The sequence below is a fragment of the Taudactylus pleione genome, unplaced genomic scaffold (assembly GCF_031769625.1).
Source record: "Taudactylus pleione unplaced genomic scaffold, aTauple2 ptg001956l, whole genome shotgun sequence".
Taxonomy (NCBI): Eukaryota; Metazoa; Chordata; class Amphibia; order Anura; family Myobatrachidae; genus Taudactylus; species Taudactylus pleione.
Window position 1 is genome coordinate 6,119,838 of NW_028286352.1, and position 72,089 is coordinate 6,191,926.

At 40.7% G+C, this 72,089-nt stretch overlaps 1 protein-coding gene across 2 annotated transcripts; it reads left to right on the plus strand.

Annotated features, from left to right (window-relative positions):
* Positions 1-1,720: 1,720 nt before the first annotated feature.
* On the plus strand, positions 1,721-27,872 carry LOC148436140 (cholinesterase-like). Of its 2 annotated transcripts, none has more exons than XM_088465289.1 (4): positions 1,721-1,750; positions 19,880-21,386; positions 25,642-25,805; positions 27,730-27,872. In XM_088465289.1, exons 2-4 carry the CDS (start codon positions 19,888-19,890, stop codon positions 27,840-27,842), a joined length of 1,776 nt encoding a protein of 591 aa, XP_088321415.1. In that variant the 5' UTR covers positions 1,721-1,750; positions 19,880-19,887; the 3' UTR covers positions 27,843-27,872. The 2 variants fall into 2 exon arrangements, with proteins under 2 accessions (XP_088321415.1, XP_088321414.1); XM_088465288.1 differs by lacking the exon at positions 1,721-1,750 and adding an exon at positions 1,946-2,031.
* Positions 27,873-72,089: the final 44,217 nt, after the last annotated feature.

Consider the following 72,089-nt stretch of genomic DNA (forward strand, 5'->3'; position numbering starts at 1 on the left):
CCTAACCCTCCCCCTAGTGCCTAACCCCTAACCCTAATAATAATCATGGGGATGCCGGTAGTCAGAATGTCAGCACCGGGAAGCAGACAGGTGTCGAGATTCAGAAGCCAGTATTCTAAGCGCCGGCATCCCGCATATTAGTATAATGATTACATACCTGGAGAACATATGGCCTGATTCAGAGTTCTACACTAATCCTGTCTCGATTGCATCTTTTTACGCAAATACTGTGAGCTAACATGAGAATGTTGCATCCACCGGGATTTGTACTGAGACGCCCATCAGCGGCTTTGCAAATCCAAGCACCTGCATAAAAAGTTGCAGCTTCTGCATAAAATGTCGCAGCATCAGTTGCAGAACAGACGATTATCTGCCTTCTGAGTGACCCTCTGGCTTTGCAGATTGGCCAATGGAACTAAGATGTTGGCTCCAGTGAAACTGCATACAAAGTTGCTGGATTCAACACGCCTATATAATGGTTGTGACACTCCCAAATTTTCCAAACCACCCCTCCAATACCATCCACAAAAGGACCCTAACCCTAACACGCCTATATAATGGTTGTGACACTCCCAAATTTTCCAAACCACCCCTCCAATACCATCCACAAAAGGACCCTAATTGTCAATCTGCGTCTAAATCCTCAGTGCAAGCGACATTGCAGAAGCATCGGGACACATGCACCATGCAACTTTGCACAACTTTGAAGCAGGCACATAGTGTCATGGTGTGACTTCCTGCAATGCCCACCTCATGCCCAAACTGCAAGAGATGAGAAACTGTGGGCATGCAGGGAGAGGCAGACAAAACTGCTACACTCCAAATGCTCTGTTCAATACAGTGGAGCCAGTTAAATCAGAGTGCAAACATTTTAAGCAGGGAGGTATCATGGACAAGGCAGTGCAGATGCTCGTCTAGAGTCCAGTGAGACCCAGTGAGCCTGTCTGCCACCTACCACTGGCTAATTGTTTAGTACATTCTTTTTGCATCCATTGCGCCCACAATCAGTGGGGGAGTGATCCGTGATCAGGTTGGGATGCAAGCTGCGATCAAAAGGGTATGTGTGCAAAACAACATCGGTGGAGGGTTGCCAGATGTGATTGAGGGAGGGGGGTGTAAGCTGTGATCAGAGGAGGGGAGATTATGAGACAAGGTGACTTGCCAGCAGTGACGGCATTATCAAACATTAGATTACAGGGGAGATCCCTGATGACAGTCCCATGATGAAGGTTCAGAGGAGCATGTGCTGTGCTCTGGTTGGAAAAGCTCAGCTCATGCTCCTCTGACAACTGTGCTCAGCAGCCTCATGGAAATGATTCATCAGGGGCTGCTGCGGATTGTCTACTGCAGGGGCCCCTAGTGATGGATGGCAAGGAGTGGCTCCAGCAGGGGCTGGATGGAGGTTGCCTGCTGTATGCCAAGGTTGGATTAGAGTCATTAGGCATCCTGGCAGCAAATTTCACACCACAGTCACCTGATGCCATGTGACATCAGCTGGCAGAGGAGCCAGGGATCAAGAGTGTGTGAGAGCGTCTGATACAGCAGATCAGTGGGGATCAGGATCCTTCAGAGAGAGGATGCTCTAGGGTTCACCACTCCCACTCAGGTACTCATTTGTGTTTGATTGTGTACCAGTAGCTTTCAATTGACTCATGGCCTATTAAAGTCATAATGATCGCTTTCATTTTTATGGGCAAAAAAATAAATTCCTCTGGAGAGGCCACAAATGGTGCTTAGTCTTACCTGGGCAGTAGGTACACTGTCAAAAAAATCACTATCCAATACTAGTAACCTGGATCAGCTGAAGAGACTGGTGGCTGTGGAACTGAATTACTAGCTGTCAGTCACACTTAACATCAGCTGTAACACAGGGGAGGGGGGTTGAATGGCATGTGGAAAGGATGTGATGGCATGTTTGGGTGTGATCTCATGTAAGGGGTATGTGGGGGGATCTAATGGGCATGTATAGAGGTCTGAGTGGATCTTATAGTCATTTGTGAAGGTCGAATAGCATGCAGACTGCATGTAAAGGTAAATAAATTAGTTGATCTAACTGAGTGGGGGGGACTGATATCCTGCCTAAGGCCCCTCCGTGTTTTAAATCAGCTCTGTTTTAAATATTTGTATCAAGTATGGAGTGAGGAGATATATGCGAGCACTTCCCAGTATGCTTAGATTTATTTCAACTGAGGTAACACTAGTTCGTAGTGTTTGTGATAATACTTTATTTATTGTAGGAGTATTTTTGTTATGGTTTGTCCAGTAGACCTCTTAAAAAGTTAATTTTGAAAGAAATATTTATCCTATACGATTACAGGGAGTCACATTGCAGCTGAATGGTCAGGTGCAGATCTAGCAACAAGAGTAAAGGTGCATACACACATAACGATTTTTTGAACGATTTAACTATAACGACGTTGTTATCGTTCAATCGTTCAAAAAATCGTTCAGTTTCTGAGTTATAAAGATGAACGATAATCGTTCACGCACGTTCCCGATGGTAGTTTGTAGTTTATAGTTCATCGTCCATTTCAGACTAGCCAACTTAACGATTTTTATTAAGGGAAGGGACATTTTTCAGTCATCCTTTAAAAAATCGTTAAAAAAAATTGTTCATTACACTTCCAAAAATCGTTCATTAACAAAATCGTTACGTGTGTATGCAGCTTAAAGCTGCATACACACCTAAAGATTTTCTGTCCAACCATCCAACTAGTTGATTGGTTGGAATGAAAATCTGGTAAGGTATGAAAGCAAATGACAATCAGCAATTTGCTCCCAAACGTCGGAAAATGGACAAAAACTGTTGTTTGAACAAATTATTTAGATCAAACATTTAACAAACTTGTCTGTTTTCTGGCATTTAGGAGCAAATTGCTGATCATCAGTTACTCCCATACGTTACCAGATTTTCATTCCAACCAATCAACTAGTTGGATGGTTGGACAGAAAATCTTTACGTGTGTATGCAGCTTTACAAGGCATGTGCTTGAGAGACATGGGAGTCAGGAGTTAAAGTTTATGATCTGGAGTTAATTACAAACAGGCTTATGTGTGCTCGGTTCCACCCTCAGGCTTTCATGTGGCCATGGGAAAATAAAACATTTGGGAAGAAAATACCTAGTTGTGGAATCCGATAGGAAGAGGGATCTTATGAGAGACTTATTTTATAGGTACGTACACACTAGACATATGCTCCCTGAGCTATATCGTCTAGTGTGTCTACGGCAGGCTGTGCTCAATGTCGTTCATGACATTGAGCACAGCCGCTGAACGATTACATTAACGATATCGTTCAGCGCCGGTCTCTCTCCCCCCATTCCCCAACATGCAGCAACCTGACGACGTTGTCAGGTTGGCCTGCATGTTAATCCGATGAACGATAATGACGAACGACCCGCGGGAACGCGCGTCGTCATTATCGTTCATCGTTTTGGTGTAAAAAATGGACGATAAAGTGGACGACTGAATGATGACGATATTGTTATCGTTCAGTCGTCCACTTTAATCGCCCAGTGTGTATGCACCATATGACTTTCACAAACTAATTACAGGCACTTGTGACCATGGGTAATATTGTTGGGAAGAAAAACCAAAATATTTGTTCATCATTAGGTATACATTAGCATATAGAGTTTAATGTGAGTGGCATGGTGATATTATGAATAAGTGGTTGTAGTTAAAACACCGGCAGACGGGATTCCGGCCGGCGATATACCGACGCCAGGATGCCGACTGTCGGCAAAGTGCCGACGCCACTATCCTGAATGGGATCAGGATACAGGCATCGCCATACCAAATGCCAGAATCCTGAACGTCCAGACACCAGTAAGTATGGTAATTACCTGGGGAGGGTTAGGATTAGGCACCCCCAGGAGGATTTAGGTTTGGGCACCCCCAGGTAGGGTTAGGCTGCAGGGAAGGGGGGTTAGGGTTAGGCACCACAGGGCAGAGGTTAGGGTAAGGTACCCCCCTGGTAGACTTAGGTTTAGGGTGCGCTCAGCGGGGGTAGGTTTAGGCACCACCGGGGGGAGGTTAGGGTTAGGCACCACTGAGGGAGGGTTTGGGTTATGGTAGGGAGATGGGGAGGGTTAGGGTACTTACCTCCCCTGTCGGGATCTTCACAGTTCAGGCTTCTGGTGTCGGGATTTGAACCAGTGACTATTATATCATACCCATTCCATGATGAAGCATTTAGGAAGAGGGAAGCAGTTATCCAGCCATAATACATACCAAAAAAACATATAGAGGTGATATCAATCAATAAACAATTTAGCAAATTTTAAAAACATACGGAGCACAAAAAAATAACAATTCCTATATTCTATGACAATGGACATAAAACTATCGATAATAATTAAAATTCAAATGATAAAAAAAAATCACACAAAAATATACCAGTATATTAGGTTAATACTGTGGCCACATACTTGTTATTACTGTTGTTAGTAAATTAGTAATGGATGCAGATGGTAATCCTTACTCTTCAGACTCCAGGATTCGCACTCAAACACTAGGGAAATTTAGTCACAACAATCCATGATATTACGCCCAAACTGTCAGGCGATGCTGCTGATCCAAGTAGGATAAAGTCAGCCTATCCAGTGTATTGAAGGGGAGCGCACCAGATGCATTTGGGTTGGCTATGGGATCCCGGCGGTCGGGATGCCGGCAGTCATAGTACCGAGAGCGGCATCCCGACAGTCAGAATCTCGACAGAATTAGGAAAGTATCCTAACCCCTTACCCAAGCCCACCTTTCCTGCAGCCTAACCCTAACCCTCTGGAGCCGGTATTCTGATTGGCTGCATCCTGACCGCCAGGATGCCGACTATTGCAGTGAAATAGCCACTGTATTGCCATTCTTTCACAGAAAACGAGGCAGATCCCTGCCTTGCACTAGGCTAAAAACAAAGTTCCCCACCCCTAAACACTCCCCCAAACCCTGCCATAGGCTAGACAAAAACACACCAAATTAACCCCTAAGTTCCCTGCACTGTGGAGCTCACAATTGGTAACTACAGTACCTAGGGGTTTACGTCAGGCTTGCCTACTCTCCCAATTTGGCTGGGAGCCTCCCGAATATCGGGTGACGATCCTGGCTCCCCGGAAAGGCAGACAAGCCTCCCCCCGCAGTAACAATAGAAACCCCCATAGCGAGGAGGGGCAGTGTCATCGTGGCCCCAACCCCTGCAGGGGCCATGATGACGCGATCGAGTGATCACGACCCCAACCCTGGCCCCAATACTTTATCATCACCCAGCCCCCCCCTCCCCCTGCTGTATACAGACATTCAGTTCCCTCCCGGAAGGAGGGAGCTGAATGTCGGCAAGTATGGTTAACGTAAGTTCCTGCACATCAACAGCACTCTCTCCACAATATCTGAACTGTCTTTCAGAAAACATTATGTACATTTCCATGGGTTAGATATATACCAAAGCACTATCATTGTTTATATTACAGATCATATTTATTTTAGGCATGAGCGGGATCGGATTTTAGAAATCCGAGCCCCCCCCATTCCGAGCCGGGAACCGAGTCCGCCAGGGTTCTCCCACCAGACTCGGTTCCCGGAATGAGGTAAAACGTCATCCTCGCGCTGTCGGATTCTAGCGGGTTTTGGATTCTATAAAAGGTCCCCACGTCGGCGCCATTTTTCACTCCGGCTGTGGACAGTGAAGAGGGCGGGTGGGGGTTGCTGTGCTGGTGCTGCTGTTGTCCATAGGGGCTGTGTCCAAAGTCGATAGAGGCTGGCTGGGCTGTGTTGTGCAGTGCTGTTGCCCCATAAAGGCTGTGTTGTCCATAGGAGCTGTGTGCAGACAGAAGAGGGGGGGTTCTGTGGCTCCTGTGTCATTGTAGTACTAAAGGGGTGCTGTAGTGTTGTCATGGGGGTGCTCTGTCCATCAGGGGTGCTCCCCCCAAGTGCAAAAAAATATTTTTTTTTTCTGTGTTTGTGTGTGCGTTAGCCACACGTGCATCAACAAAGTAGCAGCGCCAAGCGTGCGCCTCTATCATAAGTCAAGGGCCGGCTGGTCTGTTGAAGGGCAGTGTAACCCCTAAAGTGCCCCCAAAAATGAAAACATTTAAAAGTGGTTATTTTTCTATGTTTGTGTGCGTGTTAGCCGCACGTGCATCAACAAAGGATGAGGATGACACCTTGCCTCTGTAGAGCCAGTTTGTGCAGGGACAGCTTATTTTGTGGGGGCCCAAATGTACCAATCATTTCAGCCACAGTCGTGTGGAAGACCCTGGCGCTGAAATGATTGGTTTGTTAAAGTGTGCATGTCCTGTTTATTCAACATAAGGGTCGGTGGGAGGGCCCATGGACAATTCCATCTTGCACCTCTTTTTTTCTTTGCATTATGTACTGTTTGGGGCCTAGTTTTTCAAACTGCCATCCTGTCTGCCACTGCAGTGTCACTCCTAGATGGGCCACGTGTTTGTGCCGCCCACTTGTGTCGCTTAGCATAGTCATCCAGCTACCACGGTGCAACCTTTTGGCCTAAAAACAATATTGTGAGGTGTGAGGTGTTCAGAATAGACTGGAAATGAGTGGAAATTAATGTTATTGAGGTTAATAATAGCGTTGGAACAAAAAAAATTAAAATTCTGTGATTTTAGCTGTGTTTATGCTGTATTCCAAAAAAATACAGATCCAAAACCCAGAACCCAAAACCCGGAAGGGTGGTTTTGGCAAAACCAATCCAGATCCAAAACACGAAGAAAGATCCAGATCCAAAACCAAAACACAAAACACGAAAAGTGGCCGGTGTACACCCCTATTTATTTATACTTTTATATTGCTCTTAATGTTTTTTTTTTCTTTTAACTTATCTGAATTGTTAAATAATTTACAACCTAAGTAGTGAAGCTCTTATTTGACCTTTGTGTGCTTCAAGTTATTGGTTTTCTAGATAATCTCTGCTTTTATAGCTAAGTTTAACAACCTAGAGGGCAGACTGCACATAAGCTTGTACTGAAGACAGAGTTGGTGAGTACTGTCATGCATGTTCGCATACTGTATTAAGAGTTATTCATGTGGATTACAGGCAGGCAAATATGTATTTCTTGCATATTCATACAGACTCTTTTGATTGCTGTTCTCTAAGAGAAAGGTCCACAGTGTCTGTATTTAATTGGAAAAAAAATATTTATTTACGTTGAATTGATCATGTGAAGTGCAGTTGGAGTGCTTACCCCTTGAATGAGAACACCAGTGAAACTGTCAATTCGAAAATCAATAGTATACTGTACTTTATTTGCTATTTCAATCAAGTCATTTGTTCACCTGACTTTGAATCTTTGTTTTTCAAATAATTTTCTACTTGGGGAAGTGGCATAATAGCAAACCTGTGAAAGGACAATTACAATTGTATATTACAAAACAAACACAAATTCTGGGTCATTTTCACAAACTGATGCACTGTCAGGTAAAGTCAGTCTTCCTATTATCAAAACCATGTACAATATGTAATTTCTTCATTTTACAATTGCCCAGTGAAGTTTAAGTCCAGGCGGCAAATGTAATAGGCTGCGGCTTTGAGACATCATCGAGTTCAGTGAGAGACCATCCGATGTTTTAAAGTAGCAGTCTTTTAATAACTAAAACCAGGTTGAATTTGCCTACTCTTACTGTACTCAGACTTTATTTTGAATTGAATAAACAAGAAGTGTTTGAATGTGAATGAGTAAATCCGTGCATCAAATTGTACCTGCACGCTTAAAAAAAACATCTAAAGATGTGTCCTGATACAATGAGGGGTAAATTTACCAAAGATCGATTTTGGCCGATTTGACGTCCTATCGATTTTGGAGATGGAGAAATTGCGTGTCAAACACTACTTTAGACGGCATTCGACAATTGGTCGAAACATACTATGCTTTACATAGACCATAATATAAATAACTGAGAGCTCCAGGGTTGGACTGGCCAACAGGGGTACAGGGGAAATCCCTGGTGGGCCCCACTGACTAAGGGCCCACCCTCTCTTCAATGTGTCAGGTTCCAGACCTCAAATTATACTTTGTTATTCTATTAGATGGTCAGTTATCTGGTGGAGCAGTACCACTAAGCAATATGGGCGATTGGTTTCCTTCTATAGAATCTACACCTATTGATTAGCCAAGCATTTTGGGTGACTGGCCACACCCCCTCTGATGGATAAACACACCCCTTAAGCATGGGCCCCTGCCACTGCATTCCCCGGTGGGCCCTTCATGCCCCAGTCCGACAGTGGAGGGCTCTATTTACTAAGCTGTGTTAGGAGACAAAGTGAACAGTGATAAGGTACCAGCCAAACAGCTCCTAACTTCCAATTTTCAAACACAACCTGTTACATGGCAGTTAGGAGCTTATCACCGTTCACTTTATCTCCTAACACAGCTTAGTAAATAGACCCCTGATTTACTAAGAATCCTGTTGTGAAAAAGGATCAAAATCATACCAAAATCGAATCTGAATAGAGGTATTCAATAGAACTGCCTGTGAGTGGTGGGTTTGTCTGGCATTAGAATGAATAGGGAAAGCGCAGATTGGCTGAGTACGGTGCTCCCACACTCTCAGCCAGTCAGCAATTCTCCAATTCATTCTAATGATGGTAACCGGGAACGACCACCATTTTACACAAGTATTTTTTGGAGGGTACAGTACTGTCCATTTGGGATAGGGTTATGGTGCATACACACGGTCAGATTTTTCCTTCAGATATGAACGATAATGATTTAAAAATCGTTCAGTCGTTCATATCTGAAGGAAAATCTGACATATCTGACAGTCCTGAACGATGGACGATCAACGATGCACGTTCCCGTTTGTCAGATAACGATATCTGACATCTGATGTGTTTGCAGTCAGACTCGGACAATTCCATTCATTTTAATGCAGTCAAAAATCGTTCAATCATTCAAATCGTTCAAAACTTTGGTAAAATCGTTCAAATCGTTCAATCGTTCATCTGACAAATTTGAAAAGTCTGACATATCTGACCGTGTGTATGCTCCATTATGCTTGTTTTGTTTTAGGAAGACCAGTGGATTCGACATGGGCCTGTATTCAATTAGCAGCAAAAAGTCAGAATCCGCGAAAAAATATCGTCGATTGCAAACACTTTTCGCGTACACGAAAACACAATGCAATGTAATAGGCGAAATAGATTCGCCTATGAATAGGTGGAGAAAAAAAGTGCAAAATCGCTATTTTAGGGCGCAAAGGTGGGGAAACCACTCTGCACCCTTGGTTCAGCCCCCCAAAAGATAACTGTGTCAAAAAAAAAACCTAAGAAAAATTGAGGAGCTTAGAAAAAGGAGGCAAAAAAGTGCAAACTGGGGGTACAAACTTAAAAACTAGCAAAATAGACTTTTGGGGGGTCTGCAAATAGGGGTGAGGTGTTTTTTGATTGCAGGTGCTTGCTTCAGGTGCGTTTTTTATGTTTTTTAAAACTTTACTTCAGTGACTTTAAACCATGCTTGCATCCATTTTCAAGTACCCTAAATTTTACAGTATATATATACTCCAAAAAAAACAGCTTAATGCTATTCTTCACCACTTGTGCAAAAACGCTAATTAGAAGAAATGGACACACCCTAATTACCCCAAATAGCTTTAGTAGGGCTATTCGGGGGCATGTACATTGAGCCCCAATATTAGTGCATCTTTTAGGGGGTGTCAGGCTGATTTACTCAATTCCGACAGCACTTTTTTCCAAGTTTGCATTTGCCGGGTTACTATTTTCGCGTGATTTGGAATTGAATAGGGCGAATCGCGGGGACGCGCGTGATAAGTTTCTGCGGATAAACTACGAGATGTAGGTGAAAAGCCCGGCAGGCGAAAAAGTATTGCGGGTGCGAAACAAATTGAATATGGGCCTTGGTATGAAGAGGACCCGACCCGTGGATTGGTGAGTATGAAAAATATATTTTCTTATTTTTTAATAAAGGAATACCACATTCAGTGTCTTTGTACTGTCAGTATTTTACAGGTGTCAGCGGGCCCTTAATGTCAGGACATGCTGGCACTTGTGGTTCCACAAGTGCCTGCATACTGGTGTAGACTTGCTGGGACCTGTAGTCTCACTGTAAAATAGAATATTAAAATCTAATTTTACACAATTAACCTCCATCCAACGCCTTCTTAGAAGGGGGAATCCATTTTATTTTGGGGGTCACAACTTTCCTAAGATTTCCAGCCTGGGCTGACCAGATTGGACCAGTTTTACATTTTGGCAGGGGGCCCCACACTGTGTATCTCCCTGGCATAAAGCCCCCCAGTTGGTTTAGCCCAGTGCTTCTTACTGGAAAAATGGGGGGGACCAAATACCGTTTTTTTCCTCAATTTTCCAGTAGTAGACCGAGATCAAAGGCCTGGAGCTGGTAATTACATTTTTTTTTTTTGGGGGGGGGGCATGCAATTTAAAGAAAATATTTACCCTTTCTTTACTCTTTAGTACAGCAAAGTCAGCACAAATCATACTGATCTGTGCAGTGCTTTGAATGTCAGTTGTTTCATGATTCTACTTAGCTGCAGAGTCTGGGCCGGATTCAGTAAGCCGTGAAAAGCCGAGATCGGCAGAAAGCGCAATGGTTTCGCCTGTTTTGAGGCAAAGTTTTTAGCTACTTACTCAATGTGCACACCCACTTTTCGCCCTATTCAATTGTAAAACAGGCGAAAACGCATATATATCATCAAATGCAGCGAATAGCGGAACCGGTGAAAAGATCAGTTTTTTGGGGGGAGATTAGTCTGTACCCCCATTAAAGCCTAACTCACCCAGGTAATTAATTAGAAGTGTATTATTAGCCATAATAAAAGTAATTAGGGATTTTACTTTGAGTCAAAGGGCTGTTAAATGCATATTTGCATGTGTGGAAAAAACAGGATTTTGGTACTTACCGATAAATCCCTTTCTCCGATTCCACAGGGGACACTGGAGTCTCAGTAAAGTGGGTATAGATGTGGGATAACCGGGAGCTGGCACTTTAATAAATTTGAATAGTAGCTAGCTCCTCCCCCTCTATACCCCCCTACAGGTCAGTCTAAATAAACTGTGCCTGAGGAGAGCTGGAAAATAAATCCTAGAGGAGAAGAGAAGCTAGAACATACCTGAACAAATAAACATATACAAACAAATCAAGGAAACCGTGAAAAAAACATCTGTCCAAATCTGGAAGAACAATAATGAAAGCAGGTGGAACAGCGCTGGGTGGGCGTCCAGTGTCCCCTGTGGAATCAGAGAAAGGGATTTATCGGTAAGTACCAAAATCCTGTTTTCTCCTTCATCCACTAGGGGACACTGGAGTCTCAGTACAGTGGGGACTTTCCAGAGCTCACATCCCAGGTGAGAGAGTGCTGAGAACCCTGCAAAACAGAACGGCCATACTGTGAAGCAGATGCCGCAACCGTGTTAAAACGGGAAACATTTTTGCAAAAGTATGCTGGCCTGACCAAAAGGCTGCCCGACAAAGCTGAGTTAGGGAAACACCGTGGGCAGCCACCCATGAAGGACCAACCGAGCGCATAGAATGCGCTGTGATTGAAGTTGAAGTATGATTCGATGCAGCCAAATAGGCCTGTCTGATAGTCAGATGAATCCATCCTGAAATAGACTCTTTTGAAGCAAGCCCACCAGAACGCGCCATATCATATCGAACAAACAGCGTATCCGACTTCCAGAAGGATGCAGTCCTATCAACATGAATCCGAAGACCACGTCTAGGGATCTGGATGCCGAAGAATCATCTTAAAACATTGGAACCACAATCGGTTGGTTGATGTGGAAAGCAGACTCTACCTTAGGTAAAAAAGATAACTGCGTATGGAGCTCAGCCCTATCCTCATGAAAAATGAGGTAAGGTGGACGACAAGAAAGCACCCCTAGCTCTGACACATGCCTAGCAGAGGCGAGCGCCAAAAGGAGAACCACTTTCCAAGTTAAAAAATTTATTTCCACAGTCTGTAACGGTTCAAATAGTGAAGACTGGAGAAAGGAGTGCACTAAATCCAAATTCCATGGTGCCATAGGAGGTACAAACGGAGGTTGTAACCTGAAAACCCCCTGTAGAAATGTCTGGACATCCGGCAATAATACTAGTCTCCTTTGAAAGACAATCGAGAGAGCTGAAATCTGAACCTTCAAAGATCCCAGATGAAGGCCTGCTGATAAACCATCCTGTAGAAAAAGAAGAAGAAACCTTGCTATCTTAAATTCTGATGGTGGCGAACTCGTGCATTCACCCCAAGATACATATGCCTTCCATATACGCTGATAGTGCTTAGACGTAACTTCATTTCTAGCCCTCAGCCTTGTAGGAATCACCGTTGAAGGGATACCTCTTCTTCTTAGGATAGCCCTTTCAACAGCCACGCCATCAACTAATCTGCTTTTAGTTCTGACAGATAAACGGACCCTGGTGCAGAAGGTCCTTTTGCAGAGGAAGAGGCCACAGGTCGTCTATCAGCAGCAGACATAGGTTGGAATACCTCGCCCATCTGGGCCAGTGTGGAGCCACCAACTGTACCTTTACTCTTTCTCGTTTGATTCTTTGAAGCATATGAGAAAGAAGTGGGAGTGGAGGGAACAGGTAAACAAACTGAGACCTCCAAGGAGTTGTAAGAGTATCCACTGTCACCGCTTGTGGATCTCTTGTCCGTGAGCAGTAGAGAGGCCGTTGATGGATCAACCTTGATGTCATGAGATCTACCAGAGGAAGACCCGAACGCTGAATCAGTTGTTGAAACACCTGTGGTTTGAGCGTCCATTTCCCTGGATGAATGTCTTGTCGACTGAGGTAGTCAGCCTCCCAATTTCTGCTGATATTGCTACCACTAATTCCTCTGCCCAGAGAAGAATAAGGCTTACCTCCCTCATGGCGGACCGACTCTTGGTGCCGCCTTGTCTGTTTATGTATGCCACAGCCGTGGCATTGTCAGACTGCACTCTGATTGCATGGCCCTTCAACAGGGGCTGTGCCATCTGAAAAGCATATAACACTGCTCTTATCCTTATGGGCAGTACCACCTCTGGTCGAGTCCAGTGGCCCTGAAAGTGTCTTCCCTGAGTGACTGCCCCCCATCTTCTCAGACTGGCGTCTGTGGTGAGGAGAATCCATTCACACATTGCAAACCTCTTGCCTGCCAGTAAGTGTTAGGAATTCAGCCACCAAGGAGAAATGTTCGAGCCTTGCGTGACAGTTGAACTCGCTGGTGAAGAAAAATGGTGGGAACCTGACCACTGAGAGATGAGGTCCAGTTGTAATGGACAGGTATGGAACTCCCATCTTGGATGGACTCGAAGGTCGCAAACATATTCCCCAGAGGAGGAATACACAGGTGTACTAACACCCTGCAATGGCACAGTATCAATCACACCCTGTGTTGGATGGAGGTGTCTTTTTTCTGCGGAAGAAACACCCTCTACTCCACCGTGTCCAAAAACATCCCTAGGAAGAGCAGACGCTGAGTAGGCTGTTGGAAATTCAGAATCCATCCCTCCTGCCATAATTGTTGAGACATACATCATCCAATTACGGGACGATAGTGACACCCTAAATCCGAAGAAAGGCCATCATTACAGCCCTGACCTATGTGCTGATGATAGACCAAAGGGTGAAATTGAAATTGAGAGTCCCGCACTGCGTGATGTAACCAAATGGGAATGTGGAGATAGGCATGGTGCCATGACTCGGAAGCGAACCGAGGTTGCTGCGGAAGAGTACTAACCACTGTACAATCACGGCCTCCCTCTTGAGACCTGCAATAACAGACTGCAGGGACTCTATCTTGAACCTGAAGCTCCGCAAATAAGGTTGAGATGTTTTAGGTTCAGAATGGGTCTCACTGAACCATCCGACTTGGAAACTACAACCAAGCTGGAATAGAAGCTTTGACCCTGTTTGTATAACAAACAGTTTGTCTGCTGACACTTGAAATTGCAAAAGTAAGCTCCCACCTTGGGGTCCCCCAGGAAAGAAGGGAGCACATCATGCCAGAGGCTTAACTGCTGGGAAGAAGATGCAGTGGTTCTCCACCTGCCTCTGGGACCACGGGGGATAGCAGGAGCTTCTCTGGAATGACCCCTGAATCTCCTTCAGATCCAACAACTGAATAGTCCGGGTCAAGTTACAGTGTACCTAGATGTTTGAACTCCGGTTGTCTGGGAATAAAGCCTACAACATTTCCAGGCGGACTCCCATCCAAGTACTAACCAGGCCTGACCCTGCTTAGCTACCGAGATCAGATGAGATCTGGCATGTTCAGGATGGTGTGACTGTAGGCTGCCAGACAGATGTGCCCTGAGCTATTCCTTAGGCACACTAAAATATTGCAGTGGCAAGAACCACTCCTGCTCCCACCTGTAGAGGGAGCACCATCTTTTTAAAAGACATGACATCGCATAAGTTCCTGCACTCTGCAGGAAAGGGATAGTAGGATAAAAGTTTACGTGTCTGAAACTTTTTAACTGTGTATCCATGCTGAGGTAAGGATCTCATCCAATTTACTGTAAAGGTGGCTGCTAATCTTTGTTTTTGGTAACAAAGATAGACAACCTAACATTCCCAGGGTCCATTCTCTACAACCTGAGACACAGGCTCCAATTCTTCTGTTGCCTGTCCCCCTCCTCTGTATCAGGCATGTCGTCCACTTTCGGGATCATCCCACATAAGGGGATTCAGTATCAGTCTACTAGCAGGGACATTAGAGGACTGTATGGGGGTCATTCAGACCCGCTCGCGAGCAAAGTACACTCGCAAGCGGGTCGATGTTGCAACACTGCGCATGCGCATGACGGAGGGAGCTCCGTCATGCGCATGTGCGAGACCCGGATAGCGACGGGCTCTCCATCGCTCCGGGTCTCGCACCAAAGGGGGCGTGCTGTCGATGTTGATTGACAGCACGCCCCCTTTGGTGGGTGTGCTGGGGGCGTGGCTGACAGATGGAGGCGTTCCCATGGGAACGCCTACCGTCTGAAGCCGGCCACACTTACATCACTAGTGATGTCAGTGGGAGTGATTTTTGCTCTGATAGAGTCAAAATCACTCCTGGGCTTGGGCAGCAAGACCCTACCACAGGGCCTCGTCGCGAGCCCGATGGTCGCGATGGTCAAAGACCATCGCGACCATCTTTTTGGCCACTTGCATATGCTGTGGGTGGTCACCCACAGCTATGCAAGCGGCCAGGAGGCCGCTCCATTTTCAGGTAGGAGGGCACTGATTCAGAGCGAGCGCTCTGGTCAGAGCGTTCAGCTCTGAATCAGGCCCTATGCCACAGGAGGAACCTGGGCTGATACATTGTAAGCCCTTCTACAGGCCTGGCTAAAGAACATGCCCAATCTGGTTCAGAGAAGGCAGACATCTGAGATTTGGCAACCTTTCTTCTCTGCGAGAAGCTTTCAACCCTGCAGACAGGTCTGGGCATTAGCTCATATGGCTACAGGCTCCTGCTGTGACATGACTGATGTAAATTGATCAGCCCAAGGTTGTTGAGGTGATTACAGGAGTCTGTGCTCAACCTGTAACACCAGGCTTGTATTGCTGCAATCAGCTCTGAAACACATTTTTCTCACAACAGGGAAGTAGATAACTGTCCCTGTGTCATTTCTCTGCACAATTTTTGCAGGAGAAAGTTATATGTGCATCTTTTGAAGTCATGCTACCAAATCACTGGCCACACAGACACTTACAGAGTGACGGGACAATGAGACACACATAGACTTTTAGCAAGAAGAGATAAGGGCATAGAAGGATATGCTTTTACCCAGCCCAACCAGCGCTGATACAATGACCAGCACACTGTAAACACAATATAAATGTGCTAGTAATGGCTGTGCACACACAGGACCTCATTCAGAGCCGCTCGCAAAATACGAGCGCTCGCTTTGAATGAGGTCGGCCGCTTCTATGTTCTGAGCCGGCCTCCAGGCCGCTCACTAGGCTGTGGGTCACCACCCACAACTTTAGCAAGAGCAGCCAGGTTGATGGTTGCGATGGTCAAGACCATCGCGTCCATCGGGGCTTGCGACGAGACCCTTGTGGTCTCATCTACCACAAGCCCAAGTGAGCTTTCGGCTCTATTAGAGCCGGAAGCTCACCACTGACATCATGAGTGATGTCAGTGGGGCCGCCCCCGAATGGCAGGCATTCTGCCTGCATTTGTGTAGACACCCCCCTGCCCCGCCTACAAAACGGGGCGAGCTGTCGATCATAATCGACAGCCACCCCTTTTGTAGAGAGTCCCAGAGCGAGAGAATTGCGTGCGCAGGGCCTCAACATCGACCCTCTTGCGAGCGAATAGGCGCTTGCGAGTGGGTCTGAAGGAGACCCACAGTCTTATTGACTCTTCAGTAGCCTGACCCCACTGTGTACTCACATCCGGGGACAGGACAGTCTCTCCGCTGTACTCAATGTCTTGCAGCAGCATGTTATTTTTAAAATGGCTGCCAGCCTCTAGGAAAAGCTGGGGTTGCTGGAAGGCAGGAGCAGCACTCATCGTTAGGCTCCGCACCCCCGCTATGGCACTCATTTACAGCACTGAGTGGGCTGAATTAATGATGCCCACCTTACAGTATTCCTGGCCACGCTGCTTTTCAGGGTGCCAGGAGTCACTAACCTTGCCGCTGCCGGTGGCGGGTATGCTAGTGGGGGACCGCGACGTGCACTGCGTGCAGCGCATCTAGGTACCCCCAAGAGACAGTGGTCTCTGTAGCTGAAGACCCCAGCGCACACTGCAAGCAGCTGCGGTGGGGTCTCTTGGCAGCTCCAATGATGCAGACAGGCAGGGGCAGGGAGCTGCCTGTCTGTGTCCTCATATGCTGATCGAGGATCTATAATTTAAACAGAGAGCTCTGTGTAGTGCAGCCAGCTCCCTTGGCACAAAATTTAGACTGACCTGTAGAGGGTATAGAGGGGGAGGAGCTAGCTAATATTTAAATTTATTAAAGTGCCAGCTCCCAGTTATCCCACATCTATACCCAGGGTACTGAGACTCCAGTGTCCCCTAGTGGATGAAGGAGAAATGATATTAAGCAATGTTTTTTTATGAATGATAATTGCTGTAGATTGGGGGTACATGTAAATGGATACTAGTATACTTTGGGGTTTGTAAAGTGCAGAATCATTTTTTTTTTAAATACACCTGCTGCAGCCTCCAGCAATCCTTAAAATACCTGTCCCATCCATAGAGCACCCCAACTTACCTACCCCTTTACTTTAACCCCATTTTCCAACACTTTTTAAATTTTCGCCTAAAAAAATGACATGTCTTTTTTGGGGTGAATTAAGATCCTTTTTTGCCTAATTAGTCATTAGGGGGGTGTCCAAAGGGTTCTGAACCAAGTCCCCACATTTGTACCCCAAAATATGGATTTTGCACTTTTTTTTCTCCTACCTTCTGCTTTTTCGCCTGTTTTTGCATACAGTGATACTTTGAAAACAGGCAAAAAACGCACATCGGCGAACACTTTTCGCTGATGGCGGCTTTTCACCTCTAATTGAATACGGGCCTTAATTGTAAAGGGAGTAATCCAACTGAAATTGCACACTGAAGACGCCAATAAGATCACCATTGGAACAAAATAGACACTCATAAACGTGGCTTAGTATATTTGTGATTTTGTCCAGCGATTTGGTTTAGAAGTCAAACATAATTCTCAGTAAATTTAGCCCTGAGTGTATATGCTAATTATTTTGCAGCTAACCACTGACATCCCCAGCTTTTGTGTCCAAAATCGTTCTGTGTCTCCCTGCGGTAACCATTTGAACTCAGACGCATGCAGAGACTTACTTGGTTGCTTGGGTTTGGTGTCATGAGTATAAAGGAGGAATCCTTGTAAATAATGCATTGTAATAATAACTATTTTAGTTAGTTCCTTTTTTTGTGAGGGGGGGAAGGGAGGATACTGCAGTAGCTGATTTCCCAGAGCAGGGGGTTCATGTTATATTGGGCTCGATTCAGAAGGGACACAGTGTCCCTTCTGTCAATGGTGCATGCAGTTGGCTGATGTTATATTGTTGCTCACCACTTTCAATAGCCATCATAAGCAGCAAACTGTTCCAAATTATGGGGTCTATGTGCTAAGCCTTGGAGAGAGATAAAGTACCAACCAATCCACTAATTCATATCATTTTTCAAACACAGCCTGTATAGTGTCATTTAGGAGCTGATTGATTGGTACTTTATCTCCATCCACTTTGTCTTGCTCCAAGTCTTAGTACATAGACCCCTGTATCCCTATTTTGTTTTCTTTTGAAAAACAATTTCATGGAGATTGTGTAAATAATACTTAGGGGCATGTCCTGCAATGTACAATGGGCATCTCTAGCTACAGTACGCCCATGGACATATCTAGTGTCACCCAGAAGCGAAACCTACAGTTATAGTAATCTGGGCAGCATGCCGAAAGATGGCCTTGATGTATGGTGCCATTAAACCAATGGGTGTATAGTGTAGCAGAGCTGAAGGGAGGGTATCAAGGTCTAGCATGTTTAGCAGACCCTTTCATACTGCTTCTTAGAAGAAGAAAAAACAACCTACTGTATGCCGAGGTGGGTGCGGGATGCCAGCATCCCGGCGGTCAGTATCATGATGCCGGCATCCAGACAGGGTTCGGATACTGACACCTGTCGGTAGGTATCCTATCCCTCCCCCTCCCCCACACAGCCTAAACCTAACCTCCCCCCACAGCCTAACCCTCCCTCCCCACAGTCTAAACTTAACCCTCCCCCTAGAGCCAACCCCTAACCTTAACCCTCCCCCTAACCTCTGTATTTACATTTCAGGATTCAGGCAGTCTGGATGCCGTTGCTGGGATTCTGACAGGTGTCGGGTATTTTAATCGCCGGCAAAACCTTTGCCGGGATTATGACTGCATCCCTGTATGCCTTCCCTATGTTGGTTGATATTGTATAGAGAAATTCTTTTTTCTCCTGGTATACCTCAATGTATGCCATACAAGAGTAACAAAAAACTGAAAGAGGAAAATAATCAGTTTCCTGTAATATACAGGGGGAAGTAAAATGTGCTTATATACATCCATTTGCTCAAAATAAATCAATGATTACTCATGGTTGCAACATGCAGATTATATTTTTCGCCAAAGGATTCTGTGCTGACGATGAGCCTGATTAAGTGGTGCATGCTAACCACATGCACTGCCGATATTCATATAGCTGAATGATTATTTGTATGTGCAACAAGTTCAGAAAACCTCATGCTTTACACCAGGGGTAAAGCATGGGGCCATTTTGATATATATAACATTACTCGTGGGCCTGGTGTATGCCACGCCCCTCCATGTGATGTCACATGGGGGCAGGGCCACAATCACCGGTCATTACAGCAATGCCCGGAGATCCTGAGCATGCTCCAGGGAGCTGTAAGGGCAGTGGTGTGACCATCTGAAGAGTCCTAAGGACACTCCAGGTGGCACTGCTACATAGATTCTGGCTGCAGTGTGCCATTCTAGGCACCAGGGCCAGACCAAATGATTCCAAGGGCCTTATACGGCTACCCGGGAAGGAGGTTCCCCATCCCTGCTTTACACAGACTGTACGCTCAAAAATTATATTGCTCAAAGATTCTGTTGCGATTGTGGTGAATAGGAGGTGGCCTGAATGGAATGCAAAAAAATATGCCCCAACTTTATTAAGGTTTCTTATCATATCCATGGTAGCCAAATTTAAGGCAACTTAGCTGGCCAAAATCTTTTATAGCTAACCTTTAACATGATGGAATGGTAATTGCTTGCAACATACTGTATTTTGCATTGACCATTTTCTCAAGTGTTTCAATGTTATGCTAATTCTCTACATTTGGTTTATTGATGTGATGTTAGCAAAAAAATATAAAAAATTTGATTGCCACAGTCATTATAATCTTCTTCGAATTACAGGAATAATAATGATGGAACAGAATCATGCAAGAGGATGCATCTATATTTTAATGCTTTCAATATTTGCCTTAGTTTTAAATGCCCATGACACAATTGTAGAGGTAAAGCAAGGCAAAGTCAGAGGTTACCACATCCCCATCCTTTCTGGATCAGTCGTAGCCTACTTGGGTTTACCCTATGGTGAGGCTCCAGTTGGAACACAGAGGTTCAAAAAGCCAGAACCACGAAAATCATGGAATGGCATTTATGATGCTACTACATTTGGAAAATCCTGTCACCAAAAGAGAGATGAAGCTTATGCTAATTTCCATGGTACAAATATGTGGCAAGTCAACAATGAGATGAGTGAAGACTGCCTCTATCTAAATGTGTGGGTTCCATCATCCAGTCCGAAGTCTGCCCAGGTCATGGTATTTATCTACGGTGGAGCTTTTCTTGCTGGCACTTCATCTTTGAATTTATATGACCCGAGTGTCCTGGCCTATTCTGAGAATATCATTGTGGTATCAATGAACTACAGAGTTGGGGCCTTGGGATTCTTGGCATTACCAGGAAGCAGGGATATTCCAGGAAATGCTGGTATGTTTGACCAGCAGTTAGCTCTGCACTGGGTTAATGAAAACATTGCATCTTTTGGTGGGAATCCTAGTAGTGTTACTCTTTTTGGACACAGCTCGGGGGCAGCGTGTGTTGGCTTCCATTTGTTCTCTCCAGGAAGTCAAAAGTATTTTAATAGAGTCATATTGCAAAGTGGTTCTGTTAGTGCACCATGGGCGATAAATACTCATAAAAGGGCGAGGCGGTTGACTCTAAAACTGGCCGAACTCCTAGGATGCTCAATTGATGATGATGATGCAATGGTAGATTGTCTACAAAATATGGACCCTACAAAAATAGTGGAAAAACAATTCTTTGTTGAAATTATACACCCCTATGCCCTTACACGAATTATACCCATTGTTGATAATGACTTCATTACTGATCTACCAAATAACCTAATAAAACACATACAGAAAATAGACATTATGATAGGAGGTACTAAGGATGATGGAAATCCCTTTACCATTTTTGGAGCTCCTGGATTTAGTAGGGAACATGATAGCCTTATAACCACAGAAGAATTGATAAAGGGAATCATGAGATTCTTCCCAACAGCTGGAGATCAAGGAACTGAATCAATTTTATTTGAGTATAAAGACTGGGAGGATGAAAATAATATGAAGAAGAACAGACAGGCCATGGAGCTTATTTTACGAGATTATTACATGCTTTGTCCAATGAAGTTTTTTGCTGATGAAGTTTTAAGACATAAACAAAACATATTTTTTTATGAATTTGACCATCGCTCCTCACAAGAAGTTTGGCCTGAATGGATGGGAGTTCTTCATGGAGCCATACTGCCATTCATGTTTGGCAAGCCAATTATTGGAGGTAGCAAATTTACCGCAGAAGAACAAAAATTAAGCAGACGGGTGATGAAAACCTGGGCCAATTTTGCAAGACATGGGTAGGGTAATTTTTATTAATATTATAATTATATATTGTTCCAAATATTGCAATCTTTTAAGCACTAATCTAAACAATTTGTAATATAACTACAATTATATTTATACCAACTTATTATACCGTAATATAATTTACTTTTCCTTGTTTCATTTCACAAAGTTTAATTTCACATAACCAATCAAAAATTAAGTCTTATGGTTTTATTATGATCTGCAAATTCATTCTTTCTTTTCTCATCTTTGTGTTTAATGTTCCAAGATGTTTCTGTAGGGTTGTGCATTATCTTGAAAAAATCTTGGGGTTTTGAGGATGATTGTTTGAACTTGATGTAAAAATGTTTTATTAACATGCAGTTTATTAGGAACTGGGTACCTTCCCAGACCTAACATCTGTCCCACTTTTGATGGGAAAATCCAAAATTTTGGGGGTCTGTCTTGCTGTCAGGCAATCAATACTTTCAAAGGTGTCCACCCTACAGGATATGGCCATGCCTCCCAATAATGTAGCCAAAACCCCAGTGCGCTTCAATTATACCCCCATCAGATTTTTGAGACCTCCAATGTTGGGATGTATAGCTTTGTATAACCATTCTTCAGGGTCAATTCAATTAGGCAGTGGAACTTGCCCCCCTGGTGGCTCAAGCTTGCCCCAGACTCATGGATTTTAGTCCACAGCTCTATGGGGCTGCATCCGGCTGTACCATAAGTTTGGCATGTAGCGTCACTTACTCACAGGTTTGACTTAGGTAGTGCCTAATTGATTCTCTATGATTTATGTCCTGCTCAAAATGCTCACAGAAATGGAAAAATAGAAAAGTTGCATTCATAGTGCCTATGTTCGGTCTCACACATCCGTCCAGCTGTACATTCCTATCAATTTTACCAGGTTTAAATCAGAAATAACAAGTCAGTATGCATAATACACATGATTGTGAGAAAGCACAGAGATGTGGTTTGACAGTGTTATTAGGAAATGCAACTTTTGCATATGCCCATTTGTACACAATAGAATAATGTAATGGAGTATAGTATGCACAACAGAAAATTGAGTCTTGGCAGATAGTAATAAATTCAAACATCATATTTAACATTTAAAACCTAATTAAATACAAAGAAGAATTAAAAAGACAAAAACATATTAAATTCAATTTTCATTTTAAAAATCAAATGGGAATATTGTTTCTTACAACATTTATGATTGAAATACTGTATCAATTAAGGAATGATAATAGGCACTGTGACTTCTTATGATATAACAGCCACAGCACAATCAGCTAGACTATTTGCCATTCAGATGTGACTTGCAAGTGCTGCTGATCATCATTATTATCAAATTGTCTCATTGCACCAACCTTCCACCCCCTGCAAAAGTTATAGTCCCCCAGAATAGTGAGTGGATCTCCCTCATCCACATACTTCCTAGTGATGAGCAGAACTGAGATATAAATACAGGGAATCGTGGGGCCATAGTGAGGGGGCAGGGCTAATATGATGAAATTTGCATAATTTTGGGCATATCTCCTCTTGATCAATCTGCAATTTTCAGTACTATGCCGCGATGGTGGGGCTTAATGACACAAATGGCCTTCCCTCATTGTCAACTACAACTCCTCTGTAGGCTTCTCCTGGAGAGGAGATAAATAGTAGGGAAATATTCTTCTGGATTTGTCTCTTCAATTGCTAGGAATCCTAACTGTAACGCATGCTAAAACCTGCACATATGCACAAATAAAACATCCAACTCTACGAGAGCTCCAAAGAGTATTTCCAGAGATGATAGTGCTGTTCTTTAGTAGACATTCACGTTTAGACTTGTGTGATTATATTAGAGAGGATGTACATGTGACAAGGATGGGGTCCTGATGTGAGAAAAATAATAAAGCCAGGCAGATTCAAAATTTCATATTTAAATATTCAGGGTTGCACAACACCCCAAAAGTAAAACTTGAGACCTCTATATGAGATCTGTAGATCCCTTTTGTTTTTAACTAAGCAATTATGCAACTACAGTGTGTATGATTTGCTGTCCATTTTAATCTGGATTAATTAACATCTAGGGGTAAATTTACAAAACTGAGAGTTTTAAGAAGTGGAGATGTTGCCCACAGCAACCAATCAGATTCTAGCTATTATCTTCTAGAAGGTGCTAGTAAAATGTTAAGTAGATTCTGATTGGTTGCTATGGGCAACATCTCCACTTCTTAAAACTCTCACTTTAGTAAATTTACCTGATACTTTAGCTCCATTATGTCAGTTGCTGATGTCAACAATGGTTTCTAAAAACAATGTATAGTCCTTGAAAAAACACCGAGCACATTAGTGTAAGCTAAAAATGCATAGATCAATCTTGAGAAAAAAGATTATCATTCACCTTGAGCACACAGGATAGCCAAAATTGAAAAGGTCAAAAACTTTGGGCCTAATTCAGAGACATGCATAATTTGAATGCAATGCCAATGTTGAAGTTGTTGAGCAATTATTTGGTACTGTCATACTTGCTGACCTTTCTGCCCTCTCCTCTGGGGGCAGCCGGGTTGACCTAGAGGGGGAGTGGTGGGTGCTTATGCGGACTGTGCCAAGCAATATCAACACTATACAATCCCGAGATCACAGGCATTGTATTGCAGTGGTGGGGCTACAATGACGCGATGCAGTGCAAATTGCATCATAGGCCCTCAGGACCGCCCACTTGTGCAATGTAAGTGGAAGCCTCGGGGGGTTGTGAGCAACTGGCAGGGGTTGTGGGTAGCTAGAGGGGTGTGTGGAAGCCTTGCCCTCCTAATAGGAGGCCGAGAGCACCACATGATTTTCAGAACAATTTTAGGACATTGCAAACATTCTTGACAACACACCAGCAGTGGTGTGAAACGCGTTGGTATAATGAGTGGTGAGACTATTGAATCCTGCAGAGCATTGCCAGATTGTTGCACACCATCCAAAGGGCGCCTGATGTCATCGACGAGCACAGTGGCAACACATCATATCTGTTGCCGCTCATTTTTGCTCGGAAGAAAACGGCCAGTGAAGAGATAGGATTAGTGTTTAGTTACAACTAAAGCCAGCCTTGGCTCAACGACTGTGGTGGGATTGTTTGCACCGGAGAAGGACCGCAATTTAATTTACGCCCGCAAATATTGCCCAATTAGGGCTATAAACATTTCTTTTATGGAGTTTTTAATATGTTTTTAATACTTACACTTGTCTATTAAATTTTACGCTTGCTTCTTATTCTTATCTAGCGCTCAGTTATTTGGTTTTCATACAGTGTTTATTGTTACTGAGCTGCTTTTTAACATTATTATTCACTTAATGAGCGCAGAATACTGTTATATCGTTTATTAATATTAACACTTATAGGCTGGGTCAGCATACACAAGAAACACAGGGATAAGAATTTAGTGGGTGTGCTTTCAATTTAACTTATTAGTGTAAAAGGGCAGAGTTTAGAGTATGTGGTCCAGGTATTAGATGTCCCCTGTGGAAGTATCTAGATCTCTTGCCTACTGGACATCCCACTCTTACTCCCTAGTCTTTGTTGGCTTTTTGGGTGTATGGAAAAGGACAGATACAATGACCATCATGCTATAGATTTGGCGGTGCTCTTCCCACCAATACATGGGTTATGCTGACTATACCCTAATGGTGATCAGTGGCATCACTGGTCCAGGTGGGTATTTTTCCATGTGTCATTGGGAGTGGATTTGGATACCTTGAGTGGAGTGTGCTGGGCTAGAACAGAGCCCCATCTAGTCCTGGTGTGTTGTGTTTTGGCAGATGGTGATCCTGTGAGTAGGGCAGTTCTTTCTTCACCACCATACTTTCCCTAGTTCAATGGATATCATAAGTAAATTAAATAAATCTGACCCTATTCCCCACCAATATATGCCTTGATGTCTTTAATTTTGCAAGAGGGAGCAGGGATGCACATGTGCAAGAGCATGCCTTAGACTCCTTCCCCTATTTTCGCCACCCTCACTGGTACCCACTACACCTGGTGGTTTTTAGCTATCATTTATAAAATACATTCTATACAATGATATCTAGAAGCTTATTGGTTGCTATTGGAAATTTTTTCACCTGTCCTCTTTAGGAGGATTGATTCATCTCCACCAAATTCATAAGGATCGTCCTTAGTAAGCCAATAACAGACATCACTTGAATGTTAATCAATGAGTAATGAGGTAAACGTTTACCTGTGAAGATGTATCAAAAAACATTTTAATTAAAAAAGAGTAATTCATTTGTGTTTCTTTGTAGAATACCTGATGTTCCCGAATACAATTTCACTTTTCCTCGTTACACTAATGAAGAACAAAGTTATGTTGTACTGAAAACAGGCAACTGGGAGGTTCAAAATAAATTTTATTCTAGACGCTGCCGGTTTTGGAATTCCTTTCTTCCCAATCTTGTCAAACGATACGGTAAGAGAACATATATGCCAGATGAAACCTGTGCCATGGATACTGTAGACCGGTCATCCTCAGGCCTGTACACATTATAATAAACCAATCTAGACCTAGAATGAATTGTTGTTTAGGCATATGTACAGAGGGCCTGATTCCAAGATTTACGCAATGCCGATATTTATGCAGATCCAGGGCCAGCTCCAGGTGGAGTAGCGCCCTGTGCCAGAATCATTTGGTGCCCCTATCCCCCCTGCGAAGCCCAGGAAGTGTGCAAGACATAATTTCCATAGACCACACCCCCTAAGATGACATCATTTGGGTATGCTCATATTGAAACTCTTCCTGTTGCCACTGGGCTGTGTGCGACATCAGTTCGGCTTCACCAGCACCGCTGCTCTCTGTTTAGCAAAGCAGAGTTGCGGCGATGCATGTCCCCAACCTCCCGATCGCCCGCGAGACACTGTGGCCATGGGTGGAATAGAGGAACAGTGCCTGAAATACAGGACTGTCCCGCTGAAATTGGGATGGTTGGGAGGACTGTGCCCTCTATGGGGTGGCGCCCTTGTTCGACCGCACTGGTCAAATGCCCCTAGTGACAGCCCTGCGCAAGTTGAGCGCTTGTTAGCCATTGCCCATGTGCGAATGTCACACTACACAGTGCAGTGATTGTATTCCGATTATGCCCGCACAGAGTATTCATTCGCAAAGTAAGTGACAGGTATTTAGCATTTGGGGAGGTAACAGGGGGGGTTAGAAAAACGCAAGCGTCTGACCGTTTACACGCCATTTCATGGGCATGCATAAACTAGCCATTGTGATCTCCCTTGCCGCATGAGAGTGCGCAGCGTGTCAGGAGAGCTGCAGTGTTTGCGGCTGGTCTGACTTGATTTACATGTTGCATGACTGCCCAGTCTGTGTTGATGTTACCGATGTTTACACTGTTGTACATCATTGGATGGATATGAGAAGGCAGCAGTAGGCGTCTCTTTTCTCTGATCTGATTACAACTGCTGACCCCTGGCTGCCATCACCTACACTCCTCTTGGGCTCACCTGACCATGGGTGGGTTGTATCTTGAATATTCTATCCTCTGTATTCCTGACTTCATCTTTGTCCCTCACTATCCTGTCTCGGGACACCCAATGGGTTCCCACGTGCACTGCTCTTCTGCATCTCAAGTCTTTAACCAGCTTCTAGGGTTATCTGCTTTTCTGCCTGCACTGCAGTCAAAAACCCATGAAAACTGTGCACCACCAACCCGTGACCAGTTTCCATAGTCAGCTGCTGTATTATATTTGTAGTTCTCAGTATAGTTCAGAATTGATTCCAGCAACATTATCACTGCAATAACCAAAGCTAATGGACAGCAAAGCTGTAAACTAGATATGAATGCATAAATGTGTTCTTCTACTTGCTCTGGATCTTTACAATTAACATGTAAAGACGTGGTGTAATTATAATTACACTTGACATGAAAGTTTAGCTATGCATGATTTGGCCTCAAATAATCTGTTACTCCCAAGTTTTTCATAAATACACTATTTCTTCCAGGTTGGATAGAAGCCAGAATCCTTCACAGCTACCCAGCTTGTCCTCATGTGTGGCTCCCATATAATTACTACTGTAGCCATATAAAGGTTCTTCTATAAAATGACAGATTTGGTCATCTAAGTTTACTTGCAATCCTTGGGGATCCCAATTAGGACCCTACATAGACACAGCACAGACTTTTTTAGTGACTATATGATAGTAGATGTCTATTAATTCAAATGTAGCCATACAAAGGCAATTTACATTTTAATAAATAAAAACTATTAGTACTTTTTTATATTTATTTAATTATGTATTATTCTGTGTCCGATACCTACTTCCAACTAGTGTAGTTTATGTTTTATTTAGTTTTTTCTGCATTCAGCATGTTTCTTCTAATTTATTACAGGTAAAAGTTATGATGGAAATCTATGGAGTTACCCTGTACAAAGTGAACAAGCATGCCAAAAAAATGTAATCTCAGGAGAAGATTTGGATTCTTGCCATTCAATAATAGATTGATTTTGCTATATAAATTAGCTTATGTACTAGAAAAAGGGATGTCTGCTTTTGATTTTTTTCAAAGATAATGATTGTTACATTTATTGTATCATCCATAAAAATCCAGTTAATAAAATCAAACTGGTAGGTTAATTAGCATTTGATGAAGGTAATATTTGTGCATAATAAAGGATTATGTGTACCAAATTAGCGCAAAATAAATTCAGACAGTGAAAGTGTGTCATATGTGAGTAAAAGGTCAGCACAGAGTTGGCTGAAACAGTAAATTATACCATTTGGATATTAAATATTCTCATACTAAAAAGTAAAATTACACAAGGTGAGAGGTATAAATATGTAAATTGTGACTTAAACACTGTAAAAACTCTTAAAAGCAGATAATGAGAGCTACTATGGTTGGGACGGTTCATGCGTATACAGTAAAGTGCAGTTCATGGATTTGATGGTAATATGTTGCTTAATTGTAGCAACTTCCCTGCATTGTTAAATGTTATTTACATTTGGTCCTGGTGTGTGCACTTGTTTTTGAATGCAATTAGAGGTTTCCTCTTGTTCCTTGGGTAGCGTCTAAAATATGTGTCTGGCTGTGACAGTAGGGTCCCGTATCTTGTATCCAAAAAGGTGTGTTAGTTTTCCTATCTGTGGTCATTGGGAACCGGCTCAAGTGGCGTCCACAGGGGGCTCCGGAGCTGTGGAAGAGAAGTAGCTGGAGAGAGAATGGCTGCAATCATAGCCGCTTGCAGCAACTCTTCACTCACACTGTGATTGACAGGGAGCGTTTGTGTGAGGTAACAGGGAGTGGTGGCATTATTAATGCCGGTATGTATCTGATAAGTTGTAGGATGTACCGCATCCAAAATGTGATGCGTAGTACATCCCGCTCGTAGTCTTACCCCTTCCATTATGCATGAACCCAGCCTTCTCAGTATCCAGCCCAATCCTTTAGAGAGGGAAAAGGAAGGGGGCAGTCTAAAAAAATGAAAAGGCTTCCTTACCTTGAGAGTACTAGCCCATTACAAAGTATTACTGGACCATTCTAGGTAACAACGATCTGTGGGTACCAGGGCAATACTTGCAGGATATAGTGGAAGCACTTTTGGCAATACAAGTGCCAGCAGAAGCTGACACTGATGATGTGTTCTACCATGGGCACAAGTGCATTCTTTCTCTTTGGCACCACAAAAATGTTGGCCCCTTAAAAAATAAAATAAATAGAAGAGCCCCTTTCTATAAATAATAATTAGTAATGACCTATTTTGATAACTAACTAGTATTGCCCCTGTATATAAATTATAAATAAATGTAGATGCTGTTATATAAATAATACTTTAATTTTGATTGCTTTTTATTCAGAGGTGGTCGCTATGTCAATTTCAGTTGCAAAAGGCCGATATTTACAGTCTGAGCATGTGTCCAAGTTGCACTGTGCATGCAACCCGATGGTAAGATGCAGAATGAATTTGGACACAGAGAGACAATTTCAGTGGGGCTATGTTCTACCAGACTTTCTGAGCAAACATAGGTCTGCTCTAATGTCCAATGGTGCAACTTATTATAGCTGTAGTTTTAATCACACATGGGGGGGCACCTCAGATGTGTCACGCTGCATATGAAGATGCAGCTGCGGCTCTCATTACCGTCCACCTCTGAACCAGGCCCAATAAGGATTTTTTTATTTCCTCCGGGAATTAGGTGTTTAGTTGCTTTAGAAAACTATGGGGATGGCTGCTGGGAGCACTGTTAGATGTGGCATATGTAATAGCCTGCAAATTGTAGATCGCCAAGCAATATCGGCAATTCAGCTACAGGATTTAAAGTAGCAATTTTTTAAAAAAGCCAATACCAACTTGATTTTGCCTATTAAAAAATTGCTACTTTAAATCAAGTAAGGTAATCTGAAAATTTCAAGAAAAAACAATATAATAACCAGTCAGCGCTAGTGTTATACACTTAAAAGAAAATGACAAAGAGTACTTCCCTTGGTTCCTTATCTTTCAATCACACGTAATCTGTTTCATTTAAGACACATAGATCAAACACAGAACCATAGTGTAATAAGGTTAAAACAATTTATTTCTTCTAAAATGTCAACATAAAATGTCAATGTGTAGAAAAAAGGTTTTATTCTATGATGCATAAAAATCTGCTTAATGCTATAACAGGTTATGTAATGGGAAATTACAAGATCTCCCTCATAAAAAGGGCCCATAGATGTTATATGTTGGAGGTCTCCGGAAACCTTGTGGGAGCACCTTTTGTCTGAGAAGAAATTCTGGAGTCCTTTATTTAAATTTTTTAATTCCTCAGTATGGTCACACTCCAACCAACGCGTTTCGAGAGGTTCACCTCTCTTCCTCAAGGTAGTGTGACTTAGTATTCTCTGGCAAGGTTTTTTATACCCTGCCTGTGTACTCCATCCGGGTTAAAAGGTTATAGGTTTTGTAATATGTAAAAACCTAAAGACAACTATCCTAATGATATATATACAATAACTCTATTGTTAAATCCAACTCACTTTAAAATTAGCTAAAAAGTCTTTAAAGGTTTATATTTGATTTTCTCCATACCAGAAATGTGTTATCACTACTTCCGGTTGACGTTAGTAGAACAGCTACACAGAGGCAGATTTTGTAACACTCCTCTACAGTCCAGAGAACCGGGGACCAATATCCAATAGTTCCTGCACTTCCTCCCTGTGGACCGCATCCTGGAACACATAACTTTAGGCAAGGAGTTTATCGGAAGTGCATCATTACCACTTCCGGCTGACGTTGGTACTGAAATCCACGGAGGCTAATCCTAGTATACATGCATCTCCCCTTATAACAATACACAGGTAAACCTTGCGCAGAACCTTCAATGGGGAAATCACTAATGGTATGGTGATATATTTGTAACCACCACAGTAGTCAATAGGTCAAGTCTGAAAAATGGATATTACTGTATGTTCATATCAACATAAAAATAATGCTTCTAAATCCTCTTCTTAAAAATAAAACTGGTCTGCCCAAATCGTCGCACACGTCAGTTGTTGATTTCCTCACACCCACCGTGGTACCTCCTTGTTCCTCAAAGAAAAAAAGGAGACAAAGGAGGGCCACAATAGTGTGATACAATTTATTCACTGCCAATGTGTTTAAAATAATAATGCTGCGTACCAGACTTTGGGGTGTATACTAACACCATCAAGCATATAAAGTTGTTACAACCGGGTACCTCCTGGGCTCAGGAATCCACCCTCTCAGCTGAGGTCTGGAACAGCACTTCCTCGGAATAGTCACCAATGCGTTTCAGCTAGCAAAGCCTTTCTCAAGGTGTCTAAGAGATCATAATCTACTGAATAAATATAATAGGGATATTATTAGAGATAAATATACCATATATGTTATCTGGGCTAATACTTACTTATTTATATATAATAGACCGGCGACAGGTGATGTTTTAAATCACCTTTTCTTTCTACAATATTCACTTATATCTTATTGTATTTATTTTAACTGTTTCGCCTTCATTTGCTTGGACCTAATATTACCTTTTTTAAATTTATATAAATAAAAGTTATATTTTACTATATAAACAGAGATAAATTAATAACATCATTGTGATCCCCTAAAGTGCACCAGACAGGATACCTAACTTTTTCTTTGTTTGAGGTTATGTAATGGGAAATTACCAGATCACCCTCATAAAAAAGGCCCGTAGATGTTATATGTTGGAGGTCTCTGGAAATCTCGTGGGAGCACCTTTTGTCTGAAAAGAAAGTCTGGAGTCCTTTATTTCAATTTTCCAATTCCACCATTATCCAATATTTACACCAGAATAATATTCACCCCTTAATATGATGTATGTAAGACAGTTCTATCATTAACAGATTAGAATCCCTCTTTTTGTAAGGAACTCATAGATTTATTTTAAGCATTTTCCTGTTTGTAATTGAATTCCATTGATAATTAGAACACCAGTGCCACCTTGTGGTGTTTCAATGGATACACACAGGCAAACAATGTAACAGAATCTGCAACAGTGTTTCTCTCCAAATAGACTGTTGTGCAATTGACACTGTTGTAGCATTTAATCTGTTATACTAAACATCATATTGGAAGGTGTTCACTGGCTTCTAATTTTAATCTATTATAGTAGCATCAGTATATTGGGTAATTATAAACCCACAAGTGAGGCTATATATGCGATACACCCTAAATCAATTCTGGGTATGACAGAATACTAACCTGTTTCTAATCAGGGTAATAAAATTATCTTACTGAACAGTCTCCATATATACTGTGTGTGCTACTTTTTTGGTGGCAATATACAAGTACCACAATAATTTATATATCATTTGGATAATTTTCGAACCAATGAACAGCCAATTCTTGTGCATTCAGCACAGCATTGACTCTGCTTGATGTGGATGTAAAACATGTATTACTTTCCTGGTGTCAATATACAAGCATCACAATAAATTGTGTATCACTTTGATAATCCTCAAATTAATGTACAGCTATTTTTTTGTGTAACAAGCACAGGACTGACTCAATTTTATTATCAGTTTCTTACTTTAATTAATTATATTACAACAAAGTTAATTAGATGGTTTTCTTCTAGGTGGATAATTGATGATCCATGCTTTAATGCTAACAGAGACAGAAACAATCAGCCACATTTATTTAATTTATTTTTAAGATTTCAACAATGATATTGATAGAATATTTCACTTCATGAAAGTTTTTCTTTTTTAATAAATAGAAAAAAAAAAGTTAAATTTTACAATATTTATTAGTGCACCAACAAAGAGGACATTCATGCTTTCTCTTTTTTGTCTACCCAATTGTTTAGTGTCCTCAGGTAGCACCCCCAATCGCTCTATCAATAATATAATTGGTGATTCGTAATCTGGGGTTTCTTATTGACTAACAGATTAATAGATATATTGACTGGTGCAGAAGTTTCCCATTTCTCCGTTTTCCATTATCATTTTGAATATGAACTAACAAGCAAGCTTCTTGATACGAAACTAGATCCGGCAGACCTAAACTTCCATGTTCCCTAGAGAGAATCATTGGAGATCAAGCTAGTTTTGGATTCTTCCAGAGGTAGCGAGACAATAAAAGGTGATCTTTACCTAAATATTTACTAGGAAACAGAAATGGGATTGTACAAAACAAATACATTAGTTTCGGTAATAATGACATTTTAAAAGCAGTCAAACGCAGAGCCGTAACTAGACTTTTTAGTGCCCTGTGCCAGAAAGAGCATTGGCGCCACCCCTCTTTTCAAATAGGGACATAAGATAATGCACCTTAAAAAGAGCCATGGCCTCATGGGGAAGGGCCAGGGAAGAGATAGGGGCAGCCAGGATATGGTGAGAATAAAAGAAGAGGAAGTTACAAGTAAGAATGACAATAAACAGGAAAATGGACAGGTCCAAACAGCGCCCCCTGCCCTGCGGTTCCCTAAGCCATGGTACAGGTCGCACAACCCTAGTTACGGCCCTGGCCAAATGTCCAAACCAAGAGAACTCATAAGAGATCCAAGTTTTGTAAAGTTGGACAAGCAATCAATTAGGGTGGGTATATTAACATTGAAAACAGATGCAGAGGAGGGTGGGGTATATATTCCAAGATAATGAATATAGGAGGTATGCCAATTATATTGAAAAGTAGAATGAAGAGAAGAAATAGCGGAAGTGGTAAGATTAATAGGTAAAGCATCAGTCTTAGATATATTAAGCTTTTAGTAGGAAGCAAAGCTCTATGCATCCAACACTGAATGGAGATGTGGCAAAGAATGGAAGGGGTCTGTAAGAAAAAGGAGGACATCGTCTGTGAATACACAAAGTTTATGTGATTTAGCCCCAACTTTAACGCCAGGAAACGTAGCATCCATTCTTAGTTTAACAGCAAGTGGTTCCATGGCTAAAACAAATATCAAGGAGGAAAGGGGGCATACTTGTCACGTGCCATTAGTTATAGGGAATGTGTCCGGCAGAAAACCGTTGCAAAAAATCCTAGCTGAAGGAGAGCTATAATAGACGTGAGAATATGATCCGTAAAACCAAATTTAGAAAGACAGCTGCATATATAACCAACTGAGGCGGTGAAATGCTTTATCAGCATCAAGAGAGACTAAAATAAGTTCAGATTTAGAAGAGTTAACATGTTCTATAAGATTGAATACTCTGCGAGTGTTATCTTAGGCTTGTCTTCCGGACACAAACCCTACTTGGTCAGGATGAATTAAAGAAGGCAGGAGAGGAGAAAGGCGATTTGTAATCAATTTTGCATATAATTTTACATTTACATTTAGGAGAGCAATAGGACGGTAATTTTGGCAGAAGGCGGAATCTTTTCCCGGTTTAGGCAGGGTCACAATATGGGCTTCCAACATGATTGTGGGAAACAAGCCAATAACAGACAGATCATTAAAGTCAATATAGGGGCTAAGTAATCAAAAAATGTAAAAGAAAAGTAGTTAATAAATCCATCAGGGCTGGGGGCTTTACCGCTCGGGCTTGCGAGTGGTTGAATAACCACCTCCATCTCTAGAGGGGACCATGGGGCATTTAATTCCAATAGCTGATCGCTATCAAAGAGGGAAGACCAATGTCTGACAGGAAAGCAGCAATAGTAGAAGATGAAGGTTGAGGAGTAGAAGTATCAAAAGACAGATTATATAGTTGAGAGTAATAATTGCCAAACAAATTAGCAATATCTGATGGGTTAGCTATCTTATAACCGTCAGAGGAGGACATGTTTAATTCTAGGTCGGGCATGCTGAGTTCAGAGTTTATGATCTAAGAGTCTCCCATCATGGTTACCCATCAGGTAAAACTTTTGGCGTAAGCAATGTAATGCAGGTTGGGTACGTGCCATAAGTAGTTTGTGAAGCTGGTTCCTAACAGCGGATAATTCTTTGCGTAATTCTTTAGAAGGATGTGACTTATTAATGTTCTCTAAATCACTAAGTTTAGCCTCCAAATCCACCTACAATTGGATATTCTGATGTTTAATTCGAGCACCTGCTTGAACAGCAGATCCCCGTACAACAGCCTTATGGGCGCACCAGAACGTAAAGTTAAAGGTATCAGAGGGAATATTATATTCCATGAAAAGCTTTATACTATATGCTATAAGTTGTGTAGCAACAGGGTCTGTAAAAAGATGGGGAGAGAGTCTCCATGGACAAGGAGGCAAATGTTGACAGGACAGATTCCATTTCCACAGTAGTGGAGCATGGTCAGACCACATAATGGGTAAAATGTCCAACGGTTGGGAATATTGTAAGTCCATTTGTCTGTCAATAAAAGGTACATATGGGAATAAGAATTATGAACAGGAGAAAAATAAGTATAATCCTGTCCACAGTGGTTAGATATTCTCCAAACATCATATAGATCAAATTCTACTAACAGGGTATGAAATGCAAGAAGGGGACCAGAAGAGGATGCGTTGGGAAGCTGATGTGATTTATCTACTTTAGGGTCTAAAACCAAATTAAAATCTCCCAACATTATTAGGGAGCCTCGTTTGATTTTTTGAATGGCCAGACACATTTTTCTAAGAAATGGAACCTGTTTGGAATTAGCGGCGTAAACCAATACAAAAGTCACCCACTTATCATCTAATTGGCCCACCAAGATAATATATTGTCCACTTTTATCTGACACAGATGAATGTAAAACAAAAGAAACTGATATGCCAAATAGAAAAGCTACGCCATTGCGTTTAAAGGGACCGTTAGCAAAATAACCTATGGGATAGCTATGATCCTTAAGGACAGGTGGGTTTTTTACATTGAAATGTGTTTCCTGGAGGGCTACTATATCTGATTTGTGCTTATAGAATGAAGACAGTGCAAGTCTACTCTTATTGGGATAGTTTCATTCTTTAACATTTAAAGAAAAAATTTGAACCATCGCACTGAGTGAAAATTAGCAAAAATTTAAGCAAACTGAAACAAATATGACCAATGTTCGTGGAATCACTGTGTACATTTGCACAAAAAATCCCCAAGGGAATGGGCAAGGGTTGGAAAAACAAAGGAAAAAAACCCAAATGACCCTGGATATTAGGTCAACATAGTTACTGCATGAGAAAAAAATAAAAGCAGTAACAAGAAAGTGACGAGGTAGGCCCTAACATCACCACCCATGTCCTAAAAACTAAAAAAGAAAATTAAACAACTAAACAACCCAATCATAACATAGAATAGAAAAAGAAAGGCATTAATATCAAATATAGTAGCATTAATGAAACAGTATTTCAATAACTCAAGGTATATTCTGTATTCTGAATATAGGTCAGTCCTTGGATAGAGTAGAGTTCAGCTAAGCCAAACCAGCAGAGGCCAGCTAAATAAATGTAAAAAAATATATATAAAAATTGTAACTTTGTATTCTTCAGGAGTTCTGAAGAATACAAAAATTTAAAGATCCAGTAAGAGGCGTAGAAACTTCAGGTGGGCGACCATTCAGGTCGGGGTGGAGATGGTTTCCGCGTAGCAGCTGGTACTTTAATTGAAATGTCCCACTCCAAGAGAAATTTGGCCCTGGCCTCCAAATCCGAAATCACATAGGATGATCCAACATAGTTGATAATCAATTTAACCGGAAAACCCCATCTGTATTGGAGCTCATGAGAGCACAGAGCAGAGGTAATCGGGGCCAGATACCTGCGCTTGGAGATGGTCGCTGCTGAGAAGTCTGGAAAAAGCTGTAAGCCACCCAAAACATCAGAGTCCTCTGCTGATCTAGCTGCCAGGAGAATACATTCCTTAATCGAGAAAAAGTGAACCCGTAGGAGAGTATCTCTAGGTAAAGATCCGGAGACTGACCGAGGTCTAGGGAGATGGATGCCCCTGAATTTTAATATTATTCCATCTGGAATGGTTCTTTGTATCTGCCATTTTAATTTTGAGTGATTCTAACTCCATTTGCTGTTGATCATGTTCAGCAATGAGATCATTATGCAACATCACTAATTCTTCCATTTTGCATTCCAAGTGATCTGTACGAGAACCAACAGCCGAAGTTTCTGATTTGATTTCCCGGAGAGCCGCTGTAACGTCAGATGTGAGGTCAGATTTGAAGCCTGCTAAAACTTGTCATAGAGTCTTAACAGTAAGCAGAGCAGTAGAATCAGGGTCGACACCAGAACCCAGCAATAAATTAGAACAGCTCCCGAGCCTGTCTCAGATAGTGAGGACTGGGAGGAACCAGTTTTTGGAGAATTAGATGGGTGCAACCCCTTGTGATTGGAGAATGTTACCTGCGGATCTATATTAACTTTAGCTCTTTTTGGAGGCATAGTTGAGAATAATACACGAACAGAGGAACAAAACCAGAGATACACAGTCATGCTGAGGCAACACGGGGTGGAAGACACCTTGTTGAGTTAAAAATGCATTAGATGATTAGGTAACATATGATCCTATGAGGACATGGGTGGAACAAGCACAAAAATAAGGATCACATCTGTATCTGGATCCTAGCAGAGCTGCATCCCCTTAATATTGCTCCAATAGATGTTGTGTTGCTATTTCACCACTAGATGGCACTGAATACACTTCCAATGTTTAAAATTAGATTCTTGGAAAGGGGTTATAAAGCTGCAAGAATACTAGCATCTAAACGAAACAGAAAAATTACTGATAGAGAGGACATCAGTCCAAAATGAGAAGAAATACCAAAGTAGACCATTCATTACCCAATATAATAAAGAAAATAAGAAGATTAATAAAATAATAGAAAACCATTGGGGAATTCTTCTCAGTGACCCCATCTTGGGCCTCCATCTTCCTAATAAACATTGAGTTGTATATAAAAAGGCTAAAACACTCAAAGGGATTCTAGCTCCCAGTAGACTCAAGTCATATAAAGGCTGCCATCTTAGGGATGAATATAAAAGGAAGAATCAATTCCTCATTAGAAATTAGGGTTGTTTTCCCTGTGGGAAGTGTATATGTTGCAAGTTTATGGAAAAACAACAGATTATGTGGAAAGATGAGGAAAATAAAAAACATGAATTAAGGGATGTTGTAAATTGTAATACAAATTATGTGATTTATAAAATTAATTGTAGTTTGCAATCTATCCTATATAGGTAAAACTAAAAGATGTCTTAAGATCTGATTACAAGAACATATGAGAAACATTAAGAATAAGGTTTTATCCCATAGTCTTCCAAGACACTTTTAAGATAAACACAATTCAAACATTAAAGATCTTTCTTTCAGAGTAGTTGAACATATTGCAGAAAGTTAGACAAGGTACGTTGTAGCCACCAGCGCCCCTGAACTGCTGCTCAGTCCACACTCTAGGTCACCAATCCTTTAAAGTACATATACATAAAATGAGTGGTCCACAAGTGCAAAGTTCCTCTAACACTTTCCGGTCCAGATAATTCTCTTGTCTGGAATCCCTCACCGTCTCAGAAAGAGAAAAAAAGAGGATGAAATAATGTATTATGTTCACATATCCTTCTAGAATATTCAATTTATGAGGGTGTTCTTCCCTTTGAAAACGCACCTCACACCAATGAGATGAGTGCCTATAAAGGTTTCTTTTAAATCCCTTCCGGTCTGATCAGAATAGGAATTAGCCACATATACCAAGACCCCTATTATATAAAAGCTTACATGGGAACAGGTATCGAAGTTCACATAAAGGTATCTTTAATATCCACTCAAGAAGCTACTTCAAAGTTCACCATATGGGAACACAAATGGTATCCAGAAGGGTATTTTTTAAAAAAAAAAAGTGATATTTATTCCAGTTTAACAATAAAACATAATCCAACAGTAGATAAAAAAACATCCAATAGATTGATATAGCAGCATCCAAAAAAATGATAATCCACTATAATGGAAAATATTCCTTCCCCATGGAATCCTGTCTGCAGATCAGAGTTTGGACAAACAATGCCAACTTCTCACCAGGTCTGAGAAGAGCTATAGTTGTCCAAGGTAGATGTAAAAAACCAAATTCCTTCCACTGCATACAGGTCTCCTGCTTTACACTGGACTGATAAATGCACACATCCTTGGGGGTCAGCGCTCGTCGGCATGTATTAGCTCTAGAATTACCACAGTTATCCAAGTAATGGGGTCGAGCGATCAAAGGAACCATAACTGATTTAATGAGCCATTCGCAGTTTCACTGTACCGGCCGTGTGTACTTACACGTGCATGGCCTAATCTTTGAGACAAGCATATGCTACTGGCAGGATTACTCTCAAAGATTAAGCCATGCACGTGTAAGTAAACATGGCCGGTACAGTGAAACTGCGAATGGCTCATTAAATCAGTTATGGTTCCATTATAGTGGATTATCATTTTTTTGGATGCTGCTATATCAATCTATTGGATGTTTTTTTTTTATCTACTGTTGGACTATGTTTTATTGTTAACCTGGAATAAATATCACTTTTTTTGAAAAAAATTCCCTTCTGGATACCATTTGTGTTCCCATATGGTGAACTAAGAAGTAGCTTCTTGAGTGGATATTAAAGATAACTTTATGTGAACGTCGATACCTGTTCCCAGGTAAGCTTTTATATAAGAGGGGTCTTGGTATTTGTGGCTAATACCTATGCTGATCAGAGAGGAAGGGATATAAAAGAAACCTTTATAGGCACTCATCTCATTGGTGTGAGGTGAGTTTTCAGAGGGAAGAACACCCTCATAAACTGAATATTCTAGAAGGATATGTGAACATAATACATTATTTCATCCTCTTTTTTCTCTTTCTGAGATGGTGAGGGATTCCAGACAAGAGGATTATCAGGACCGGAAAGTGTTAGAGGAACTTTGCGCTTGTGAACCACTCATTTTAAGTATATTGCAGAAAGTACTAGGACCAGCAACAGAGATCTTCTTCTTTCTAGAAGAGAGTCCTATTAGATTTACACCTTGAATACTTTATCTCCATTTAGTTTAAACAAAGACATTGATATTGTATTTTTATATGATCAACATTATGTACAATCTTTAATTAAGATATGGACATTATGTATCTTTTCTTGTGGTTAATTTATGTGGTTCATGTAAGATTTTGTAAAACCTTATAGCTGTTTGAGGAATCCAGATATATAACGTTAATATGAGATATTTTTGATATTTTTGGTATTATTTAAATCAATTATTTATCTTCGTAGTCCAAATTGTATCATGAGGTGATAAATCAGCCATTTTTGTAGTCCACATTGAATTAGTTAATTAATTAACTTAAGAAGAATATAAATTAAATTACACTTAGAAATGCCTTAGTAGGTTCTGACACTATTGTATATACACTTTATTTTAATATTCATTTGGATGTTGTAACTTTAGATATAAGTATGTTTCACATTCAGATAGCTCAGATGGAGGAGTCTCATACACATATAAGGAGTTCCTGCTTTTGAGAACACTCACTCTCTCTGCATGTTAGCTAGAGATCACATTACTCACCAGTGGTCTATGTAAGTAACTATCAGGATTCCTCATACTCACTTTAGGCTAAGAATGAATTTACCTGTTTTTATATATAAGTGTTTACATATATATGTGTATATTTAAATTTTGTAAGTTAAATTCTGCAAACTATATTTAACTTGGATAATTGTTTTGCAGTGCATCATACCACTGCACTTGTATTATAAAATCCTCATAGTAATTGTTGAATTTTGGCAACTGCATATGGTTCCTTTTTAAATTTCAAAGACGTATAGCAATATTGTTTATCATACAAATATTAGTATTAAATTAGTTTAGCAAGTATTTAATAATGTTATTATTATATTATATCTGAACAAAATTAATTAATATTAATAAGGTACAATCCCCTGGTTGAACTACATTGTTATTACCATCAACCGAGCTCTGATCAAAATAAATTGTTTCATATGAATAGCCTATTATGGCTTGGTATGTATATGTTTGTTTTAAATATGATTATTGATTTAAATATGATTATTGGATAAAAATTTAATTGTGCACTTGTAAGACACCCAATTTTTAAAGCTATACCCCTGATGAAGTCCTATGGATGAAACGCATAGGGTAGTTTTATTTGGAACAGCCATATTGGTTTGCCAACAACCAAGAATCTTTACCCCAATAATATGGCTAGACAAAGGATTAGTGTTGCCATATACCATTGGTGGTGTTCTATTATTAACTGAAGTAAGCTTTTTATGTATATGTTATAGTCATTTATATTTTTTTCAAAATAAATTTGCAATAATTTACACTAAAAGCTGTTGTACTACTCTCTGGGTGCTTCTTGTGCAAGGGTCTCATTATAGGACCTGACTGTATAAATACCTACCATCTACTCATTGAAGATACCATCCTGTCCATTCCACTACCCCAACGGGAGAACTCCAAAGTGTGTGGATTAATTATATATAAAAGAAGTACCAGTATTGGACTTTTTAAGGATTACAATTCTCAATTTTTTCATCTGTGGTGCCCTCTGGACATTTTTTTTGTATATATTGAATTTTTGGGATCCATTCTTGACAGGGGATCTGTCTGGAGGTGCAGACAAGTTGGTAACACTATATTGTTATAATTGTAAATCCCTATTCTAGTGCAGAAGAAGTGTATTTTCTACTGTTTATATATATATATATATATATATATATATATATATAGTGTAGGTACAGGAATGCATATATATTTATATATATATATATATATATATATATATATACACACAGAGAAACATATATTATAGTCTAGATCAACTGCTGTAGTATTCTGTGACAATAGAAAGCCAATGGCTAAAGCAAAATGGAGTTAAAGAATTCCCCCAACACCTAGGGCTTGCTAGGGTTGCTCAGTGAAGTATTAGGGAGACTGTGTTCAGGGACATACAGCAGGCAAACAAGGGACTCTGACACTTGTTCAAGAGGCATGTAACAGCAGTCACAAAATGAGGGACCACTGAGGAGTAACACTCACCAGGGGAGAACAGGCTGAGCTGCACAGGGTCACCAATCAGTAGTGTCAGCTGCACGTTCACAACGGTCACTGAGGGAGGCAGCCAGCACCAGAACTCTGATGGGTAGCCCAGCATTTGTGATGAGGAGAGGAAGAGAGCCGCCACAGGATCTCAGTCACTGAGGGGCCGGGAGTAGCAAGATGGCTGTGGCATGCAGCAGGTAAGCCACAGCCAAGGGGGCAGCACTACTGCAGTCAGCAACACACCTGAAGCCTTCCTCGGATGCTCAACAGGTAGCCCACACACCCACTGATGCTTCTGGAATTAATCAGGAATGCACCCAGGTGAAATCACAGAGGAGAGGAGCTCCGTTAAGACATGCCCCCCTTTTTAGTATTCAGAGATACACAATCATCCTGAGGCAATACGAGGCAGGAGACACCATGTTCAGTTAAAAATGCATTAGATGATTAGGTAACATATGATCCTATGAGGACATGGGTGGAACGAACACAAAAATAAGGATCCCATCTGTATCTGGAACTTAGGAGAGCTTCATTCCCTTAATGTTGCTACAATAGATGTTGTGTTGCTATTTGGAAATTCACCACTAGATGGCACTGAATACACTTCCAATGCAGCAGCAGGCAGATATATATATATATATATATATATATATATATAAAGTTTCAACTGTATCCGGCACTCCTGTCGATATAGGCAAATGCTCCGGTGCCCTCCTAGGGCTGCAGACTCATCCACATGATACCAATATAGGCGGCACTCTGGAGACTGTCGTTATGATGTATATAAAAGTCCTTTAATATGCCAAAGTTTTGGGAGTCACCCCGTCATCAGGGACAAGATACAGACATATGACGAACAACATACATATATACATACACCAATCAATAACATGGACACACAATCACACTCACCTGGAGGACGCCAGTGCCGACCGCCCTCCAGAGCATGCTGAGACCATGCTGCACATCCGTATGATGTCAACACAATGCGCCTGCAGTGTGAGTGGACCACTGACGGCTGTACATGGTTGCCTAGCAACCAGCCGTTTCAAATACAAATACTTTAAAATAAACATATAAAAATGACACTTTTACTCATACAGAATACGCATATGGTATTACAATATTATATATATGGAACCTATTCAATAAGATTTACATACATGTACTAAATTATACAAAAACGCCTATATGTAATACATTTTCAGCTGTAAATATATGTACTAACCCTACTATCATTATACAACACATTGTAACAAATGGCTCACGAGGAAATATTGGTTCACAGGTTTCCATGATTATTCATCCAACAACAAGTATTATAATGTATATTGTTAATGAATTTCTTAGAAACAAAAACGGATGAACTACAATGAAGTGATATATAGTAATGTACCTTATATTTATAAGAAGCATTGTAAGCCTAACGTTTCATTGAGACCTTTGGGGAATATAGTATTTAGCGTAAATATCCATTTACTTTCTAATAGTAACAAGATTTTAGCTCTGTTTCCCCTCGCCTTAATGGTGGAACATGATCAATTAGGATAGCTTTGATCATTGCCACCCCATGCTTAGCTGCTATCCAATGTCTGGCCACAGGTTGGTCTGCCTGACCAGTCTCTATAGCCTGTCTTATAGCGCTGCGATGAAGGGCCATGCGCTCTTTAAATTTTCTCTCCGTTTTGCCCACGTAGCGCAAGCCACATGGGCAAAACAGCATATAAACAACGAAGGTTGATGTACAAGTTAATGCATAATTAATTTTGTATCTTTGCCCTGTATGAGGGTGCGAGAATGTATCACCCACTAATAATGACCTACATGTTACACAGCCAAGACATCTATAGCAACCTATACGATGGCTTAAAAAGTGAGTGGGTCTAGTTGCCGACATGCCAGTAATATCTAATTTAACTACTTTATCTCCTATGTTACGACTTCTAGTATAGCAGGGCATAAGTCGGGTTCCGACCAAAGCCGGTAATTGTTGGTCAGTATTCACAATGGGCCACCACTGTTTAGCTTTCTTTGCTATAAAGTTGCTATTGGTAGAATATCTATTCACCCAAGGCAAACATTTCTCTTGGTTATTTGTATTACTCATTGAATTTGATGTCAATACGTTTAACTCTAATGAATTGGGAAAAAGGTAGACCTTTACGCAAAGGTAGAGGGTGAAAGCTATTATGTTGCAACAAAGTGTTGCTATCTGTGTCCTTTGTGTATAGTGAACTGACCAATTTGCTACCTAACAATTTGATATCCACATCCAAAAACTGAATATTTTTCTTATCTATTTTGTAAGTAAGTTTTACAACACTATCAGTTTGGTTGTGCACATTTAGTAATTCCTCCATCTGTGTTGTAGTGCCTGACCAGACCAAAAATAAGTCATCTATGTAACGAAGGTATGTCACAATAGAAGCATGTAAGTGACCATCGTCATAAAAGAGTTTACGTTCCACATCATACATAAAGGCGTTGGCGTACGATGGGGCCACATTCGACCCCATCGCACACCCCGCCTGTTGTAAGTAATACTTTCTATTATATAAAAAATTATTTCTCGTAAGTATTAGTGTTAAGAGTTGTATAAAGAATTCTACCGGAGGACCAATGTAGTGTGGATTGTCAGTAAATCAATATACGTACTGCCTCTACACCTGAAGCATGTGGTATACACAACCAAACTGACAGTGTTGTAAAACTTACTTACAAAATAGATAAGAAAAATATTCAGTTTTTGGATGTGGATATCAAATTGTTAGGTAGCAAATTGGTCAGTTCACTATACACAAAGGACACAGATAGCAACACTTTGTTGCAACATAATAGCTTTCACCCTCTACCTTTGCGTAAAGGTCTACCTTTTTCCCAATTCATTAGAGTTAAACGTATTACCTCCGATGAAACCCAAGTGGAACCAGCACTAAATGACATGCTGGAAAAATTTGTCCAACGTGGATATCATAGACATGAATTGGATAAAATTAAACATAAAGAGCTTAATATGACGAGAGAACAAGTATTGACATCAAATTCAATGAGTAATACAAATAACCGAGAGAAATGTTTGCCTTGGGTGAATAGATATTCTACCCATAGCAACTTTATAGCAAAGAAAGCTAAACAGTGGTGGCCCATTGTGAATACTGACCAACAATTACCGGCTTTGGTCGGAACCCGACTTATGCCCTGCTATACTAGAAGTCGTAACATAGGAGATAAAGTAGTTAAATTAGATATTACTGGCATGTCGGCAACTAGACCCACTCACTTTTTAAGCCATCGTATGGGTTGCTATAGATGTCTTGGCTGTGTAACATGTAGGTCATTATTAGTGGGTGATACATTCTCGCACCCTCATACAGGGCAAAGATACAAAATTAATTATGCATTAACTTGTACATCAACCTTCGTTGTTTATATGCTGTTTTGTCCATGTGGCTTGCGCTACGTGGGCAAAACGGAGAGAAAATTTAAAGAGCGCATGGCCCTTCATCGCAGCGCTATAAGACAGGCTATAGAGACTGGTCAGGCAGACCAACCTGTGGCCAGACATTGGATAGCAGCTAAGCATGGGGTGGCAATGATCAAAGCTATCCTAATTGATCATGTTCCACCATTAGGGCGAGGGGGAAACAGAGCTAAAATCTTGTTACAATTAGAAAGTGAATGGATATTTACGCTAAATACTATATTCCCCAAAGGTCTCAATGAAACGTTAGGCTTACAATGCTTCTTATAAATATAAGGTACATTACTATATATCACTTCATTGTAGTTCATCCGTTTTTGTTTCTAAGGAATTCTTTAACAATATACATTATAATACTTGTTGTTGGATGAATAATCATGGAAACCTGTGACCCATTATTACCTCGTGAGCCATTTGTTACAATGTGTTGTATAATGATAGTAGGGTTAGTACATATATTTACAGCTGAAAATGTATTACATATAGGCGTTTTTGTATAATTTAGTACATGTATGTAAATCTTATTGAATAGGTTCCATATATATAATATTGTAATACCATATGCGTATTCTGTATGAGTAAAAGTGTCATTTTTATATGTTTATTTTAAAGTATTTGTATTTGTATTTGAAATGGCTGGTTGCTAGGCAACCATGTACAGCCGTCAGTGGTCCACTCACACTGCAGGAGCATGGTGTTGACGTCATATGGATGCGCAGCATGGTCTCAGCGCGCTCCGGAGGGCGGTTGGCACTGGCGTCCTCCAGGTGAGTGTGATTATGTGTCCATGTTATTGATTGGTGTATGTATATATGTATGTTGTTTGTCATATGTCTGTATCTTGTCCCTGATGACGGGGTGACTCCCGAAATGTTGGCATATTAAAGGACTTTTATATACATCATAACGACAGTCTCCAGAGTGCCGGCTATATTGGTATCATATATATATATATATATATATATATGAAAAAATAGGAGTGCACTCACCAGTCTTCACAAAAAAATGCTCTTTATTCCATAGATCAAAGACTTCACAACATTAGTAGGGGCAACGTTTCGGTCCTATGTGTGGACCTTTGTCAAGATAACAATACAAGTGACATACATCCCTTATATACCCACCAGGCTAATTGTATAACTCCTCCCTTTCTAAGGTGGTAACCCACCTACTATGAGAGTGCATTATGGTCAATCATCATCAGCAGTGCCAATATAAACAAACAAATATGATAATAACACATGCAATATTAGCCAAGACTCTTCATACCTGATATGATCAGTAAAAGCAGCACTATGTGGGCATAATCCCACTGCACTGATGAAACTCTGATGGCTGCCGCTGGCGTGTGTTCCACTAACTCCCATATCCTCCTGGTGGAGCGCACACCAGTCTGTTACCTAGGCAGCAATTGCAGCTTCCGACAGAAGCGGCAGTGTCAGGTGTCACGTGACAGTTGCCCAGCAACCACTCACGCGCTCACGATACTGTATAGTGCCATGTGGAGCTGTTTATACCTGAATGCAGGTTACTATGCATCCACTCAATTAAGGAATATACCAAGTGTCTACTATAAAAATGGATAAACAGCCACCTAGACCATCTAAAGGTAATGAAGGTAAAAGGACTGAAACAATCCTTAGCTAACCCGATTATAAAATAACATCAAACACCTGATCATATCAGAATAAGCACAATGTACATGCTTAAAACACTTCTTATCCATATTAATAAATATCACACATTAAATATTTTATTTGGGTTGGTCACCCCAGCAAATTATTTCAACATGACGTGAGTGTGGACACATCTCTATTGTACAAATTCTTTTTTGTCCTGCACCCATAATACCTTTGATGATTGAATCCCATTGACACCTGACACTGCCGCTTCTGTCGGAAGCTGCAATTGCTGCCTAAGTGACAGACTGGCGTGCGCTCCACCAGGAGGATATGGGAGTTAGTGGAACGCACGCCAGCGGCAGCCAACAGAGTTTCATCAGTGCAGTAGGATTATGCCCACTTAGCGCTGCTTTTACTGATCATATCAGGTATGAAGAGTCTTGGCTAATATTACATGTGCACTGCTGATGATGACTGACCATGATGCGCTCCCATAGTAGGTGGGTTACCACCTTAGAAAGGGATGAGTTATACAATTAGCCTGGTGGGTATATAGGGGATGTATGTCACTTGTATTGTTATCTTGACAAAGGTCCACACATAGGACCGAAACATTGATCCTACTAATGTTGTGAGGTCTTTGATCTATGGAATAAAGAATTTTTTTTTGTGAAGACTGGTGAGTGCATCCCTATTTTTTCATTTGTGTAGAGAAGGACCTGTATGGTTCTTTTCTTTGGGTTGTTATTATAACATGACGTGAGTGTGGACACATCTCTATTATATATATATATATATATATATATAGAAGGACCTGGATGGTTCTTTTCTTTGGGTTGTTATTATAACATGACGTGAGTGTGGACACATCTCTATTATATATATATATATATATATAGCTCATCCAATGGTCTGGCACTCCCAGCGTGGATAACGTATAGCTCTGGCAGGTGCCCTCACAAAAAGAGGTAATAGAAAACGGGAGGTGTGGCATTCAGCTCCATAAATAAGACAAATGCACAATCATGTCAGTCAACATTGCACTGTTCAAGACACTATCATTAGGATGCAGAGATACAAAAAACATCTTACCTTAAATATTATCATCACCCAAGTGCACACCTCATGCCGGAGACGGGACCACACACCCTTCCGGCTATGACTGATGACATCATCATGCACAGACGCAACCTTGCACTGTGCTGACAACACGTGAACCATCACCATAGACACTGTACACAATAACAAAAAAGACATTACATAAAATAGAAGATCAGAGAATACACAGGATTATAGTATAGTAAATTAAGAATCAACTACATAAAAACATATAGAATCATTAAGACACCAGGCGCTATCACATCTAAGCGATGAATCCAGCGAGTTTCACAGCGTAACAGCATAACCTCACAATTGCCACCCCTCATCAGTAAAAGGACTTGATCTATCATCCTATATTTTAAACTAGCCATATTATGTTTGGCTTCCACAAAATGGTGAGCAACCGGTTGGTCGCTAGTGCCACCAAGCAGGGCCAACCTGATAGAAGAACGATGGGTGGCCATCCATTCTTTAAATGTCCATAGTGTCTTCCCAATATAGGAAAGTCTGCAGGGACAAATAATCTGATAGATAACATGTGCTATTACACATAAATTGGAAACGAATAGAGTATTTCTTCACCGAATGGGCGTGGCAGAATATATCACCCTTAATTCGGATCATTTGGGAATATGGCAAACCCTACTTCAAATTGAATGATGAACCCAGCAATAAATTGGAAACAGCTCCCGAGCCTGCCTCAGATAGTGAGGACTGGGAGGAACCAGTTTTTGGAGAATTAGATGGGCGCAACCCCTTGTGATTGGAGAATGTCACCTGCGGACCTATATTAACTTTAGCTCTTTTCGGAGGCATAGTTGAGTATAATACACAAATAGAGGAACTAAACCAGAGCTACACAGTCATCCTGAGGCAATACGCTGTGGAAGACACCTTGTTGAGTTAAAAATGCATTAGAAGATTAGGTAACATATGATCCTATGAGGACATGGGTGGAACAAGCACAAAATAAGGATCACATCTGTATCTGGAACCTAACAGAGCTTCATCCCCTTAATATTGCTCCAATAGATGTTGTGTTGCTTTATGGAAATTCACCACTAGATGGTACTGAATACACTTCCAATGTTTAAAATTAGATTCTTGGAAAGGGGTTATAAAGATGAGAGAATAGAGGAACCAAGAATACTATCATCTAAATGAAACAGAGAAAAATTACTGATAGAGAGGACATCAGTCCAAAATTAGAAGAAATACCAAAGTAGACCATTCATTACCCAATATAATAAAGAAAATAAGAAGATTAATAAAATATTAGAAAAACATTGGGGAATTCTTCTCAGTGACCCCATCTTGGGCCTCCATCTTCCTAATAAACCTCGAGTTGTATATAAAAAGGCTAAAACACTCAAAGGGATTCTAGCTCCCAGTAGACTCAAGTCATATAAAGGCTGCCATCTTAGGGAAGAAGATAAAAGGAAGAATCAATTCCTCATTAGAAATAAGGGTTGTTTTCCCCGTGGGAAGTGTATGTTGCAAGTTTATGGAAAAACAACAGATTTTATGGAAAGATGAGGAAAATAAAAAACATGAATTAAGGGATGTTGTAAATTGTAATACAAATTATGTGATTTATAAAATTAATTTTTGTTGCAATCTATCCTATATAGGTAAAACTAAAAGATGTCTTAAGATCTGATTACAAGAACATATGAGAAACATTAAGAATAAGGTTTTATCCCATAGTCTTCCAGGACACTTTTAAGATAAACACAATTCAGACATTAAAGATCTTTCTTTCACAGTAGTTGAATATATTGCAGAAAGTACTGTATAGTAATATAGGAAAGTCCGCAGGAACAAATAATCTGATAGTTAACATGTGCTATTACGCATAAATTGGAATTGAATAGAGTATCTTTCCCGAATGGGAGTCGCAGAATATATCACCCTGGATTAAAAACCGACCGGTAACACAACTACAACGGAAACAGATGAATTTCTTATTAACCTGGAAATATGAGGAAAAACTCTCTTGATTCCTTTTCCAAGTAATATCAGATTTCACCAGGAGATCCTGAAGATTCCTGCCATGTGAATGACATGGCATCAATCGGGTAGAGGATAAACCTAAAGAGGTGTCAGATGAAATAATGGGCCAGTGTTGTTTAACTTCTTAACAGATGGTGACATCACATTATACTGATTAACCCATGGGAACACAGGGTCAGAATTGATGTCCACCTTCTTATAATGTATCACGCTCAAGGTTCATTACTTTGCCCTTAGTCTGAAATAACAGATCCCTAGAATAGCCACGGCTAACAAATTTTTCTATAAGTAAATCAATTTGGCTATTAGCCATATCAAGATCTGAATTGATCCTTTTAATTCAGATAATTTGGGAATATGGCAAACCCTTCTTCAAATTGAATGGGTGGCAACTCTGAGCCTGTAACAAGGTTTTGCGGTCAGTATCCTTGTAGTGTACAGAAGTATGTAAACTCATACCATCCCTCTTGATCAGAACATCAAGGAAATCAATTTGGGTCTGATTAAGCCAGATAGTCAATTTAACCAGGCAGGCACTGGCAATATGTATATACATGAATTTAGTAAACACAGTATCTGCATCATTCCAGATAATAAAGATATCATCTATATACCTAGTATATAGTGTAATTCTAGACGATATCTCTGGATCATTGAAAAACAGCATTTGTTCTACATCGAACATGTAAGCATTAGCATAACTAGGTGCCACGGCAGAGCCCATGGCACATCCATTGATCTGCATGTAGAAAGACTCATCAAAAAAGAAAAAGTTCTTAGTTAGAATGAATTCTAATAACTGAAGACAGAAATCAATGAAGTCCACATCATTTAAACCACTAGCTGTTAACAATCTTCTAGTTGCTCTCATACCCGCCCCATGCGGAATTATAGTATATAAACTAGTCACATCGGCAAAAATTAACCAAGACTCTTCAGGGATCTGTCCCAGCCTCTTAAGTTTACTGAGGAAGGATGTTGTATCCATCAAGCAATTTTCATGTCCTTGTACTAAAGGCTGTAATATTGCATCCAAAAAGATGGAAATTGGTTGTGCAAATGCGCCTCGAGCTGCTATAATGGGACTGCCAGGAGGTCCTGAGAATTAATTTGGACGAAATGTGTTCAGGTTTTATTTGCTGACTGCTGTTACCTTCTGCCAGCAGCTTCTGTGGTGGGATTACAGGCATTGACAGATAAGCTTGATGTATTATTTTATGATGTAACGGGAATTCTTACTCTGTCCTGAACGTTTATTAAATTTTTGAGTTGATATACTACACTATGGTCCTTTTTCTCTTCTCTTAAAGCAAATAAAAATCTCCATTGACTTAAAGTGGACCGGAGGAGCCTAGGAACCCTTTCTTTGACCTGCTATTTCTCTGCCACCTTATGATCAAAATGGCCCAAAATTTGGTGTGAATGTAGTTCTGAACAAGCTCTTTCCAGCATATTGGTCCCATAATTGTTGACCACATGGATCAATAACTGCAAGCATTTAAAGCAAATAAAAATCTCCATTCACTTAAAGTGGTCCGAAGGAGCATAGGAACCCTTTCTTTGACCTGCTGTTTCTCCACCACCTTCTGATCAAAATGGCCCAAAATTTGGGGTGAATGTAGCTCTGAACAAGCTCTTTCCAGCCATACTGGTCCCATAATTGTAGACCACATGGATCGATAACTGCAAGCATTTAAAACAAATAAAAATCTCCATTGACTTAAAGTGGACCGAAGGAGCATAGGAACCATTTCTTTGACCTGCTGTTTCTACAGCACCTTACTGTCAAAATGGCCCGAAATTTGGTGTGAATGTAGCTCTGAACAAGCTCTTTCCAGCATACTGGTCCAATAATTGTAGACCACATGGATCGATAACTGCAAGCATTTAAAGCAAATATAAAATCTCCATTGACTTAAAGTGGAGTGAAGGAGCCTAGGAATACTTTCTTTGATCTGCTGTTTTCCCTACACCTTATGATCAAAATGGCCCAAAATTTGGAGCAAATGTAGCTCTGAACAAGCTCTTTCCAGCCATACTGGTCAAATAATTGTAGACTACATGGATCGATAACTGCAAGCATTTAAAGCAAATAAAAATCTCCGTTGACTTAAAGTGAACTGGAGGAGCCTAGGAACCCTTTCTTTGACCTGCTGTTTCTATGCCACCTTACGATCAAAATGGCCTGAAATTTTTTGTGAATGTAGCTCTCAACAAGCTCTTTCCAGCTACACTGGTCCAATAATTGTAGTCCACATGGATCGATAACTGCAAACATTTAAAGCAAATAAAAATCTCTATTGACTTAAACTGGACCGAAGGAACCTAGGAACCCTTTCTTTGACCTGCTGTTTCGACACCAACTTACTGTCAAAATGGCCCAAAATTTGGTGTAAATGTAGCTCTGAACAATCTCTTTCCAGCCATACTGGTCTAATAATAGCAGACCACAAGAATTGATAACTGCAAGCATTTAAAGCAAATAAAAATCTCCATTGACTTAAAGTGGACCAAAGGAGACTGGGAATACTTTCTTTGACCTGCTGTTTCTCCACCACCTTCTTATCAAAATGGCCCGAAATTTGGTGTGAATGTAGCTCTGAACAAGCTCTTTCCAGCATATTGGTCCCATAATTGTAGACCACATGGATCGATAACTGCAAGGATTTAAAGCAAATAAAAATCTCCATTGAATTAAAGTGGTCCAAAGGAGCTTAGGAATACTTTCTTTGACCTGCTGTTTCTCCACCACCTTATGATCAAAATGGCCCGAAATTTGGTGTGAATGTAGCTCTGAACAAGCTCTTTCCAGCATACTGGTCCCATAATTGTAGACCACATGGATCGATAACTGCAAGCATTTAAAGCAAATAAAAATCTCCATTGACTTAAAGTAGACCGAAGGAGTCTTGGAACTTTTTCTTTGACCTGCTGTTTCTCTGCCACGTTACAATCAAAATGGCCCGAAATTTCGAATGAATGTATCTCTGAACAAGCTCTTTCCTGCCATACTTGTCCAATAATTGTAGACCACATGGATTGATAACTGCAAGCATTTAAAGCAAATAAAAATCTCCATTGACTTAAAGTGGACCCGAGGAGCCTAGGAACCCTTTCTTTGACCTGCTCTTTCTCTGCCACCTTACGATCAAAATGGCCTGAAATTTGGTGTGAATGTAGCTCTGAACATGCTCTTTCCGGCATACTGGTCCCATAATTGTAGACCACATGTATCGATAACTGCAAGCATTTAAAGCAAATAAAAATCTCCATTGACTTAAAGTGGACCAAAGGAGCCTAGGAATAATTTCTTTGACCTGCTGTTTCTCCACCACCTTATGATCAAAATGGCCTGAAATTTGGAGTGAATGTAGCACTGAACAAGCATATTCCTGCCTACTGCTCCAATAATGTAGACCACATGGATCGATAACTGTAAGCATTTAAAGCAAATAAAAATCTCCATTGACTTATAGTGGACCGGAGGAGCCTAGGAACCCTTCTTTGACCAGCTGTTTCTATGCCACCTTACGATCAAAATGGCCTGAAATTTGGTGTGAATGTAGCTCTGAACATGCTCTTTCCAGCTACACTGGTCCAATAATTGTAGTCCACATGGATCGATTACTGCAAGCATTTAAAGCAAATAAAAATCTCCATTGACTTAAAGTGGACCAAAGGAGCCTAGTAATACTTTCTTTGACCTGCTGTTTCTCCACCACCTTCTGATCAAAATGGCCTGAAATTTGGTGTGAATGTAGCTCTGAACAAGCTCTTTCCAGCATATTGGTCCCATAATTGTAGACCACATGGATCGATAACTGCAAGGATTTAAAGCAAATTAAAATCTCCATTGACTTAAAGTGGACCGGAGGAGCCTAGGAACCCTTTATTTGACCTGCTGTTTCTCTGCCACCTTACTGTCAAAATGTCCAGAAATTTGGTGTGAATGTAGCACTGAACAAGATCTTTCCTGCCATACTGGTCCAATAATTGAAGTCCACATGGAACGATAACTGCAAGCATTTAAAGCAAATAAAAATCTCTATTTACTAAAAGTGGACCAAAGGAGCCTAGGAATACTTTCTTTGACCTGCTGTTTCTCCACCACCTTATGATCAAAATGTCCAGAAATTTGGTGTGAATGTAGCTCTGAACAAGCTTATTCCAGCACACTGGTCCAATAATTGTAGACCACATGGATCGATAACTGCAAGCATTTAAAGCAAATAAAAATCTCCATTGACTTAAAGTGGACCGGAGGAGCCTAGGAACCCTTTCTTTGACATGCTGTTTCTCTGCCACCTTACGATCAAAATGGCCTGAAATTTGGCGTTAATGTAGCTCTGAACAAGCTCTTTCCAGCCATACAGGTCCAATAATTGTAGACCACATGGATTGATAACTGCAAGCATTTAAAGCAAATAAAAATCTCTGTTGACTTAAAGTGGACCGGAGGAGCCTAGGAACCCTTTCTTTGACCTGCTGTATCTATGCCACCTTACGATCAAAATGTCCTGAAATTTGGTGTCAATGTAGCTCTGAACATGCTCTTTCCAGCATACTTGTACCATAATTGTAGACCACATGGATCGATAACTGCAAGCATTTAAAGCAAATAAAAATCTCCATTGACTTAAAGTGGACCAAAGGAGCCTAGGAATACTTTCTTTGACCTGCTGTTTCTCTGCCACGTTACAATCAAAATGGCCTGAAATTTGGTGTGAATGTAGCTCTGAACAAGCTCTTTCCAGCCATACTTGTCCAACAATTGTAGACCACATGGATCTATAACTACAAGCATTTAAAGCAAATAAAAATCTCCATTGACTTAAAGTGGACCGGAATAGCCTAGGATCCCTTTCTTTGACGTGCTGTTTCTCTGCCACCTTACAATCAAAATCTCCTGAAATTTGGAGTGAATGTAGCTCTGAACAAGCATATTCCTGCATACTGCTCCAATAATGTAGACCCCATGGATCAATAACTGTAAGCATTTAAAGCAAATAAAAATCTCCATTGACTTATAGTGGACCGGAGGAGCCTAGGAACCCTTTCTTTGACCTGCTGTTTCTATGCCACCTTACAATCAAAATGGCCTGAAATTTGGTGTGAATGTAGCTCTGAACATGCTCTTTCCAGCTACACTGGTCCAATAATTGTAGTCCACATGGATAGATAACTGCAAGCATTTAAAGCAAATAAAAATCTCCATTGACTTAAAGTGGACCAAAGGAGCCTAGGAATACTTTCTTTGACCTGCTGTTTCTCCACCACCTTCTGATCAAAATGGCCCGAAATTTGGTGTGAATGTAGCTCTGAACAAGCTCTTTCCAGCATATTAGTCCCATAATTGTAGACCACATGGATCGATAACTGCAAGGATTTAAAGCAAATAAAAATCTCCATTCACTTAAAGTGGACTGGAGGAGCCTTGGAACCCTTTATTTGACCTGCTGTTTCTCTGCCACCTTACTGTCAAAATGTTCAGAAATTTGGTGTGAATGTAGCGCTGAACAAGCTCTTTCCAGCCATACTGGTCCAATAATTGTAGTCCACATGGAACGATAACTGCAAGCATTTACAGCAAATAAAAATCTCTATTTACTAAAAGTGGACCAAAGGAGCATAGGAATACTTTCTTTGACCTGCTGTTTCTCCACCACCTTATGATCAAAATGGCCAGAAATTTGGTGTGAATGTTGCTCTGAACAAGCTTATACCAGCACACTGGTCCAATAACTGTAGACCACTTGGATCGATAACTGCAAGCATTGAAAGCAAATAAAAATCTCCATTGACTTAAAGTGGACCGGAGGAGCCTAGGAACCCTTTCTTTGACCTGCTGTTTCTCTGCCACCTTACGATCAAAATGGCCTGAAATTTGGCATGAATGTAGCTCTTAACAAGCTCTTTCCAGCCATACTGGTCCAATAATTGTAGACCACATGGATCGATAACTGCTAGCATTTAAAGCAAATAAAAATCTCTGTTGACTTAAAGTGGACCGGAGGAGCCTAGGAACCCTTTCTTTGACCTGCTGTATCTATGCCACCTTATGATCAAAATGTCCTGAAATTTGGTGTCAATGTAGCTCTGAACATGCTCTTTCCAGCATACTGGTACCATAATTGTAGACCACATGGATCGATAAGTGCAAGCATTTAAAGCAAATAAAAATCTCCTTTGACTTAAAGTGGACCAAAGGAGCCTAGGAATACTCTCTTTGACCTGCTGTTTCTCTGTCACGTTACAATCAAAATGGCCTGAAATTTGGTGTGAATGTAGCTCTGAACAAGCTCTTTCCAGCCATACTTGTCCAACAATTGTAGACCACATGGATCTATAACTGCAAGCATTTAAAGCAAATAAAAATCTCCATTGTCTTAAAGTGGACCGGAATAGCCTAGGAACCCTTTCTTTGACCTGCTGTTTCTCTGCCACCTTACGATCAAAATATCCTGAAATTTGGTGTGAATGTAGCTCTGAACATGCTCTTTCCAGCAATACTGGTCCAATAATTGTAGACCACATGGATAGCTAACTGCAAGCATTTAAAGCAAATAAAAATCTCCATTGAATTAAAGTGGACCAAAGGAGCCTAGGAATAATTTCGTTGACCTGCTGTTTAACCAACACCTTATGATCAAAATGGCCCGAAATTTGGTGTGAATGTACTTCTGAACAAGCTCTTTCCAGCATATTGGTCCCATAATTGTAGACCACATGGATCGATAACTGCAAGCATTTAAAGCAAATAAAAATCTCCATTGACTTAAAGTGGTCAGAAGGAGCCTAGGAACCCTTTCTTTGACCAGCTGTTTCTCCACCACCTTATGATCAAAATGGCCTGAAATTTGGTGTGAATGTAGCTCTGAACAAGCTCTTTCCAGCTATACTTGTCCAATAATTGTAGACCACATGGATCGATAACTGCAAGCATTTAAAGCAAATAAAAATCTCCATTGAATTAAAGTGTACCAAAGGAGCCTAGGAATACTTTCGTTGACCTGCTGTTTCTCCACCACCTTATGATCAAAATGGCCCGAAATTTGGTGTGAATGTACCTCTTAACAAACTCTTTCCAGCATATTGGTCCCATAATTGTATTCCACATGGATCGATAACTGCAAGCATTTAAAGCAAATAAAAATCTCCATTGACTTAAAGTGGTCCGAAGGAGCCTAGGAACCCTTTCTTTGACCTGCTGTTTCTCCACCACTTATGATCAAAATGGCCTGAATTTTGGTGTGAATGTAGCTCTGAACAAGCTCTTTCCAGCATACTGGTCCCATAATTGTAGACCACATAGATCGATAACTGCAAGCATTTAAAGCAAATAAAAATCTCAGTTGACTTAAAGTTGTCCGAAGGAGCCTAGGAACCCATTCTTTGACCTGCTGTTTCTCCACCACCTTATGATCAAAATGGCCTGAAATTTGGTGTGAATGTAGCTCTGAACAAGCTCTTTCCAGCTATACTGGTACCATAATTGTAGTCCACATGGATTGATAACTGCAAGCATTTAAAGCTAATAAAAATCTCCATTGACTTAAAGTGGATCAAAGGAGCTTAGGAATACTTCTTTGACCTGCTGTTTCTCTGCCACGTTAAAATCAAAATGGCCTAAAATTTGGTTTGAATGTAGCTCTGAACAAGCTCTTTCCAGCTATACTGGTCCAATAATTGTAGACCACAAGAATCTATAACTGCAAGCATTTAAAGCAAATAAAAATCTCCATTGACTTATAGTGGACCAAAGGAGCCTAGGAATACTTTCTTTGACCTGCTGTTTCTCCACCACCCTATGATCAAAATGGCCTGAAATTTTGTGTGAATGTAGCTCTGAACATACTCTTTCCAGAGTACTGGTACCATAATTGTAGACCACATGGATCGATAACTGCAAGCATTTAAAGCAAATAAAAATCTCCATTGACTTAAAGTGGACCGAAGGAGCCTAGGAATACTTTCTTTGACCTGCTGTTTCTCTGCCATGTTACAATCAAAATGGCCTGAAATTTGGTGTGAATGTAGCTCTGAACAAGCTCTTTCCAGCCATACTTGTCCAATAATTGTAGACTACATCGATCGATAACTGCAAGCATTTAAAGCAAATAAAAATCTCCATTGAATTAAAGTGGACCAAAGGAGCCTTGGAATACTTTCGTTGACCTGATGTTTCTCCACCACCATATGATCAAAATGGCCAGAAATTTGGTGTGAATGTACCTCTGAACAAGCTCTTTCCAGCATATTGGTCCCATAATTGTAGACCACATGGATCGATAACTGCAAGCATTTAAAGCAAATAAAAATCTCCATTGACTTAAAGTGGTCCGAAGGAGCCTAGGAACCCTTTCATTGACCTGCTGTTTCTCCACCACCTTATGATCAAAATGGCCTGAAATTTGGTGTGAATGTAGCTCTGAACATGCTCTTTCCATCTATACTGGTCCAATAATTGTAGTCCACATGGATCGATAACTGCAAGCATTTAAAGCAAATAAAAATCTCCATTGACATAAAGTGGACCGGAGGAGCCTAGGAACCCTTTATTTGACCTGCTGTTTCTCTGCCACCTTACTGTCAAAATGGCCAGAAATTTGGTGTGAATGTACCTCTGAACAAGCTCTTTCCAGCATATTGGTCCCATAATTGTAGACCACATGGATCGATAACTGCAAGCATTTAAAGCAAATAAAAATCTCCATTGGCTTAAAGTGGTCCGAAGGAGCCTAGGAACCCTTTCATTGACCTGCTGTTTCTCCACCACCTTATGATCAAAATGGCCTGAAATTTGGTGTGAATGTAGCTCTGAACATGCTCTTTCCATCTATACTGGTCCCATAATTGTAGACCACATGGATCGATAACTGCAAGGATTTAAAGCAAATAGAAATCTCCTTTGAATTAAAGTGGACCAAAGGAGCCTATGAATACTTTCTTTGACCTGCTGTTTCTACACCACCTTATGATCAATATGGCCCAAAATTTGGTGTGAATGTAGCTCTGAACAAGCTCTTTCCAGCATACTGGTCCCATAATTGTAGACCACATGGATCGATAACTGCAAGCATTTAAAGCAAATAAAAATCTCCATTGACTTAAAGTAGACCGGAGGAGCCTAGGAACCCTTTATTTGACCTGCTGTTTCTCTGCCACCTTATGATCAAAATGGCACGAAATTTGGTGTGAATGTAGCTCTGAACAAGCTCTTTCCAGCCATACTGGTCCAATAATTGTAGTCCACATGGAACAATAACTGCAAGCATTTAAAGCAAATAAAAATCTCTATTTACTAAAAGTGGACCGAAGGAGCCTAGGAACCCTTTCTTTGACCTGCTGTTTCTACACCACCTTACTGTCAAAATGTCCTGAAATTTGGAGTGAATGTAGCTCTGAACAAGCTCTTTCCAGCATACTGGTCCAATAATTGTAGACCACAAGAATCGATAACTGCAAGCATTTAAAGCAAATAAAAATCTCCATTGACTTAAAGTGGACCAAAGGAGCCTAGCCATACATTCTTTGACCTGCTGTTTCTCCTCCACGTTATAATCAAAATGGCCCAAAATTTGGTGTGAATGTAGCTCTGAACAAGCTCTTTCCAGCATACTGGTCTAATAATTGTAGACCACATGGATCGATAACTGTAAGCATTTAAAGCAAATAAAAATCTCTGGTGACTTAAAGTGGACCGGAGGAGCCTAGGAACCCTCTCTTTGACCAGCTGTATCTATGCCACCTTACGGTCAAAATTTCCTGAAATTTGGTGTGAATGTAGCTCTGATCATGCTCTTTCCAGAGTACTGGTACCATAATTGTAGACCACATGGATCGATAACTGCAAGCATTTAAAGCAAATAATAATCTCCATTGACTTAAAGTGGATCAAAGGAGCTTAGGAATACTTCTTTGACCTGCTGTTTCTCTGCCACGTTAAAATCAAAATGGCCTTAAATTTGGTTTGAATGTAGCTCTGAACAAGCTCTTTCCAGCTATACTGGTCCAATAATTGTAGACCACAAGAATCTATAACTGCAAGCATTTAAAGCAAATAAAAATCTCCATTGACTTATAGTGGACCAAAGGAGCCTAGGAATACTTTCTTTGACCTGCTGTTTCTCCACCACCCTATGATCAAAATGGCCTGAAATTTTGTGTGAATGTACCTCTGAACAAGCTCTTTCCAGCATATTGGTCCCATAATTGTAGACCACATGGATCGATAACTGCAAGCATTTAAAGCAAATAAAAATCTCCATTGACTTAAAGTGGTCCGAAAGAGCCTAGGAACCCTTTCATTGACCTGCTGTTTCTCCACCACCTTATGATCAAAATGGCCTGAAATTTGGTGTGAATGTAGCTCTGAACATGCTCTTTCCATCTATACTGGTCCAATAATTGTAGTCCACATGGATCGATAACTGCAAGCATTTAAAGCAAATAAAAATCTCCATTGACATAAAGTGGACCGGAGGAGCCTAGGAACCCTTTATTTGACCTGCTGTTTCTCTGCCACCTTACTGTCAAAATGGCACGAAATTTGGTGTGAATGTAGCTCTGAACAAGCTCTTTCCAGCATATTGGTCCCATAATTGTAGACCACATGGATCGATAACTGCAAGGATTTAAAGCAAATAGAAATCTCCTTTGAATTAAAGTGGACCAAAGGAGCCTATGAATACTTTCTTTGACCTTCTGTTTCTACACCACCTTATGATCAATATGGCCCAAAATTTGATGTGAATGTAGCTCTGAACAAGCTCTTTCCAGCATACTGGTCCCATAATTGTAGACCACATGGATCGATAACTGCAAGCATTTAAAGCAAATAAAAATCTCCATTGACTTAAAGTAGACCGGAGGAGCCTAGGAACCCTTTATTTGACCTGCTGTTTCTCTGCCACCTTATGATCAAAATGGCACGAAATTTGGTGTGAATGTAGCTCTGAACAAGCTCTTTCCAGCCATACTGGTCCAATAATTGTAGACCACATGGATCGATAACTGCGAGCATTTAAAGCAAATAAAAATCTCCATTGACTTAAAGTGTACCAAAGGAGCCTAGCCATACATTCTTTGACCTGCTGTTTCTCCTCCACGTTATGATCAAAATGGCCCAAAATTTGGTGTGAATGTAGCTCTGAACAAGCTCTTTCCAGCATACTGGTCTAATAATTGTAGACCACATGGATCGATAACTGTAAGCATTTAAAGCAAATAAAAATCTCTGTTGACTTAAAGTGGACCGGAGGAGCCTAGGAACCCTCTCTTTGACCAGCTGTATCTATGCCACCTTACGATCAAAATTTCCTGAAATTTGGTGTGAATGTAGCTCTGAACATGCTCTTTCCAGAGTACTGGTACCATAATTGTAGACCACATGGATCGATAACTGCAAGCATTTAAAGCAAATAAAAATCTCCATTGACTTAAAGTGGACCGAAGGAGCCTAGGAATACCTTCTTTGACCTGCTGTTTCTCTGCCATGTTACAATCAAAATGGCCTGAAATTTGGTGTGAATGTAGCTCTGAACAAGCTCTTTCAAGCCATACTTGTCCAATAATTGTAGACCACATCGATCGATAACTGCAAGCATTTAAAGCAAATAAAAATCTCCATTGAATTAAAGTGGACGAAAGGAGCCTAGGAATACTTTCGTTGACCTGATGTTTCTCCACCACCATATGATCAAAATGGCCAGAAATTTGGTGTGAATGTGCCTCTGAACAAGCTCTTTCCAGCATATTGGTCCCATAATTGTAGACCACATGGATCGATAACTGCAAGCATTTAAAGCAAATAAAAATCTCCATTGACTTAAAGTGGTCCAAAGGAGCCTAGGAACCCTTTCAATGACCTGGTGTTTCTCCACCCCCTTATGATCAAAATGGCCGGAAATTTGGTGTGAATGTAGCTCTGAACAAGCTCTTTCCAGCTATACTGGTCTAATAATTGTAGTCCACATGGATCGATAACTGCAAGCATTTAAAGCAAATAAAAATCTCAGTTGACTTAAAGTGGTCCGAAGGAGCCTAGGAACCCTTTCTTTGACCTGCTGTTTCTCCACCACCTTATGATCAAAATGGCCTGAAATTTGGTGTGAATGTAGCTCTGAACAAGCTCTTTCCAGCTATACTGGTACCATAATTGTAGTCCACATGGATCGATAATTGCAAGCATTTAAAGCAAATAAAAATCTCCATTGACTTAAAGTGGATCAAAGGAGCCTAGGAATACTTTCTTTGACCTGCTGTTTCTCTGCCACGTTACAATCAAAATGGCCAGAAATTTGGTTTGAATGTAGCTCTGAACAAGCTCTTTCCAGGACCATACTGGTCCAATAATTGTAGACCACAAGAATCTATAACTGCAAGCATTTAAAGCAAATAAAAATCTCCATTGACTTAAAGTGAACCAAAGGAGCCTAGCCATACTTTCTTTGACCTGCTGTTTCTCCTCTATGTTATGATCAAAATGGCCCAAAATTTGGTGTGGATGTAGCTCTGAACAAGCTCTTTCCAGCATACTGGTCCCATAATTGTAGACCACATGGATCGATAACTGCAAGCATTTAAAGCAAATAAAAATCTCCATTGACTTAAAGTGGACCAAAGGAGCCTAGGAATAATTTCTTTGACCTGCTGTTTCTCCACCACCTTATGATCAAAATGGCCTGAAATTTGGAGTGAATGTAGCACTGAACAAGCATATTCCTGCCTACTGCTCCAATAATGTAGACCACATGGATCGATAACTGTAAGCATTTAAAGCAAATAAAAATCTCCATTGACTTATAGTGGACCGGAGGAGCCTAGGAACCCTTCTTTGACCAGCTGTTTCTATGCCACCTTACGATCAAAATGGCCTGAAATATGGTGTGAATGTAGCTCTGAACATGCTCTTTCCAGCTACACTGGTCCAATAATTGTAGTCCACATGGATCGATTACTGCAAGCATTTAAAGCAAATAAAAATCTCCATTGACTTAAAGTGGACCAAAGGAGCCTAGTAATACTTTCTTTGACCTGCTGTTTCTCCACCACCTTCTGATCAAAATGGCCTGAAATTTGGTGTGAATGTAGCTCTGAACAAGCTCTTTCCAGCATATTGGTCCCATAATTGTAGACCACATGGATCGATAACTGCAAGGATTTAAAGCAAATTAAAATCTCCATTGACTTAAAGTGGACCGGAGGAGCCTAGGAACCCTTTATTTGACCTGCTGTTTCTCTGCCACCTTACTGTCAAAATGTCCAGAAATTTGGTGTGAATGTAGCACTGAACAAGATCTTTCCTGCCATACTGGTCCAATAATTGTAGTCCACATGGAACGATAACTGCAAGCATTTAAAGCAAATAAAAATCTCTATTTACTAAAAGTGGACCAAAGGAGCCTAGGAATACTTTCTTTGACCTGCTGTTTCTCCACCACCTTATGATCAAAATGTCCAGAAATTTGGTGTGAATGTAGCTCTGAACAAGCTTATTCCAGCACACTGGTCCAATAATTGTAGACCACTTGGATCGATAACTGCAAGCATTTAAAGCAAATAAAAATCTCCATTGACTTAAAGTGGACCGGAGGAGCCTAGGAACCCTTTCTTTGACATGCTGTTTCTCTGCCACCTTACGATCAAAATGGCCTGAAATTTGGCGTTAATGTAGCTCTGAACAAGCTCTTTCCAGCCATACAGGTCCAATAATTGTAGACCACATGGATTGATAACTGCAAGCATTTAAAGCAAATAAAAATCTCTGTTGACTTAAAGTGGACCGGAGGAGCCTAGGAACCCTTTCTTTGACCTGCTGTATCTATGCCACCTTACGATCAAAATGTCCTGAAATTTGGTGTCAATGTAGCTCTGAACATGCTCTTTCCAGCATACTTGTACCATAATTGTAGACCACATGGATCGATAACTGCAAGCATTTAAAGCAAATAAAAATCTCCATTGACTTAAAGTGGACCAAAGGAGCCTAGGAATACTTTCTTTGACCTGCTGTTTCTCTGCCACGTTACAATCAAAATGGCCTGAAATTTGGTGTGAATGTAGCTCTGAACAAGCTCTTTCCAGCCATATTTGTCCAACAATTGTAGACCACATGGATCTATAACTACAAGCATTTAAAGCAAATAAAAATCTCCATTGACTTAAAGTGGACCGGAATAGCCTAGGATCCCTTTCTTTGACGTGCTGTTACTCTGCCACCTTACAATCAAAATCTCCTGAAATTTGGAGTGAATGTAGCTCTGAACAAGCATATTCCTGCATACTGCTCCAATAATGTAGACCCCATGGATCAATAACTGTAAGCATTTAAAGCAAATAAAAATCTCCATTGACTTATAGTGGACCGGAGGAGCCTAGGAACCCTTTCTTTGACCTGCTGTTTCTATGCCACCTTACAATCAAAATGGCCTGAAATTTGGTGTGAATGTAGCTCTGAACATGCTCTTTCCAGCTACACTGGTCCAATAATTGTAGTCCACATGGATAGATAACTGCAAGCATTTAAAGCAAATAAAAATCTCCATTGACTTAAAGTGGACCAAAGGAGCCTAGGAATACTTTCTTTGACCTGCTGTTTCTCCACCACCTTCTGATCAAAATGGCCCGAAATTTGGTGTGAATGTAGCTCTGAACAAGCTCTTTCCAGCATATTAGTCCCATAATTGTAGACCACATGGATCGATAACTGCAAGGATTTAAAGCAAATAAAAATCTCCATTCACTTAAAGTGGACTGGAGGAGCCTTGGAACCCTTTATTTGACCTGCTGTTTCTCTGCCACCTTACTGTCAAAATGTTCAGAAATTTGGTGTGAATGTAGCGCTGAACAAGCTCTTTCCAGCCATACTGGTCCAATAATTGTAGTCCACATGGAACGATAACTGCAAGCATTTACAGCAAATAAAAATCTCTATTTACTAAAAGTGGACCAAAGGAGCATAGGAATACTTTCGTTGACCTGCTGTTTCTCCACCACCTTATGATCAAAATGGCCAGAAATTTGGTGTGAATGTTGCTCTGAACAAGCTTATACCAGCACACTGGTCCAATAACTGTAGACCACTTGGATCGATAACTGCAAGCATTGAAAGCAAATAAAAATCTCCATTGACTTAAAGTGGACCGGAGGAGCCTAGGAACCCTTTCTTTGACCTGCTGTTTCTCTGCCACCTTACGATCAAAATGGCCTGAAATTTGGCATGAATGTAGCTCTTAACAAGCTCTTTCCAGCCATACTGGTCCAATAATTGTAGACCACATGGATCGATAACTGCTAGCATTTAAAGCAAATAAAAATCTCTGTTGACTTAAAGTGGACCGGAGGAGCCTAGGAACCCTTTCTTTGACCTGCTGTATCTATGCCACCTTATGATCAAAATGTCCTGAAATTTGGTGTCAATGTAGCTCTGAACATGCTCTTTCCAGCATACTGGTACCATAATTGTAGACCACATGGATCGATAAGTGCAAGCATTTAAAGCAAATAAAAATCTCCTTTGACTTAAAGTGGACCAAAGGAGCCTAGGAATACTCTCTTTGACCTGCTGTTTCTCTGTCACGTTACAATCAAAATGGCCTGAAATTTGGTGTGAATGTAGCTCTGAACAAGCTCTTTCCAGCCATACTTGTCCAACAATTGTAGACCACATGGATCTATAACTGCAAGCATTTAAAGCAAATAAAAATCTCCATTGTCTTAAAGTGGACCGGAATAGCCTAGGAACCCTTTCTTTGACCTGCTGTTTCTCTGCCACCTTACGATCAAAATATCCTGAAATTTGGTGTGAATGTAGCTCTGAACATGCTCTTTCCAGCAATACTGGTCCAATAATTGTAGACCACATGGATAGCTAACTGCAAGCATTTAAAGCAAATAAAAATCTCCATTGAATTAAAGTGGACCAAAGGAGCCTAGGAATAATTTCGTTGACCTGCTGTTTAACCAACACCTTATGATCAAAATGGCCCGAAATTTGGTGTGAATGTACTTCTGAACAAGCTCTTTCCAGCATATTGGTCCCATAATTGTAGACCACATGGATCGATAACTGCAAGCATTTAAAGCAAATAAAAATCTCCATTGACTTAAAGTGGTCAGAAGGAGCCTAGGAACCCTTTCTTTGACCAGCTGTTTCTCCACCACCTTATGATCAAAATGGCCTGAAATTTGGTGTGAATGTAGCTCTGAACAAGCTCTTTCCAGCTATACTTGTCCAATAATTGTAGACCACATGGATCGATAACTGCAAGCATTTAAAGCAAATAAAAATCTCCATTGAATTAAAGTGTACCAAAGGAGCCTAGGAATACTTTCGTTGACCTGCTGTTTCTCCACCACCTTATGATCAAAATGGCCCGAAATTTGGTGTGAATGTACCTCTTAACAAACTCTTTCCAGCATATTGGTCCCATAATTGTATTCCACATGGATCGATAACTGCAAGCATTTAAAGCAAATAAAAATCTCCATTGACTTAAAGTGGTCCGAAGGAGCCTAGGAACCCTTTCTTTGACCTGCTGTTTCTCCACCACCTTATGATCAAAATGGCCTGAATTTTGGTGTGAATGTAGCTCTGAACAAGCTCTTTCCAGCATACTGGTCCCATAATTGTAGACCACATAGATCGATAACTGCAAGCATTTAAAGCAAATAAAAATCTCAGTTGACTTAAAGTTGTCCGAAGGAGCCTAGGAACCCATTCTTTGACCTGCTGTTTCTCCACCACCTTATGATCAAAATGGCCTGAAATTTGGTGTGAATGTAGCTCTGAACAAGCTCTTTCCAGCTATACTGGTACCATAATTGTAGTCCACATGGATTGATAACTGCAAGCATTTAAAGCTAATAAAAATCTCCATTGACTTAAAGTGGATCAAAGGAGCTTAGGAATACTTCTTTGACCTGCTGTTTCTCTGCCACGTTAAAATCAAAATGGCCTAAAATTTGGTTTGAATGTAGCTCTGAACAAGCTCTTTCCAGCTATACTGGTCCAATAATTGTAGACCACAAGAATCTATAACTGCAAGCATTTAAAGCAAATAAAAATCTCCATTGACTTATAGTGGACCAAAGGAGCCTAGGAATACTTTCTTTGACCTGCTGTTTCTCCACCACCCTATGATCAAAATGGCCTGAAATTTTGTGTGAATGTAGCTCTGAACATACTCTTTCCAGAGTACTGGTACCATAATTGTAGACCACATGGATCGATAACTGCAAGCATTTAAAGCAAATAAAAATCTCCATTGACTTAAAGTGGACCGAAGGAGCCTAGGAATACTTTCTTTGACCTGCTGTTTCTCTGCCATGTTACAATCAAAATGGCCTGAAATTTGGTGTGAATGTAGCTCTGAACAAGCTCTTTCCAGCCATACTTGTCCAATAATTGTAGACTACATCGATCGATAACTGCAAGCATTTAAAGCAAATAAAAATCTCCATTGAATTAAAGTGGACCAAAGGAGCCTTGGAATACTTTCGTTGACCTGATGTTTCTCCACCACCATATGATCAAAATGGCCAGAAATTTGGTGTGAATGTACCTCTGAACAAGCTCTTTCCAGCATATTGGTCCCATAATTGTAGACCACATGGATCGATAACTGCAAGCATTTAAAGCAAATAAAAATCTCCATTGACTTAAAGTGGTCCGAAGGAGCCTAGGAACCCTTTCATTGACCTGCTGTTTCTCCACCACCTTATGATCAAAATGGCCTGAAATTTGGTGTGAATGTAGCTCTGAACATGCTCTTTCCATCTATACTGGTCCAATAATTGTAGTCCACATGGATCGATAACTGCAAGCATTTAAAGCAAATAAAAATCTCCATTGACATAAAGTGGACCGGAGGAGCCTAGGAACCCTTTATTTGACCTGCTGTTTCTCTGCCACCTTACTGTCAAAATGGCCAGAAATTTGGTGTGAATGTACCTCTGAACAAGCTCTTTCCAGCATATTGGTCCCATAATTGTAGACCACATGGATCGATAACTGCAAGCATTTAAAGCAAATAAAAATCTCCATTGGCTTAAAGTGGTCCGAAGGAGCCTAGGAACCCTTTCATTGACCTGCTGTTTCTCCACCACCTTATGATCAAAATGGCCTGAAATTTGGTGTGAATGTAGCTCTGAACATGCTCTTTCCATCTATACTGGTCCCATAATTGTAGACCACATGGATCGATAACTGCAAGGATTTAAAGCAAATAGAAATCTCCTTTGAATTAAAGTGGACCAAAGGAGCCTATGAATACTTTCTTTGACCTGCTGTTTCTACACCACCTTATGATCAATATGGCCCAAAATTTGGTGTGAATGTAGCTCTGAACAAGCTCTTTCCAGCATACTGGTCCCATAATTGTAGACCACATGGATCGATAACTGCAAGCATTTAAAGCAAATAAAAATCTCCATTGACTTAAAGTAGACCGGAGGAGCCTAGGAACCCTTTATTTGACCTGCTGTTTCTCTGCCACCTTATGATCAAAATGGCACGAAATTTGGTGTGAATGTAGCTCTGAACAAGCTCTTTCCAGCCATACTGGTCCAATAATTGTAGTCCACATGGAACAATAACTGCAAGCATTTAAAGCAAATAAAAATCTCTATTTACTAAAAGTGGACCGAAGGAGCCTAGGAACCCTTTCTTTGACCTGCTGTTTCTACACCACCTTACTGTCAAAATGTCCTGAAATTTGGAGCTAATGTAGCTCTGAACAAGCTCTTTCCAGCATACTGGTCCAATAATTGTAGACCACAAGAATCGATAACTGCAAGCATTTAAAGCAAATAAAAATCTCCATTGACTTAAAGTGGACCAAAGGAGCCTAGCCATACATTCTTTGACCTGCTGTTTCTCCTCCACGTTATAATCAAAATGGCCCAAAATTTGGTGTGAATGTAGCTCTGAACAAGCTCTTTCCAGCATACTGGTCTAATAATTGTAGACCACATGGATCGATAACTGTAAGCATTTAAAGCAAATAAAAATCTCTGGTGACTTAAAGTGGACCGGAGGAGCCTAGGAACCCTCTCTTTGACCAGCTGTATCTATGCCACCTTACGGTCAAAATTTCCTGAAATTTGGTGTGAATGTAGCTCTGATCATGCTCTTTCCAGAGTACTGGTACCATAATTGTAGACCACATGGATCGATAACTGCAAGCATTTAAAGCAAATAATAATCTCCATTGACTTAAAGTGGATCAAAGGAGCTTAGGAATACTTCTTTGACCTGCTGTTTCTCTGCCACGTTAAAATCAAAATGGCCTTAAATTTGGTTTGAATGTAGCTCTGAACAAGCTCTTTCCAGCTATACTGGTCCAATAATTGTAGACCACAAGAATCTATAACTGCAAGCATTTAAAGCAAATAAAAATCTCCATTGACTTATAGTGGACCAAAGGAGCCTAGGAATACTTTCTTTGACCTGCTGTTTCTCCACCACCCTATGATCAAAATGGCCTGAAATTTTGTGTGAATGTACCTCTGAACAAGCTCTTTCCAGCATATTGGTCCCATAATTGTAGACCACATGGATCGATAACTGCAAGCATTTAAAGCAAATAAAAATCTCCATTGACTTAAAGTGGTCCGAAAGAGCCTAGGAACCCTTTCATTGACCTGCTGTTTCTCCACCACCTTATGATCAAAATGGCCTGAAATTTGGTGTGAATGTAGCTCTGAACATGCTCTTTCCATCTATACTGGTCCAATAATTGTAGTCCACATGGATCGATAACTGCAAGCATTTAAAGCAAATAAAAATCTCCATTGACATAAAGTGGACCGGAGGAGCCTAGGAACCCTTTATTTGACCTGCTGTTTCTCTGCCACCTTACTGTCAAAATGGCACGAAATTTGGTGTGAATGTAGCTCTGAACAAGCTCTTTCCAGCATATTGGTCCCATAATTGTAGACCACATGGATCGATAACTGCAAGGATTTAAAGCAAATAGAAATCTCCTTTGAATTAAAGTGGACCAAAGGAGCCTATGAATACTTTCTTTGACCTTCTGTTTCTACACCACCTTATGATCAATATGGCCCAAAATTTGATGTGAATGTAGCTCTGAACAAGCTCTTTCCAGCATACTGGTCCCATAATTGTAGACCACATGGATCGATAACTGCAAGCATTTAAAGCAAATAAAAATCTCCATTGACTTAAAGTAGACCGGAGGAGCCTAGGAACCCTTTATTTGACCTGCTGTTTCTCTGCCACCTTATGATCAAAATGGCACGAAATTTGGTGTGAATGTAGCTCTGAACAAGCTCTTTCCAGCCATACTGGTCCAATAATTGTAGACCACATGGATCGATAACTGCGAGCATTTAAAGCAAATAAAAATCTCCATTGACTTAAAGTGTACCAAAGGAGCCTAGCCATACATTCTTTGACCTGCTGTTTCTCCTCCACGTTATGATCAAAATGGCCCAAAATTTGGTGTGAATGTAGCTCTGAACAAGCTCTTTCCAGCATACTGGTCTAATAATTGTAGACCACATGGATCGATAACTGTAAGCATTTAAAGCAAATAAAAATCTCTGTTGACTTAAAGTGGACCGGAGGAGCCTAGGAACCCTCTCTTTGACCAGCTGTATCTATGCCACCTTACGATCAAAATTTCCTGAAATTTGGTGTGAATGTAGCTCTGAACATGCTCTTTCCAGAGTACTGGTACCATAATTGTAGACCACATGGATCGATAACTGCAAGCATTTAAAGCAAATAAAAATCTCCATTGACTTAAAGTGGACCGAAGGAGCCTAGGAATACCTTCTTTGACCTGCTGTTTCTCTGCCACGTTACAATCAAAATGGCCTGAAATTTGGTGTGAATGTAGCTCTGAACAAGCTCTTTCAAGCCATACTTGTCCAATAATTGTAGACCACATCGATCGATAACTGCAAGCATTTAAAGCAAATAAAAATCTCCATTGAATTAAAGTGGACGAAAGGAGCCTAGGAATACTTTCGTTGACCTGATGTTTCTCCACCACCATATGATCAAAATGGCCAGAAATTTGGTGTGAATGTGCCTCTGAACAAGCTCTTTCCAGCATATTGGTCCCATAATTGTAGACCACATGGATCGATAACTGCAAGCATTTAAAGCAAATAAAAATCTCCATTGACTTAAAGTGGTCCAAAGGAGCCTAGGAACCCTTTCAATGACCTGGTGTTTCTCCACCCCCTTATGATCAAAATGGCCGGAAATTTGGTGTGAATGTAGCTCTGAACAAGCTCTTTCCAGCTATACTGGTCTAATAATTGTAGTCCACATGGATCGATAACTGCAAGCATTTAAAGCAAATAAAAATCTCAGTTGACTTAAAGTGGTCCGAAGGAGCCTAGGAACCCTTTCTTTGACCTGCTGTTTCTCCACCACCTTATGATCAAAATGGCCTGAAATTTGGTGTGAATGTAGCTCTGAACAAGCTCTTTCCAGCTATACTGGTACCATAATTGTAGTCCACATGGATCGATAATTGCAAGCATTTAAAGCAAATAAAAATCTCCATTGACTTAAAGTGGATCAAAGGAGCCTAGGAATACTTTCTTTGACCTGCTGTTTCTCTGCCACGTTACAATCAAAATGGCCAGAAATTTGGTTTGAATGTAGCTCTGAACAAGCTCTTTCCAGGACCATACTGGTCCAATAATTGTAGACCACAAGAATCTATAACTGCAAGCATTTAAAGCAAATAAAAATCTCCATTGACTTAAAGTGAACCAAAGGAGCCTAGCCATACTTTCTTTGACCTGCTGTTTCTCCTCTATGTTATGATCAAAATGGCCCAAAATTTGGTGTGGATGTAGCTCTGAACAAGCTCTTTCCAGCATACTGGTCCCATAATTGTAGACCACATGGATCGATAACTGCAAGCATTTAAAGCAAATAAAAATCTCCATTGACTTAAAGTGGACCAAAGGAGCCTAGGAATAATTTCTTTGACCTGCTGTTTCTCCACCACCTTATGATCAAAATGGCCTGAAATTTGGAGTGAATGTAGCACTGAACAAGCATATTCCTGCCTACTGCTCCAATAATGTAGA

Bases quoted from the DNA above. Each gene is read 5' to 3' on its own strand.
- LOC148436140 (XM_088465288.1), top strand. The intron at 21,387-25,641 runs GTAGGGTAATTT...GTTTCTTTGTAG, and splicing joins GCCAATTTTGCAAGACATGG to AATACCTGATGTTCCCGAAT. The intron at 25,806-27,729 runs GTAAGAGAACAT...AATTTATTACAG, and splicing joins CAATCTTGTCAAACGATACG to GTAAAAGTTATGATGGAAAT.